Here is a 72,089-nt window from a genome sequence, read left to right as displayed (position 1 = left end):
ATCCTCTAGCTATTCATTTTAAATGGGTTGTTGATTTGGTTATTATGCCAGTTGGGTTATGGCAGATGAGATATTTGGTTTTAGCTCGTGAAGATTTATCAAATCAAGTAGAAGGAAGAGCATTGAGGACAAAATCTACAGAGGGGATTTGTAGGTTTTTGCTTGAAGATGTCATTTGCCGTTACGGGTGCGTAGGAAAAATCACTGCAGATCGTGGAGAATTAAATGCACAAGAAGCTCGTAAGTTCTTTGAAAAATATGGAGTTAAACTATCACTGACTACTGCTTATAATCCAGAAGGGAATGCGAAAAGTGAACGCGGTCACCCGCCGATTGTGAAAGCATTGGTTAAAGCTTGTAATGGGAAGGTTAAAGAGTGGCCACGGCTTTTGTCATTTGCATTATGGGCTGATCGAACAACACATAGTTCGGTGATAGGATATATGCCAGTAGAACTTATGACAGTTCAAAAACCAATTATGCCGATTGAAGAAAAGGTACTTACTTGGAGTATGCTACCATGGGAAGATGGATTGACAAGAGAAGAACTTCTGGCTATTAGGATTCGACAATTGGAGCAAAGAACGGAAGATGTCCAGATAGCATTGGAAAGGTTAAAAAGAGCAAGGTTACAAAACAAGGCGCGATTCGATAAGCAACATCGATTGAGACCAAAAGCAATCGAGGAAGGTGACTAGGTACTTGTTTATGACAATAGTCTGGATAATCAACATATTACTTTGCGGAAATTTTCAAAACGTTGGTTTGGACCATATGTTGTAACAACTGTTCATGATAATGCGACTTACTCATTACGGGAGTTAGATGGTACAAAATTGAAAATACCAATTGCAGGGAAGAGAGTAAAAATATTTAAACGAAGACACGCAGAGATGAATATGGAAGACCTTAATGAAGGTACAAAGATTCCGCAGCAAGAAGATGAAAGTGATATGGATAATGAAGGTGACGAAGACGAACTGGACAAAGACGTAGGGCATATATTCTGAATCAAACAGCAATTGGGTAAATTGGTGCATACCAGAGGATGCACAAGTTCAGAGGGGGTGGATGTCGTGTTGTAACACGAGTATACAGTGAAAATAAAAAGAAAGGGGAATTTTATTAATATTCAGTTACCTCGAATATTGGGAGCATCGACCAACTCCAGTACAAATACTGAGTGGTCAGGTTCAGTGACTCCGTTACAGTCAGCCGGGGCATATTGAAATGCCCCATTCGATTCCAATAACGGGAATCAGCAGGAAGAGAAGGACCAATTCACATGACGGGTTCGAGGAGCCAATTGGATCCAATTTCGATAATCCAATCCGGGTTCTCTTATCCAATATGAGACCTGTATTGGTGGGGCAACCCAATGCAGTCTAGTTACGGGAAATCCAGGTCTTACTACGGGTCTTAGCCAATCTGACGCGAGGACCAATTTGACCCAATTACGGGAACATCCAGGTTACTACAGGCATCTTTATCAATATAGGACCTGAATTGGTCGGGCGACTCAATGTGGTCTCGATTACGGGGTTCGATTCTGTTTCAGGCTGTCCTGTTCTCTGTGCCGTCTCAGGGAACGTTGTTTTCGGTAAATGGATTTCTTAAAGGTAAAAACGGAGGAGAAAGCTTGGTGGCGAGAGTCAATTTTGAATCCAAGTTGAGGTGAGAGCCAATTTCGGATCCAAGCTTGAGGTGGGAGCCAATTCCGGATCTAAGACGGAAGATTGAAGAAATTCAGAGGATAAGGTTAGGGGGGATATAGTTTTGAGTGTGGGATTTTTTTTTGAGGGGAATCGGGGGGAGCGAGTTTTCAAGCTTTTGCAAGGTTACTAGTTCGGTTTTCATTGGAGGTTTTTGGAAGATCAAGGGAATTAGAGAGAGGAGCTTCATGCTTCGGGTCGGGGAAGGGAAGACATAGAATTTGGATTTTTCTTCTTCGTAGAGTTTTGGGAAGGCTGAGACACTCGCTGCTGAAGTCAGTATTGTAATGGTGAATCGGGATTTTTAAATGAAGTGGGTTTGAATACTCTTGACTGTTTTGTGAAATCGAGTTACGTCTGTGATTGAAGGATTAAAAGGGTGTCTATAGGGTTGAGTATGCGGAGTGAATGAAATTTATTGGGTTAATCTAACAAGACAGTCAGTGGATACAAGATCGTAAGTACAAAGCAGTATTGAAGATTAACAGTTTGGGTTATACGGGGTTCTCTGTAACGTCTAGAGACCTACCAGCTGGGGCAAAAAGGACTTCGACAAGCAGTCAAAGAGCATCCGTATAGATTTACTGTACATTGTTGCAGTCGTTTATATTCCAGCAGTCAAAAACTGATAGACTGCTTGACTATCGGCGGATCTCCATACTACCTTCTACAGCCAGACGCCCGACACATTCTCGAGCAGGAAAGCACGTAATACGACACCGAGGGATAATGAAATGCTCCGTTCGATTCCAATAACGGGAGTCAGCAGGAAGGAAAAGGACCAATTCACACGACGGGTGAGCCTGGTTCGAAGAGCCAATTGGATCCAATTTCAAGAATCCAATCCGTGTCGTCTTACCCAATATGAGACCTGCATTGGTCGATCAACCCAATACAGTCTAATTATAGAAAAATCCAGATCTTACTACGGGCCTCAATTAGTGTGACGCAAAAGACCAATTTGATCCAATTACGGGAACATCCAGTTTACTACGGGCATCTTACCCAATATGAGACCTGAATTGGTCTGGCGACTCAATGTGGACCCGAGTACGGGGTTTCGGTCCTGTTTCACGCTGTCCTATTCTCTGTGCCGTTTCAGGGAATGTTATTTTCGGTAAATGGATCTCTTAAAGGTAAAAACGGAGGAGAAAGCTCTGACGGCGGGAGCCAATTTCAGATCTAAGCTCTGACGATGGGAGCCAATTCCGGATCCAAGACGGAAGATTGAAGAAATTCAGAGGATAAGGTTAGGGGGAGAATAAGTTTTTGGGGGGGTTTTTTTTTAGATAGGAGGGGGGGGGGGGTTTTTTGGATCGAAGAGCTAGCTTCAAGCTTTTTTTTTTCAAGGTTACTAGTTCGGTTTCATTGGAGGTTTTTGAAGATGAAGGAGATTGGAGAGGAGCTTTATGCTTCGGGTCGGGGAAGAAAAGACGGAGAATTGGATTTTTCTTCTTCATAGAGTTTTGGAAAGACTGAGGCAATCGTTGCTGAAGTCAGTGTTGTAATGGTGAATCGGGATTTTTTTTAATGAAGTGGGTTTGATTACTCTTGACTGTTTTGTGAAGTCGAGTTACGTCTGTGATTGAAGAATTAAAAGGGTGTCTATAGGATTGAGTATGCGGAGTGAATGAAATTTATTGGATTAATCTAACAAGATAGTCAGTGGATACAAGATCGTAAGTACAAAGCGGTATCAGAGATTAGCAGATTGGGTTGTTCGGGGTTCTCTGTAACGTCTAGAGACCTACCGACTGGGACAAAAAGGACTTCGATAAGCAGTCGAAGGACATCCGTATAGATTTACGGTGAATTCTTGCAGTCATTTATATTTCAGTAGTCAAAAACTGATAGACTGCTTGACTATTGACGAATCTCCATACTACCTTCTACAGCCAAACCCCGGCGCATTCTCGAGTAGGAAAGCACGTAATACGACAACGTCCTAGCCATGTTTTAGCGAGTGATGACTCAGGCCTTCTAAGACTATCTCTGGCTGTTTATGGAGATCTTTTTAGATGACTTCTATGCATTCAGTACAAAACAAGATCATCTTAATTATCTTGGCAAATGCTTGGCTGATTGCGCTAAGTTTGAGATATTGTTGAACTTGGATAAGTGTCAATTTGGTATTCTATCAAAAAAATTATTGAGACATATTGGTTTAGCTGTGGTATCGCTACAGATCCAGACAAAGTGACACATATAATGAACTTGTCCAGACTAGAGACGGTCTCCAGTGTTTGAGGGTTCATCGGCCATGTCAATTATTATCAATGATTTATTTGTTCGTTTGCAGTTATTTATCAACCTTTAACGAACTTAGTGAAAAAACCTCCGTTAGATCGGATTAGTCCCATTTGGACCATGGAGTGTTCCGTGGCCTTTGAAGCATTGAAGTCAAAATTGGTCTCTCCATTAATATTGGTGGCCCCTCGTTGGACCAATCCTTTTCATGTGTATGTTGATGCATCCAATGTGGCTATTGGATTGATACTAAGTCAGAAGGATGACCAGGGTTTGGATCATCCTATCTATTATGCTAGTCGGTAATTGGTGGCTGTCAAACGTAATTACACTACTATTGAACGAGAAGCGTTAGATATGATATATTCGATTCAAAAATTTTGGTACTATTTGCTTGGATATCGATTTGTCTTTTATGTAGATCATGATGCCCTCAAATACATGATTAATAAGCTTCAATTGAGTGGACGCATTGTTCGATTGGTGTTATTAGTTCAAAAATTTAATTTTACTATCAATGTACAACCAGGAAAGAAACATGCCAATGCGGATCACTTGTCCTGGTTGTCCAATATCTTGAGTAAAGAGCCTATTAATGATGTACTTTTTGACGCATAGTTATTTGTCGTCGAAGTAATTACAACCGGCTATAATGAATTGATTCAATATCTGATATTTCAGACATTCCGACCTACATATAGTTAGAAATTTAAGAAACGACTGATTTTAAAAAGTACACCATATACGATGATAGGAGGCGCCTTGTATAAGCAAGGCCGGGATGGAATTCTACACCGTTGCATCTTTCCCAGTGAAGTACAATTGATATTAGAGGGATGTCATTTGGATAATTGTGGTGGATATTTCATGGGAGACAGTACTGCTCCCAAGGCTTTAATGGCTAGATATTGGTGGCTCATAATGTTTTCTGATGCGCACCAATTTTTTCGTCGTTGTGATCCTTGTCAACAAATTAGTCGACCCACGGATACTTCAGTGATGCCGTCAATACCAATCTTAGCATAGGCACCATTTGAAAAATGAGGAATTGATTTTGTTGGATCCATTGTACCAGCATCGAGACAAGGACAAAAGTGGTATATTTTAGTCGCCACGGACTATATAACCAAATGGGCGGAGGATATTGCTACCTGCAATGATAATACCAATACGGTGGCCACTTTTCTATACGAGAATATTATTACTCGATTTGGGTGTCCGAAGGAATTGGTTAGCGATCGCAGCACCCATTTCATAAATGCTACCATAGCAGCCTTGACGAACACATACAAAATCAAGTACATGAAAACAACACCATATCATCCTCGGGCCAATGGACATACGGAAAAGACCAATGGTATTCTATGTAAGATTTTAACTAAAACAATTTTGGGCGTGGGAACGGATTGGGATACTAAATTGTTTGCGACATTGTGGGCATATCGTACTGCATATAAAGTGACTACCAATTCCACACCATTCCAATTGGTGTACGGGCAAGAAGCAATATTACCAATTGAATTGGAATTTCAGAGTTTGCGCATTACATTGGATGAACGTCTTAGAGATAAGGAATCACTCCAATATTGGTTGGTAAAGTTGGAAAAATTACATGAAATATGGGCTACAGCTCTCTTTAACATGGAAGCAACTTAAAAATGGCGGAAGAGTTACTATGATAGTAAACTGCGTCTGAAGAGTTTTATGTCCAATGATTTGGTATTGTTGTATGATAGCAAGTTTAATCATTTTCTAGGCAAATTTCAAGTTTGCTGGCATGGGCCATATCATGTGATTGAAGGATTTTATAATAGTTTGTTCAACTGGAAGATTTCATAGATCATCAATTCAGTACCCGCATTAACGGGAACCGATTACGGTTATATCATACATAAAACCTGGGACAAGTTTTCAATTTTTGGAGGAGGTCATGTCGAATGTACTTAAGATAGACCTAATTAAGTGCATTAGGGTGTAGAGGCCGCTGAAAGGATAGTTAGTAACTACTAATGTGTCAAATGGGACGGAGGTGAGAAACGGACAGTAGGGATAACATGTTGTCATTATCACCACTAGATAAAAGAATAAGAGTGGGGCACCCATTTACGGTCATTCTCAGGTGTCGCATTCTGTTATTGTTTCTTTTCGGTATTATGGAGTACTGGAGCGTAGTATTGACGGTTAAAGCTTGAAAGAATGTGCGTCATGTTGATTGAGAGTGCAAAGAGAGTTACGAACAAAGAGAAAAGTGGCCAAAATGTGAAAGCTAAACGTAATTTAGGACCACCATCGGTAGTAATCGTTACCAATATAGAGCCTATGAAGCTAGAGATTTGCTGGACACCAAAGAGAATACGAGATTTTTGAAATGCGCAAATGTTTCAGTTTTTGCGAAGGTCAGATAGTTTGCCTTCAATTAATGTAGCATTAGTGGAAGAATACATCGCGAACTATGACCCACAAGATGGATCAAGCATAGTACAAGAATGCGTTATTGGTATTCATGAGAAGATCCTCAAGAAAATACTATTTCTTCGAATTGGAGAGATTGCGATGGGTACTGAGGAGTCCAGTGACTTCCAACCGGTGTCGTGTAGTGGTTCGGCTACTATATGAAAATAATGTAATTATGTACTTAATATATAATTTATTAAGTAACATGGTAAGAGCCATGTTAGTAGATTTTAGTTGGTTGTAGGATATAATTTGATTATTACTTTGAGAAGAGGTTGTTTAAAAAGATTACTATAGAATTTTTATAACTTTAATTTCTTTTGATAGTGGCTTTTAAGATTGGTTTTGGTTGATAGTAACTTCTAAATATTTAGAGTCACCTTTGTTAGACATTGGTGACATTTAAAAAAACTATTTTGGTTCTTTTACTTGGTGTTTAGAGCATAAATTATGTAAATCTTATAAGAAAAAGGATTGAAGAAGGATTTTGGTAGCAAAGGGAGGAATTAGGGCACCAATGTAGATGAATGGAGATGAAAAATAAAAATCTCCATTCCTATTGGTCAAAAATCATGACCAATGGGCTTTGAGGAGGCTGCACGAGGCCATATTAGGGATTAGGGTTAGTTTCCGGAGGCCATTCGAGTTTTTGAGGCTAGGGTCAGAAGGTTTAGGTTTTTGGATATGGTTTTGGTGCAAAATTTGTGTCATTTGGGGTTTACATGAAGAAGTTATAGGCGCTCAAAGTTAAGGTGTAAGTTTTCGACATACTGTCACTCTTTTGAGCATACCGCACGCGTACGAACAGCAAACGAGGATCGGCGACCGGATTTGCAGAGAAAACTTTTTCAGCTACAGTTTGTGCATACTTTTTATCGAATTCCAAGCTTTTATGAAGGAGATATTGGCAGTTGAAGTCAGCGCTTGATATCTAAGGGTAGTAAGTAGCCCGAATTACTTGTGCTTGTGATTTGAGCTATATCTTAGACAATTTGATGAGGTTTTAGCTCAAAATTTTCAAGATTAAGTGTAATCTTGTTATAAAGCTTTCTATACAAGTTTTGTGTGATTTGGAGCTTGGGTTTAAGAGATATAAGGAAAATAGTTTTCGGGTGCTTGTAAGTTAGGGTTTTGTGCACCTGCTAGGGTTTCTTAGATGCCGAACGATCGGTGATAGATGTACGGTTCAATTTTTTTGTGGTAAAAGTTAAGTATAGCATCTAGCTTATGTAGAAATTTAAAATAAATTGAACGGTTGGATTAGCTTTTATGAATTTTCAAAGTCTGATGTAAAAAGGTCCTTGGCGGGAAGAAATATATTTTGAAGAATTTTAATATATTTTGAGTTTTTATACAAAACAAAGAGCTTTTGTTTTTGGAAGCTAAGGCATTATATAAAAAAAAAACCTAAACTCTCTACAGCTAGATACCCGGTGTATTCCCAGATAGAAAATCACGCCATACGACACCAGGAAGTTATTTCAAAGGTAGCATATCATCGTTTGAGAAGAACCAAGGTTGGCGGATGGCTTAGGCAATTACACCAAAGCTCATAGAATACTTGCGCTTCGTGTTGAGGCGTCTAGGATTGTATCGACACAACACATATTTGTCAAGACGGTTAATGTTTGCAGTGGTAGGAACATTTGAAGGGATAGTGTTCAATTGGGCAACTTATGTAGCAACCCGTATTTACGTAAAAATGAGAGCCAAGTGCAAAATAGGGAAGTTTATAGCGTTGCTATGTTCCAATTATGTATATACTATGATCGCGTACACATTGCGACAAACATCGCCAGTAGAGGGAAGTTTTGAATCAATGTCAATGCCTCCGCAACGAGAACGGGATTCGTTGGCACAGAATGTCAATACAACGGAGGTAATACATGAAATTGGAGAATCCAGTCATCCAATGGCACAAGAAATGGATCTAATTCGTTTGGTGGTGGAGGAAGAGAATGAAGTCTCGACGTTGTTAGATATCAATCAGTTAGCATTTCCACATGACTGACTATCGAAAGGCGTACATCTTAAAAATGCTCTATTGAAGTGCATTTCGTAAATACATTGCATGGTACAAGCATTAGATGTAGAGGGCAGTGGTAAATAGGTATTAGAGGCAAGCAAAAAGATAATATCGGAGCAGACCTGAAGAATTGAAGAGTAAGAATGGATCATCCATGTGAATGCAAAATCCAAGCTACTATTCGAGCAAAAAATTAAGGAACAACAGGAAGCTTGGAACAAAGAAAGAGAATGCATGGTGGAGACCTACATGCAAGAACTATTCCGAGCTCACAGTCATTCAATTTTCGAACTGGAAAAACTGAAGGGTCAGTTGGTAATGGAATGAGAGAAGGCCGAGTTATTGGCGCAAGAAAAATTGGTATTGAGTGACCAATATAGATGTGAAATGGAGCGGTTAAGGGCTGAAATTGAGGCCTTGAACGCTGAGGTGACAAGATTGGCAGAGGATTTAGTCAATATTGGTCAAGCACAAGTATGGATGTTACCAATTCCCGAAGTTCCAGAAGAGAGGAGTCACTTTCAGCTCAGTTGAGGCAAGAGCCGATGGAAGGATTGGAGGAGGACAAAGATTTGCAGTTGAAACCGGAATCGATGGAACCAATAATAGATACTGTGGTAATTGATTAATTAGATAGGCCAGAGGAACTAATAATTTTTGTGGAGATTTTTTAGATAATTTTTAGATAGGTATCAATTGAGTGTTTGTTAGGATGCTGCACAGATAGGAGTGGGACTATATAGAATAGATATTAATTCATTTTTGAAAGATATTAGTAAAATATATTAATAGTCTATATAATAGAAAATTCAGGAGGATGGATGAGTGATTTAGTTATTAAAAGTGATTAATTACAAAATTACTATTAGAATCTAGAGAATTAGGAGAAAGTATATAGGAGTTGTAGAAGTTAATTAAGGTACCATCGCTGTGATAGTTGTGAGCCGGGGTAAGCTTGATACTACCTCTTTTCTTTTGTTTGTTATTTTTTTTGAATAAGAGGATTGAGAGTTTCTAAATATTGTGAAGTAAATTATGGAATGGAAATGTGATTGGTATTATTTGAGAAGAAGAAAGATTGAATACTAAAATATGATTGTAGTTCAGTAGAGAGAATGAATCTGTGTTTGTTTGAAACACTGTAATAAGAATGGCAGTTCTGTGTGAAGAATTCTAGTGATTGGAATGAGGGTAATTGTGTGCTGAAAGCTGTGAGGGCACAGTATTACAGTTGGAGATTATGAAGGTGAATATATTGGTGGAAATAGCAGTTATTGGTATGACTGAAATATTGTAAAGAAGAGATCGATAAGATGAAAGAAGAGATTATAGTTTCCTTGTGTGTTTAGATATTGAAAATAGAGACGATACATTGAGGAGTTAATTGATTGTGTGACCCTAACATGAACGCTTAAGCAATTAGTCATTCTCCGTATTTGAATCCCCCTATATGGGTTTATTTCCATTAGATTAATTTGGAATAAGTAAAACGAGCAATCACAAAGGCCATGCCAATGGACTTTAAGGAGGCTGTCCGAGGCCTTATTAGAGATTAGGATTCTTCTTTTGAAGGCATTTAGAGATTAAAAGCTAAGGTTGTAACGTTTAGGATTTGGGATACAATTTGAATGTAAAAATTAGAGGATTTGGAGTTAGAATGAAGAAGTTATAGTTGTTTGAAGTTAAGGTATTAATTTAAGATATATTGTTACTCTTTTGAGGATACGAGGAGTTTTACAACAGCTTTTGAAGATCAGAAGAAGCAATTGGAATGGCAATTTTAAAGCCTACATCTTTCATGAAAGAATTATTGCTTTTGGAATTCATATAAAGGAGTTATAAGGAATTGAAGGTGGCACTTCCAAATCAAAGGTAGTAAGTAAGCAGTTTTATTTGTAGTAATGGTTGGATTCATAACTTGAGTATTCGGATGAATTTTTGGCTCAAACTTTAAGAAGAATGTAATATTTTGTATTAAAAAGCTATACATACAAATTTTGTGGCATTTTAGCTTCTATTTTGTGAGATATGAAGAAAATTGCATGCGGATATATAAAGATAAGGATTTGAAGCGACTATTAGTATTTTCAAGATATCTCAAGATTCGCAACGAATTTATAGTTAAAAATTGTTGTAGAGGTTGATAAGAATACATCAGTACCTTGTGTAAAATTTGAGTTTGTTTGGACAATTGGATTATGAGATATAAGGTGTTGAAATTCAAGAAAATCTCTACATAAGAATATATAAGGTTTTAGAGGATTTTATCATATTTTGGGTGTTGTTGGTTACTTGAGGCTTGTGTATTTGGTGTAATTGCTCAAAAAGGGAGAATTTATATATAAACTTAGGGCTTCCCTTATTTTCAAGCTTAATTGAATAATTAGTGACAGCCACAAGTCCAATGTTTTCTTGAGGTAAACTCTCTCTACCCCGACACAGTTGTAATTTGAACTTGATTATATCCGAAAAATCCATTGAGGAATGAATAACATTCATGACTGGCTACGACGTCCAATATACTATCTGTGAAAGATAATAGAAAGTAATCCTTCTTGGTGGTTACATTAAGTTTCCAAAAATCTTGACAAATGTGGATTTTTCCATTCTTTTTTGGCACCATGATGATTGGAGAAACCCACTCGCTATTTGTTAGCAGGTAAATAAAATCAATCACAAGAAGCTTGTCCAATTCCTCCTTCACCATGAGGGAATATTTAGAATTAAGGCGATGTTGCCTTTGTCGTATCGGTTTAGCGTTCTCTTCTAAAATGATACAATGCTCATAGACGTCAGTGTGAATACCTTGTAAATCAGCATAAGTCCAAGCAAAAGTGGACTTATGATGCAAAAAAAATTCTATCCAACAGGTCAACTCTTGGTCCTTAATACCTTCGTAGACCTTAATTGTCCGTGGCTCTACTGTGGTCGATAAGTTAATAGTTTGACATAAAGGTGCAGCAGCAATGTTCTATTTCAACCCCTGCGTTGATTAAAAATCAGTCAATAAGTCTAACATGTGCAAAGTACTAAATCCTATTTCTAGGGCACTCATATAGTGCACATCATTCTTGGTCATTCAATCAATACTAACTTTAACAGAGATTTTCGAATCCGTCGGGTATATCAAGTACTCCCTCGGACCGCCACATTGGTACACCACTCTAGGATATTGATCTGCTTCCCCGGACACCTCTATAATTGATGCTACTACATCATCATCAGCGTAAAGTTCCTCGTCTGATGCCAATTTAGATACTCGTAATTGAGATTCGCCGTGATAGTGTACTTGGTATATTTGTAACACCATTTTATCTCCACCCTTACCAATTGTCAAAGTATTCCAACTCCAATCATTCTTGGCCTTCGCTTGATAAAGCTAGGATAGTCCCAATAAAATTGAATACGGTAAAGTCAAACATTGTAGCCAAAAGATGATATAGTCAATTATATATGCAATACTAACAATTATAGTTTGAACACTTTGTGAAATACCCATTGGTTTAACTCGGCTATGATCTGCCATCCGTGATACTAATGTCGTAGATACTAAGTGCTCCAAATCTAAAGCATCCATTGTATCAGCGTTCATTAAATTGATACTAGAACCACCATCCACTTGAACACCCGAGATCATAACACCATCAATCGAAACATCGATGGTTGGTGCACTTGGGTCAAGGTTCAAATTGACTTCACAAACTTCCTTATTACGTTGCCTATGCTGTGTTAACAATGAATTCAATGTAAAATGGCACTCGGGTGCGACCACTAGAAGTTGCTTCAATGAAATAGAAGGCCAAATAGCATCCATGTCTTTCAATATGTCATAGGGTTTCATATTTAGGGTAATGCCTAATACCCTCTTTCTTTTCATTGATTGGAGTTTAAGTCCTTGAGGTAAGATATTCTTTCGCCCTAGACTCGGAATTGGAACAACAGATGGATTTTTCTTAGAATTCATGCCTTTGAGAGGATCTTTCAATGGAAAGGACGTTTTCTAAAATGGCATAGAGAATGAAATAGCTTGAAACGGATCCAAAACCTCAGTAATCAGTACCTCATTGGGTAGCCCAATCGAGTCAGGTCTCATACTGGGTAAGAGGCCCATATAAAGACTTGGATTAGATGTCCCTTTAATTGAGTCACATTAGTCCTTTGCTTCAAGATCACCCGAATGTTGAATTGGTCCTTTTTCTTTTTGCTGATTCTTGGTAAGCATGGCTTGGACACATTCCACCCGATTTACTAGAGAATCTTGAGAACCTTGATTTATCTCCTCCATTTTTCCTTGGTTTTGGATCAATCAATCTCGATTATTGAAATTGAATGGAGCATTACATTATTGATAAGTATGCTCCGACTACTTGTAATTCCCACAAACTGACTCATAATCGTCACTGGCTCTAAGATTGAGACATTCACTGACATAATGGCCAATTTGTCTGCAACGAAAACAACAAAGTGGTCTTCTTGCACATCCATCAGGCATATTAGGTGTCTTCACTAGTATATACCTATTATGCTTGTTCTATATAAGTTTAGAAAATATTCTTGGTTGTCCCATTGGAACGAAGGGAACTTGATTCAATGATACAAGTAGAGCATATTATTGATACCTCTGCTGCTTCTTCTCGTAGTTCTTGGGATTTGATACAGATCCGTGATTAAAATTGGAACTTTGAAAGTTATTGAATGCTCAATTTTATCGATTAGATCGATTTCCATTCCATCCAAACGTATTTTCTAATTGGACTTGATTGACGTCCCAGTGAGTTAGTGGGATCATGGTCTAATTACTGAATTGTTATTGCCTTTGCAAATTCCAACAACTAGCTGTTAAATACTTTCCTCCACAAAATGTACATTGACCCATCATTTGTGAGGGTGAAGGACATTTTGTTATCAAATGACCGTGGCCCTTACAATTATTGCACCAAACATTGGTCCTAGTATTGGTAGACTTTTGTCTCTTCTCTTTATCCTTGGCAATATTAACGGCCATATTGACGGCTATTTCTTCCATTTTCTTTGTCAAGTTCAATAACAAGGCTTCATTGGAATCTTTTGGGATTGATATTATTGATAACTCTGGTACAGTTAATGCTTGTTGTTGATACGAAAAATAGGGAGTATACGTTGTTGTCACGTTTGGTGGCATAGCTTGCAATGGGATGACATTAATTGGCCCTTGAATATTGGCACTGGAATTGGTCTTTGTATCTAACATCCATGGATAAGCACCCACTGATCCGTTCCAAGTCGGATTTTGATAACTGCCTTGAACTGGAATCAACGTACCTCCCGCAGTTAAAAACTGATCATAATGGCATTTCTCCCAAACCTTGGCTCTATTAAGGGATGCAGACACCATAACGAGTTGAACTTCCTTCACAAACATTTTTAACTCTGGTGGTTGCAAACCATTGATTAATATGGATAAGATAAATGCCTCCGACATTTGGTGATTCGGCCACTTATTGAGTATATCAACCACTCGGCCATAATATGATTCCATGGTCTCCTCTAGGATCATTTTGCTGTTCATTAACCTTTCTTGAAGATGATCTTTAAAACCTATTGGACAAAAATGGGTTAAAAATATATTCTTTAATGCTTCCTAATTCGGAAATTGATCCACTGGTTGGCGGTTGTATCATTCAAATGCTCTGTCCTTTAAGGTTGCTGGCAACCATTGTAATCAAATATCTTTGATTCTTCCATTATTGGCTACACATGGTGTCAGAAATTGAGACAAATGTTGATCAAGATCTGCACCCAAAAAGTCCCTTAAAGTAGGTAATGGAGCCATGCTCATTGTGCGATTGCTCACGTCACCCATTTGTACTGCTATTGGAACCACTGAACCACCCGTCGCCATTGAAGAGAACAATGTGCTGCTTAATCTCTTATTAAAATTACCACTGCTTTCTTCAATTGTCTTTTCCAGACTTTCCAACCTCTTCAATTTACTATTATTATCCCTAAATAAGTTTATTGATTGAATTGGAGGTGAAAATGATGGATTTTAAAATATGCTGAATTGGCCCTTATTGGCAAGCAATTTATGCCATTCTATGGTGTCAGGATAGAGAGAGTTTGCCTCAAGAAAACGCTAGGCTTTTGGCTATCACTGATTATTCAATCAAGCTTAAAAATAAGGAAAGCCCTAAGTTAATATATAATTTTTCTCTTTTTGAGTAATTACACCAAATACACAATCCTCAAGTAACCCACAACTTCCAAAATATGATAAAATCTTCTAAATCCTTATTTTTTCTTATGTGGAGATTTTTCCAAACTTCAACACCTCATATCTCTTAATCCCACCGTCCAAAAAAACTCAAATTTTACATGAGGTACTGATAAATTCTTATTATCTTTTATAACAATTTTCAACCACAAATTCATTGCAGATCTTGAGATATCTTGAAATCCCTAACAGTCGCTTCAAACCCTTGTCTTTATACATCCACGTGAAATTTTCTTCATATCTCACAAAATATAAGCTCAAATGCCACGAAATTTATATGTATAGCTTTTTAACACAAAATTTTACATTCTCCAAAAAGTTTGAGCCAAAAATTCGTCCGAAAACTCAAGTTATGGCTCCAACCATTATTACAAACAAACCCGCTTACTTACTGCTTTTGATTTGGAAGTGTCACCTTCAACTGCTTACAACTCCTTCATATGAACTCCAAAAGCAATAATTTTTTCATGAAAGATGTAGGCCTTGAAATCGCAGTTCCAGTCGCACCTTCCGATCTTCAAAAGCTGCTGTAAATCTCCTCGTACCTTCAAAAGAGTAACAATATGTCTTAAATAAACACCTTAACTTCAAACGGTTATAACTTTTCACCTTAACTCCAAATCCTCTAATTTTTGTACACAAATTGTTCTCCAAATCCTAAACTTCACAACTCTAGCTTCTTATCTCCGAATGCCCCCTTTGAAGTCGTCGAAACCCTTCTTAAGGTCACGGGCAGCCTCTTCAAAGCCCATTGGGCATGGTATTCGACCAATAGGGATGAAGTTTTCCATTCCTTGCCTTCATCCGACCATGCCTTTTTTTCATCCCTCTCAATTAGCTTCCTACTAGTTTAGATTTTCATCCTTAGGTTTCCACCTTTTTCCAAGGTTTCATACTAAACATTTAGGTCCTATCTATATATATATATATATATATATATATATATAATGTCAAAATCAAAAGAAATAAAGAATCAAAGTAAAGTTTCTTATTCTAATTCCTTTTAATTTAATCTACTAGCCACTCTAACATACATCTAGATTTATCAACATATAATATGTTTTAACTAATTTTTACATACTGTAAGCATTTACAATACGACAACGGAACCAGTTTTTAAAGAATCAACAGTTTCCGCTATTGAGAAGGTACTCAACAAAGTACCCAATTCTTTTGTATTTCTTCCACTTGTAGCTAACGAGCTCAAGAGGTATGCTGGACTGTTGACAAAATTTCCTGCAAGTGCTCTTGGCAATTTTCTTAATGGTATATATGTCTAAAATATTAGAGATCGGTCAGCTTCTAGGTATGCTCGGATATGCCGACAGGCATGCAACCATGGCTTAATCCAACTTTGTCAATGCTTACTTTTTAACTTGTATTCTTGCTCGTTTTGTAACGATTCTCTTGCTTGCACTCTCTCTTGTCTTTCTTTCGACTAGCATGTTTTCTTTACAGTAATGTTCTCATTCTTAATAACCATAATCTTTCATTATATACTACTGAATTTGCTTCTCATTTCTCAGCTACTCATCGAATAGTTAATTCCTAACACTTAATACTATTGTCATTCCCTGGCAGCAGCACCAAAATGTGATTGTCATTTTACTTATTCTACAAATCTTTCTAGAATAAATCTGTATAGGAGAATTCGAACACAGAGAAAGACTAAACACATGAGTTTCACTTATTAGGGTCACACAATTAACTGTATTCAGAACCACTAAAATACTAAGAAATACTACGATACTTCTTCCTAGTAACAATACTCCTTCATCAATTGATAACCACAATGTGCAACCCTGCACTCTCAAAAGACCGCTCAAAATTCAATAAATTTCATCCAACACTAGGAAGAACAAACTTCACTCTAACCAATTTGAATTCACAGAATTCCTATAGTCACAGACTTCCTTTGTCGAAACACAAACACACAACTCTCAATAAACAACAATCATAATCTTCCATCTATAATCAATCTTTCAATAACTTTTCATATAATTCAATTACTTAGTACTCCAATTATATAATCAATAACTCATAAATCAATCTTTGATTTATTCCACAGACTCACTTCTCAGTATTCAAAAACTATCCATTACTCTTCAACAACAAAGAAAACAAAAAAAACAAAGAAGAAGCACCAAGCTTAATTCCGACTCATGACTATCACAGTCTGGCCCTCCAAAAAACTTCTACAATTCCTATATATTTGCTATTGATTTCTATATTCTAACCGTAATCCTATAATTAACTACTTTTAATAACTAAGTCAACCATCCGTGCTCCTAAACTGACTATTCTATGGACTATTAGTTTATTTTACCAATATCTTATAAAAACGAACTAATATCTATTCTACTAGTATCAACCATTGAGTAAAAAATGACAAGGTTTAAGAAAGAAGAAAGTTGGAAAAAGACATAGAGTACAACAAGGTGAATGTTCTTCTACAAGTGAAAGGAGATATTCTTTGAAAGAAAGAAGGCAATATGGCGAATGGTAGAAGGATCACATCTTCTCTCAAGTAAGTAAAGAACATGAAAATGTTGTTCTTTTTGTTGATCCATTATCTTTGTGTGATGCTATGAAGTGTAAAGATGCAATCAAGTGGGAGAAGGCTATGAAAGAAGAATATGAATCTCTTATGAACGATGGTACATGGAAATTGGCACCTCTTCCAACAAATCGATCTAATGTTGGTTGTAAGTGGGTGTTTAGGAATAAAAGAAATGCATTGGGTGTGGTGGTGATGCATAATGCAAGATTAGTTGCTAAAAGTTACTCATAAGTTGTTGGAATTGATTTCAATGAGACTTATGCATCCATTGCCAAATTCACCACCATTAGGACTATTGTAGTAATTAGGGCAGCAATGGATTTAGAAATATACCAAATGGATGTGAAGACGGCTTTTTGAATGAAAAATTACAAGAAAATATTTACATGGATCAACCTCAAGGATTTGTACAACAAGGCAAAGAACATCTTTTGTGCAAATTGAAGAAATCTTTGTATAGATTGAAATAATCATCAAAGGCATGGTACCAACGAATTGACACTTTTTTTGTCAATGAAGGATTTGTGAAGAGTGAGGCTGATCATTCATTATATGTAATGCAATCTACAGAGTTCTTGCTGATTGTAATCCTTTATGTTGATGATTTGATCATCTTGACTAACAATATGGAAAAGATGGATTGGATGAAGACCAAATTAAAGAAGGAATATGAGATGAGTGATTTGGGAGAATTGCACTATTGCTTGGGAGTGGAATTTGTAAGAGATTGTGATAACAAGACCATTACAATGAGCCAAATCAAGCACATTGAAGAAGTATTGAAATGATTCAACATGGAACAGTGCTAGTCCATTAGAACACCCTTGGAGGCAAATTTGAAGTTGATGAAGCTCACGGATGAAGAGTTTGCACAAGTTAAAGGTGAGATACAAAGTATTCTATACAAGACTGTAGTAAATTCACTCATATATGCAATAGTAGCCACAAAAATAGATCTTACATGTGTGGTAAGTGGTATAAGGCAATACATGTCTAAGGCTGGACCAATGCATTGAAAAACGATAAAGAGGATATTGAGGTATTTAAAAGGTACCAAAAACTTCAAATTATGCCTTGGTGGTAAGAACATTGATTTGCAAGGTTATTGTGATGCGGATTGGAGTAGAGATGCAAATGATAGAAGATCTATAATAGGGTATGTCTTCTTCATTGGAGTGGGAGTCATTTCATGGAATTGCAAGAGACAACCTACCATTGTAAGATCAACGATGGAGGCAGAGTACATGGCAGCAAGTCATTGTGCAATGGAGGTGCATTGGATAAAGCAACTCTTAGAAGACATTGGTCTAATGCAATTAAAAGCAACTCTAATAATGTATGACAATCAAGGATGTCTTGCATTTGCCAAGAATCCAAAACACCACTTAAGGACTAAGCACATTGATGTTCAACATCATTTCATACGAGAAAAGATTGAAGATGGAATAATAGGTATGAAGTATTGTGCTACAAATGACATGCTTGTTGATGTGCTTATAAAGGTATTAGTGAAGGATAGACATCATGACTTAATTCAAAGATTAGGATTAAAAGTCTTTTGAAAATTAGCAAAGTGGGAGTGTTGAAGATTAGTAAGTTCTTACTTAGTTAACACCATATAAAGATTAAGCATAGTAAGTTGCTAATAGTCAAAAGATAACAAAGGATTAAATGAAGTTACTATGGCGGTGGCTAGGATTTTAAGGTGGCGGCTAGGTTAAGATAAATCTAGATCTAGATTTAGATTGAAAGGATGAATGTGACTATGGATGAGATCTATGTACTTCGGATGTAAATTCCACCTATAAGTAAAGAGTGTTGGAAGTAGGACACAACTTTTTCCATACTTCTCTTAGAATACAATCCTTGTTGATGTTAAGTACTTGTAGCTTTTAGACTTCTTTTCTTCAATACTTCTATGTACTTTGTAACGCTTCATCAATAGCCATAGGAAGAATATTATGTCAAGCAAGTGGAAAAATAGGCAAGAACTATCCCATAGCCTTTGCTAGTAAGCAATTGAATCTTGCAGAGAAGAATTATACTACGACGGAATGGAAATGCCTTGCCATGGTTTTTTCTATTAAGAAATTTAGACATTACCTTCTCTTAAATCCAATGGTGTTTTTTGTAGACCACATGGCAATCAAATACCTTGTTAATAAGGATGATTTAAGTGGTAGACTTACAAGATGGATGCTTCTACTAGAAAAATTTGATTATATAGTAGAATACAAGCCTAGAAAGATGTACAAAGAAGAAAACCATTTATCTAGGTTGTCAAAACAAATTAGTGAAGCCTCAATTGATGACACCTTAATATATGAAACCTTGTTTATTGTTTCAACTACTTCTACTTGGTATGAATTAATTACCAAGTTTTTGACAACCTAAGCTTTGCCTTCTCATCTTTTTAAAATAAAATGTAAGAAGGTGAGAATCAATAGTAGATACTTTGCCATAATTGGAGGTAAATTATATAGACGTAGAATCGAGAGGATGTTAAGGAGGTATATGATGGGCAACAAAATTCCTATCATTCTCTTGGCATGTCATGATAGTGCATGCGGAGGACATTTTTTAGGAACCTTAATGCGCTAAAAAATCCTTAGAATTGGCTATTATTAATCCACATTATTCCAAAATGTCCATAGATATATCAAGGCTTGTAATACATGTCAACGATATATTAGAAATGACTTAAGGATGAGTCTTTCTCTCCATGTGTCCTTACCTTAAGTTCTCTTTGAAAAATGGGACATTGATTATATTGGAGAGGTTCATCTTAAATCCACTAGTGATATGAAACTGTCAAGGACATGAATCTCAAAGCAAGAAAATCTTCAATATACTCTTCTATCACTGAAGAGAACTAAAAAGTCTTTCTAAAGGTGATGTAATATTAACTAGAATAGCTATTGCCAAAAATAAGAAAACTAAAAAGACTTAAAACAAGACTAAGACTAAAAAGGCATTGACAAGAGTGAAGAAGGCTTCATTCTTGCCTCCATATATACTATCTAACTAAGAGCTATGTGGCGATGTCCTATAGGACCTTCAACATGTGTTGACTTTACTAGCCACATGTCTTATCTTGCAAGGTAAGTTATCTATGTATGCACCACGTAGTTGGCTTGTTCCATAGGCTATTATACGGAGATAACTTATTCCTCAAGCTACCAATATATGGTTAGCTTTTTGGCTAAGTTTCTAACCAACAAACACATCTAAAGTCAAAATCATATCTATAAAGCTTCTAGAAAGCTTTTTTAGAAGACTTTATAAAATTATTCTATATTTACCTACTTTTACTTAGTCATATAAGTAACTATTGAGGTAAATATATATGTCTATGATATTATCCCTCCTTTTAGGAAAGAGTTCCATGAGAAGCGGTCTTCATATGTTGAAAAAGTCCAAGATGCAAGGAATTGTATTTACTACATACTCCAATCTTTGTTCTCTTTGAAGATGGTTGATAGGTCCTCTAAACCATCTATAATGTCCCATATCAGAGCAAAAAGATCACCTTTTTATTTGATCATTGTTGAGGCCTTCGTAACTTCCTTCAAATAAAATATTTGGAATACCATCAGGAGTTGTTCCTACCTCTAATAAAATCACTAAAGATTAGAAGTCTGTTCGAAGGTTGTGATACCAAACACATTGTATCTTGTCATCTATTCAAAGAACAACATATCATTCTTAAAGATATCCATCTCAATTCCATTGTCTTGAAGGTTGTGACAATCGTAATATCTTGTGTGGTATGTCCGCAAATAAAAGCTCTTGAATTGAATCTACTGGTTGTTGGTGCTCTATTTCATCACAAATACATAGAAGCTACAATAAAATATTGAAGGTAGAATGTTATTTTTCTTTGATCTTATTTCTTTTATAGCAAAGGTTTGTTATTCTTCATCTTGGTTTTGATGGATATCGTTGATGAAAGACTTCAACTTTCTTTGTTGTATTTGTAAGGTTCTTAGATAGCTCTCATGTATATTTACTAATATTATATCTATACAAATGAATAAGATATTTCAACCTATTTTGGTGCCACCTTGAGTCTAAGACTTCTTCCACCTCAAACTCTTGGTTATTATCCACTTCAATAGGAGGAGGTGGCATTTGTCTTTTTTTCAAGATATTCACTATCTTATATGGCTCCAGTAGAGACATGTCTTATATAAGGTGGATCTTTATAGACTCTGATAGATGTAATCAATAGGCAACATCATTGATTAGTTCACAAATAAAAAAAAATGTCCTAGCCTACGATAATCTAATTTATCATAAGGACAAGTTATCTTCATATTACCACAAAATAACCATACCTTATCACCTATATTATATTATGGTTGCTCCTTGCGATAGGCATACACGTTGGTCTTTTATCATTCTTGAGCTTCTTTTAATTGTATCTTCATTGTTGTATGTAGCTCTGACAAGTGATTTACTAACTCTTCTGCCATAGGATTATTAACTTTTGAAAAGTCAAAAGTATCAAGTTGTGGATGATAATCATAATTGGCAAAGAAAAGTGTTTGTTGAGTGCAAGAATGTACCAAATTATTATATGCAAACTCTACCAATGGTAAAAGAGTTGTCCATTCATCTTGATGATAGTTGATGGTACATCTCAAATACTGCTCCAAAACTTGAAAAACCTTTTTTATTTGTCCATCAGTTTGAGGATGAAAAGCTGAAGAAAGTTTTATGTCCACTTTTAGAATCTTGAATAGGATTTTCTAAAATCTTGATACAAATTGAGTCCCCTTATCTGATATAATATCCTTTGGTAATCCATGATAGTGATAGATATTGTCAATGAAAAGCTTAGCTGTTTCTTCATCTGAGATAGATTTTGTATATGATACAAAATGTATCATCTTGGTAAAATGATCTACTATCACGAATATAGAGTCATAAGAACCTGAGATTCAAAGATCCATGATGAAATCCATAGAAACAGAAGATCATAGTTGTTTTGGAATGGGTAACGGCTGAAGAAGTCCATAAGATCGATGATGAGGAGTTTTTGATCTTGAGCAAATATCATAAGATTGTACAAAATCTTTGATTGCTTTTCACATTTGTGGCCATTAAAAATCGTTGGATATTAGTTCCAAAGTTTTATTGTATCCAAAATATCATGCTGCTGGAAAGTCATGACGAGCTTGAAGAACACGTAATAGAGCTTCACCTTCTAAAAAATAAAAGTAACTTTTGAAATATAATATATTATTCTTGAATTCAAACTTAGAAGTATCATGAGGCTTAGAAGAAGTATCTTTGATATCTTGAATAATAAGATCAGAGGACATGCTTGATTGAAATTACTTTACAAATGATGAATCAATAATCAATGTTGATTTTATAACTAGATGATGAAAATAATTGGGCTTCAATTGATTAAAAGATACATCTTCTTCTTTTGGTACAAGATAAGAACATCTAGATAGAGCATTCGATAGACCTTGTTAATTTTTGGATTGATAAGTGATCTTGAAATTGAATCTAGATAAAGACATACTCCAATGGACTTGACGACGATTGAAGATATGTGCTGACATGAAGTACTCAAGGTTCTTATGATTTGTATACACAGTAACTAGACTTAAGGTGCCTTCTGGGTAATCATGCCATTCTTAAAATGAATCCACGATTGCAAAGAGCTCTTTGTCATAGATTTCATAATTAATCTCGACTACTGAAAATTTCCTTGAATGAAAAGCTATTGGGTGGAGTTTATCATTTGTTCCCATTTGTGAGAATACGGCACCTATAGCAAAATCTGATGCATTTTTTTCCATAAAAAATGCCTTAGAAAAGTCAATGCAATGTAAGATTGGTGCAAAAATAAATTTCTTCTTTACAGCATCAAATGATGCTTCTGCTTCTTTATTCCACTCAAGTTTATCTTTATAAATCAAACGTGTAAGTGAACTGTAATTTGAGAAAAATTCTTGATGAAGATTTGATAGTAATTAGCAAAGGCCATAAATTACTACACATCTCGTATTGTTCTTGGAATCTTCCAATCTATGATAGTTTGAACCTTCTTGGAATCCATCATAAGGCCTGTGTTGAAAATAATGTACCCTAAAAAGTCAACTTGAGTAGTGTGGAATACATACTTTTTCAACTTGGCATATAATCCTGCATCTTTAATTTTCTCTAATACGTGACAAATATAAAGCTCATGTTCTTCTATATTCTTAGAGTAGATTAGAATGTTGTCTAAATAGCAAACAATAAAATCATCTAAAAACTCATGAAAAACATCGTTCATAAGATGTTGAAAAGTGGCCAATGCATTTGTGAATCCAAAAGGCATGACATTATATTCAAAATGTCCATATTTAGTTTGAAAAGTAGTCTTCGATTCATCTCTTTTTTTGATACAAACTAAGTTGTATGTTCCTTGTAGATCTATTTTGGTATAGATCTTTACTTGATTGAGTTGGTCAAGAAGCCCTCAAATCAAAGGCAAAGGATATCTATTTTTGATAATGATCTTGTTAAGTCCTCGATAATCCACACACATTCACAAAGATCTGTCTTTCTTCTTCACAAATAAGATAAGAGCCTTGGCTAGAAATTTAGAATAGCGTATGAAGTTCTTTACCAAATTCTAATCAATGCACTCCTTTAATGCAGCCAATTCATTCTACGATAAGCTATAGATTGATCCCTATGGTGGTTGAGCTCTTTCTTACAGATCAATTGAACAATCATTAGGTCGATGTTTGAGGAAAATATCTGCATTCTTCTTTTAAAAAAAATCTTGAAATTCTTGATATTGCTTAGGAATACTACTTGACATTGTTTCACCATTAGAAATGGGTGTAGCATATATAGCAAAAGATGATCCTTCTTTTACACCATGCATGAAAGTTTTTGTACCTACTAGTAAAGATTTGGACATATTGAACTTATGTACTTCTACTTTGCTAATGCGATCTTGGATTATACTATCAAAAAATTTAAAGTTATGAAAAATCTAATCTATTTGAGGGTTATTTTTTTCTAGCCATGATAATCCTAAAATAATCAAATTAGAGAGAGATTTTATTACATTAAATATTACTACATTGTTATGATCTTTAATTGCTATATCTAAAGGAATAGTTTCATTGGTAACATTTTCAAAAGATAATAAACAACCATCTATGACTTCTATATGTACAGATTTAACTTTCTTCACTAAAAGTATTTTTTGATTTTTGGCTAAATCTTCATCTATAAAACATGTTGAGGCTCCTGAATCTAATAAGGCAAAGACTTTATAATTATTAGGTCCTAAATATACTTCTATTATAAAACAAGATGAGGGATCTGAGGAGAAGATAGGACCTTTACTAGGTGTTGTACATGATTCCAATCGCATGGTCCCTATTGTAGTTGGAGAACCTCGTTTTTCAATTTATTATCTTCTTTGGTAATTGTGCTCCTCATTTTGTAATTGTATTGCTTCTTTGGACAATATTGAGTAGTGTGCTTAGCTTCTCCATAATATAAATACAATCCCTCTTCATGACATCAAGTCTTTTCCTGCTTCGTGAAAGATTTAAAATGTATCATATCAATTTGCATTGGTTTTGGCTTTGACAAATACATTTCAGAAAACTTGGAAGCTATTGCTATTACTTGACTTGTTCTTCTTCAACCAAATTTTTTGTTCTTGATGTCTTTCAAATAAAAAATTATCACATGCAATGGCTTGAATAATAAATTGTTCCAAAGATTTTATTTTTGGCATTGTTAATAACAAATCTTTGACGATATCCTTCAATCCATATCAAAATTGGTTGATAAGTGCTTTGTCATTCCAGTCCACGTTGCAAATAAGATTTTGGAATTCGGCAGCATATGTAGTAGCTAATTGTGATCCTTGCCGTAAGGATAAAAGTTTGGTCTTTGCTACTTGTTCTCAATCACTTTCTTTGAATGTAGCCATAAATAATTCTAAGAATGAATTCAAATCATAAAGGAGTCGTGAATCTTTTTTCATTAAAAGTGCAAACCAAGAGAGAACACTTCTTGATAATAGTGCGCATATAAATCTGACTTGAGTAAATCCATCAGGATATTGGAAAAGGTACAATCTTAGATAGAACTTGATTTCTAAAAAGATCACTTTTTTAGCTCTGATTCTTGCCTCCATATATACTGTCTAACTAAGAGCTACGCGGCGATGTTTTATAGAACCTCCAACATGTGTTGACTTTTCTAGCCACATGTCTTATCTTGCAAGGTAAGTTATTCATGTATGTGCCATATAGTTGGCTTGTTCTATAAGCTATTACACGAAGATAACTTGTTCCACAAGCTACCAATACATGGTTAATTTTTTGGTCAAGTTTCTAACCTACAAACACATCTAAAGTCAAAATCATATCTATGAAGCTTCTAGAAAGCTTTTCTAGAAGACTTTATGAAATTATTCTATAATTACCTACTTTTACTTAATCATATAAGTAACTATTGAGGTAAATATATATGTCACTGATAGAAATACATAATAGTAGCAAGTGAATACTTGATGAAGTGAGCTGAGGAAAAAGTAGTTAAAGCCAACAATGCCAAGCAAGCCACAAAATTCTTCTATGAGCAGATCATCACTAAATTTGGATATTCAAAAATTCTAATTAGTGATAGGAGTAATCATTTTTTAAATAAAATGATAGAAGACGTCACTAATCAATTTAAAATTGACATTAGAAAAACTACCTCTTATCACCCTCAAATCAATGGACATACAGAAAGGGTCAACCAAATCTTGGTTAATATTCTCAAGAAAATAGTGATAACATCAAAACGAGATTGAAATATAAAGCTACTTGTAGCCTTATGGGCTTATAGAACAACCTTTAAAGTAACAACCCAAGCAAATCTTTTTTCTTTAGTTTATGGCATAGAAGCAATTTTACTAATCGAGTTTGAAATTCTTTCCTTTTGTATTGCCTTGACAGATAGATTGCCAACTAAACAATCTTTAATTGATAGATTGGAATGATTAGAAGGTCTAGATGAAGTCTGAGTTCAAATCCGGTTGGAAAAAATAGGCTATCACAATTAGCTAGTGTTAATGCAAGAAAAGACCAACATTGACACCCAACGAAAATATATGCCTTAGAAGGTTGATAGTAAAATCCTCTCATATTAAAGAAGAATCTAAAAAGATCACTTTTTTAGCTCCGATTCTTTTATATATCTATATCTATATATATATATATATATACAATCATTTATTCTTAAATTAGATTTAATTTTTTTTATTTTTAATTAATTCTATAGAACAAAACCTACTTTAGTTCCTTCAAATTAGTAATAAGTCACTCATTCTTATCTTGAATAGTTGTTAAGAACTTCCATAGAAAAATCCTCTTTATGTTTGATAGCATTTTAGAAGGTCAATTCTAGATTCTTCTCTTTTATAAGTCATCCCAAATAGTCACCATGTGCGAGTCATCAAATTGACTCATTTATTGTTTTAAAATAAAAATATACATTTAGAATGGTTTAAATCACAATATATAGTGAGTAGTATAGAAATCCTTTGAAAAATAGAAAATTAGAATGTTAGTGGTGGAGATGGAGACTTAATAAGTCTTGGAAGCAATTATCTTTGTTGATTTAGTATTTTTATTCATTATTAAGTATTAAGGATTATTTATTAAAACTAATATTTATATTGGTCTTCTATCTATATGTACTATTTATAAAAACTATAAATATTAATAGTTAGAAGAAGCATGAGAAAGAACCTCATATCATTTTAGTTATTGATATAAAAAATATAATTTATAGTGGATTTAAATTGATGTTTATTATTATCAAAAATAAAAAAGATAGGAAAATGTAGCCTTACATGGATATTATTATTATATAAACATTATAAAATTTATTTAGAATTTATTTATAATTTTTTTAGGAATTTTTAGAGCAATGTTTAAGATCTTGGTAAAAATGAGTTTTACTACTTTCGAAGCCATTATTAAGAAAGGGAGTAAGATTTGAAGGCCACATTGAGTTTCCAAGCTAATTGGATGTTTTTAAATACCATAGTGAAGTCAAAATTACAAAAAAAAGAGTTTTACTAGTAGAAAATAGGAAGACCAGCAGCTAGTATAGTCCTTACAGGAAGGAAGGTATACAAGTTCCATATGGGTTGTAGCACCTTGGGTATAGGTAGGAATATAAGACTAAGGCCTCAAGGCCTCTTTAGACACCTAATATACACTACATGTGAGTCTTGGTGAGGTTCGAACCCTTGACTTATAAGCAAGTTATTGTCACGTATATACTCATAATTACATATATAAATATGTAGAAGTAAGTAAAAGTAGGTAAAAGTAAGTTAATTCTATAGTATTTGATATGGAAGCTTTCTAGAAGCTTCATAGATGCTACTTTGATTTCGTAGGTGTCTTTAATTGACTTTTTGGATTAGAAATGTGGTCAACAAGTTGGCCATATGCCACTCATGTTAGCTTGAAGACCAAGCTAACTATGTGGCCTACACGTAGAAAAACTTGCCTTGTAAGTCAAGGCATGTGTCCTACAAATTCAACACATATTGGAGATCCTATAGAACGTCACCATGTAGCCCCTAGTTAGATAGTATATAAAGAGACAAGAATAAAGCCCTCTTCACTCTTGTCCACTCCTTTCTTGCTTCCAATCTAGTTTCAAGGATTTCTAGTTTCTTTGTCTTTTGGCAATAGCCATTCCAGTTTCTCTTTCAATATACATACTTATTTATTTATATTTTGTTACCTTTCTTTGAGTGAAGGCTCACTTGTCTGAATTGCTTTTTCATCGAGTTATTATCCTTAACAGTTACCCTTGAGATAAATATTTTTACTTAACTTTTATTTATTTACATATTATTTTTAAACCTACATAATTTATTTATAGTAAGTCGGATTTATATGTTTCATACATCATTAAAAAGCTTAAAAAATTAAATTCTTAAAAATATACTTTTTTTATTTTTACTTTTTATTTTTATTGAATAAAAACTCCGTGAACATACTATGACTAAGTTTTAGAAAGTGTATTTGCTTGTATACATTCTCTTTACTTATTTATGTTATTTCTTCTTTTGTTCTTATTCATTACATCTTTCACTTTACACTACCCATTACAAGCAACTCTTAATTAAAGCCATCTTATAATTTGGGTAGAGGGGTGAATTTTACACTCTCAATATGAGAAGAATATAATTCAAATTTCAATTCAAAAGTGCTAAAAAATACTCTTATTAGTAGCCTTAATTATATTTAAATTCTATTTACCTTGTTACTTTTATATTTAAGCAATTTAGATTTTTAGATTCAGCCCAATCCAACTTACAAATTGTGAGAAAACCTCCAAAAATTGCATTGATGTCACTTAGCCGCCAACTTGAAAAGTGAAGTAAAAAATCTTAATAGTGATTTCTCCTTTTGCAATTGTTAACTTTAACACAAAATTGGTATGCAACATGATCTTTAAGTCTTTCAATACCATGCCAAATTTCACCTTGATCCAAATAGTAAATCTCTAGATATCACAAAAATCCTACTCAACTCCAAACAACCAACTTTTGAAACCCTCTTGTGTTAAAAACTAGGTATCTCCAAACCACACTATTAAATTATTACAAAATTTTACATACACTTTGCACATCCAATAAACCAAAAAATACCAAATTTTGAATCATAGATGCTACACCAATTATACGAACTAGCCAAAATTTCTAGCCCTAATTATATTATATAAAATCCAAATCACCAATACACATCTTGACTTTGAACAATAATTGCCAAGTCTTCAAAAATCCTATAAAAATAGTCCTTATGCCTTTAGAAAGAACTTCAAGCTAGCTCTCAAATCCTAACCTCCAATCTTCAAATGAAATCTTTATTTTTCCTAGGTAATTGATTTGGAGATTAGAGGTCAGATTTCTATCCCGTCTTACAAACGGTCGACCCTTGGATATCAATCTAATCTATCCTAAGGATTTTTTAGCCTAATACTACCTTTAATTTGACCCTAGTATCAACCATATCAACCATTTACTTCTTTTACTTTGATTTTAATAATTTATGGCCTTTCTAAGGTAGTAAAAAAGTTTCTATATCCTAAAAGGTAAAAATACTAATTAACTTTTATCTACTTGCTATAACATAAGAAAATAGACTATGAGGTTTTTACATAAGTCTTATTAAAATATTTTAAATTCTTGTTGAACTAATATAATAGAATATTAATTAAAAAATCATTTTTAGTCATATTTTTACCATATAATTGTGTCACAACACGACACCACAGTGTTGTATTGTAACTACTTATAGTATGTAAAAATTAGTTTGAACATATAATATGTTCATAAGTCTTCGTGTGTGTTAGAATGATTAATAGATTAATTAAAAGAGAGTGGATTTAAGAAACTTTATTTTGAATTTTATCTTTTTTGATTATAGCATTTAAAAAAATTGTAAGACCTAAATGTTTAGTATAAAGCCTTGAGAGGAGATTAGAGTCTAAAGAAGAAAATCTTAACTAATAAGAGGCTTATTGAGAGGGATGAAAGCAAGGCATGGTTGGATGAAGACAAGGAATGAAAAACTTCCAAGCGTATAAACATACCGGATGGAATTTGTACCCACCAGGTCTTGCTCGGTGTCCCCTGTGCCTAAGCTGTTGGCTGCATTGCCCTTGCGATTCGAGTGTGGAGAGATTTTAGCAATGGCCTCCGCTGTGGCTTCAACCGTTGTGGCTCCTGTCTCTGTGACTGTGGCGTCATCATCTGTGGCCGCCTCTCGCGAGTCTTCCTCCGTCAAGGCTTTTTCCGGACTGAAGTCAGCGACCCTTTTCACTTCAAAATCCCAGCAATTGAGCTCCGTCCAGAACGGCAGCCGCGTGCAATGCATGCAAGTGAGTCTCTGTCGTCCCCTAATCGAACATATTCGGGGTCGTATTAGTCGATTTCCACGAGATGAGACATCCGGAAATTTTAAGAGTTGTACGATTTTGTGATTGCGCAGGTGTGGAACCCCATCGGGCAGCCCAAGTTCGAGACCTTCTCGTACCTGCCCCCGCTGAGCGATGACCAGATCGCGAGGCAGGTGGATTACATGATCCAGCAGAACTTGATTCCCTGCATCGAGTTCGACACGGTAAGTCGGTGCTCTTCCCGGCGTCCCACGAGTAGACAGTAGTATTGTCGAAGGCAGAGGCATTGGTATGTGGTCGTCCGGAGTGGGTTCCGCGGGCATCGAGGTCACGGTGCAAATGTGGTCTGATGACGCGCTGGGGTGACTTGTCCAGGTCGGAGCCGTGAGCCGCACCAACTTCTCGGGGTCGGGCTCGTCGGGCTACTACGACGGGCGGTACTGGACCATGTGGAAGTTGCCCATGTTCGGGTGCACCGACTCTTCGCAGGTGCTGCGGGAGATCCAGGAGTGCAAGACGTCGTACCCTAGCTGCTGGGTCCGCGTGCTGGGCTTCGACAGCAAGAAGCAGGTGCAGATCTGCGGGTTCTTGGTCGCCAGGCCCAACTAGGGAACGAATTTGTCGAGCTCTCTGGTTCTGGGTCGGGTAGCAGTAGCTTTGATGGTGAGGCACTGACAGTCAGTCGCTCACACGGCAAAGTAGCCTGGATGTGCTTCGCAACGAACTCTTGAATTTGAGTATGTGAGTTCACTTTGAACATCCCAGAAGCAAAAGAATGGGGTTTTTCATGTTTGAATTTTATTTTGTATAGTTGTGTTGAGCCGCGACTTCTATCTGTCACTTGGCTTGATATTCTGAGTTTCTCCGATACGAATAGCGAAGTCCACTTGAACATCTGTAACGGCAGCAATTGCGTCAGGTCAATCCTCTCAGATTCTTTCGGTGCTTTTGTCGTAAACTAGCTTGATTGTTGTCCATTAAGCTTGGTTGCTTTTCGTGAGAAAGCATGAAACTTCTATGACGAAACCCGGTTGATTGTAATGTAACTAGTTTGATTGTAGTTTGAATTTGGTAATTGCGTTGTATGATACATAATGAAAGTTTCATGATGAGGGCTCTTTGTTGGTAGTTATTTTCATTTTAATAGACGAGTATTTTTGTGAAAGTCACTAAGAGTCCTCGACTTTCTGTAAAACCGCAGTGGTTAATTGAGAGAAGTAACCAGTACCAGTTATTACGAGAAGAAGGTTGAGTCTTCGCACTGCAACACATTACTTTGTGTCTGTCAATGTCAATAGTTTTTACATGGCGATTGCCAATAAGTCTGTCGACACAGGTCATTGTACCACCTGAGCAAGGAAAAGGCACGACCTACTGGTACAGTTCCCTTATGGAACTTGTCAATGTGTTCAAACCCATAAGTTGCTGAAAGTGTACAGTCAGGTGATTTGCACACTTTTCAGAGGTAGACCGAACAAAATAAAACTTATGGAATGACATACTTGAAAAGCTTTTTCTGAAAATCTGTCAAATAACAAATGTTTGATATTCTTAATATTCGGAATGTCAAGTCACACATATTTGTTACTGATTCCTGCACAAGGATTAACAATCAGAGCATAAGCAAACATGTATTTTAAATCAAATGACTTTATAATATAAATCGAATCGATTAGATAAGCATGATTTTAAGAGTTGATACTCAACTAGAGAAATTTCTTACATCAGAAGACAAAAGAGATAATGTGCCCAGGAAGGCATGAGACATGAAGTAATAGAAACACATATTCCACTGTGAAATGTGAAAGGGAGTGGCTGAATGAAAGAAAATAGAAAAAAAGAAAAAGGAAAAAAAGATACCAGAATGAATAATACTTGTATGCTATCTTTTTCAAAATTACCAAAAATGTACTGGAAAGGTACTTTGAAAGTAAAAACCTATTTACAAAATAGAAGTCCAACATCTTTTAAATGTAATAAAATCACCCCTTGTAAAATAATAATACAATACAATAGATTTTCAAAGCTTTCTTATTTGTTTAGTAACAGATTTGAACTTTTCTTAGTGTAGTTACTTCTATGTTTTAATTTAGTAGAAATATTAGACTTCTTTGTTATTACTAGATTGGAAGTAGAAAAAAGTATGAATTAACAAGTATTATAAAATATTAATTTCTAATCTCCCTCAAAAAAATTAAAAATATTATAAAGCAATAAAAATTCAAACAACATCAATTTAAAACCAAAAAAACATTAAAAAGCCATCTTATAGAGTATTATAAGACTTACAATAAATTCACTAATGATAACATTAATCATTTAGCCTAACTATGTTAAAAGGTATTATGACAACATTCAATTAAGGAAGGTGTTTTTTTAATGGATTTACATATCACATAAAAATAACTTCGATAAAATATTTTGATTTGTAAATTATTAAACTTGGTTAGATTGCTAAAAAACATTCCAACTCTTTAAATCCATTAAGTAAAAAAAGAATATAATAGAAAATATATTACTTATATTTAAATAAAACACCAATACATCTAATAACCATTGTTAAGTTATTTAACAAATTATTATCAAATTCCTACCTCAAGGATACAAATTCCTTAAGAGATCTTTTAATATCATAAATAATATTATTTAATTTATAATTATAATTTATAGAAACAATGAGATTTATGCACCTTCAATACTACTAGATATCAATACAAAGTTAGTGGTGCAATCTTTGACTACTTTTGTACATGTTCACTAAGCACTATTTAACTTGAGCTTGAAATAGAAGGATATATTACTTTGATTCTTTTCTTTTAACTTATAAAGATGTTTCTTATAAATCTTGCAACTATAGAAGCGACTATTGACACGCTTAGGTACGCATCAATCATTGCAACTCCAACTCAAGCTCCAATAGCAAGAAATTGTCTTTGTGTATCATGCTTTTATTTTCTATCATAACCTATAAAAAACTATTTATTTTCTTAAATATTTTTATTGAAGAAAAATACAACTCAATAATATATAAAACAAAAAGAATAATAGCAAAATATCAAAGCAAAAATGTTGCAATGTATTAATATTTGATTACAACATATTCCAATAGCAAAGACATTATTGCATAGCAACAACATATTTTAGCAATACATTACAACAACAAAAGCATTTGAATGCAACATCATAATATTCCAACAATCCATCACAAAGATGATAACCTTGCATTGTAGCAACATCTCATCATAGCAATACATTGAAGCAATAAAGCATTATAGCACAATAGCAACATAGCACAATAACAAAAATATTGTAGTACAATAACACTTTATTGTAACAATATAAATATTTTAATATAATAATAACTTATTATAAGAACATCTTATTGCAATAGTATAAATATTGTAGTATAATAATTATTTATTACTAAAATACCTTATTGATAAAACTACTCTCAGATATCTTGTTTGCTAAATAAAAGAGCAGCTTGTCCTCTAAGTATTCAACAGTTGCCAACAAGAATAATCCAATTTTTTTGTTTCCAAGAGCTACCTCTCTTGTGTTGGCAATTGTCCAAATTTAGTCTCAAATTCCATGATTAGTTCATTTGGAGCCATTTGATTTCTTGGCCTTTACTCAATCTACTCCAAAAAGATTTGTTTTTTCATTCTCTCTAAATCTTCCTCAAAAACTTTATCTTTCAAGAGTTCTTCAAATTTCTTCCTTCACATTGCCTCAGTATGCAACTCCTGCATCTTCCCTCTAATTTTTGGTATCATTGCCAAATCAAAGATGGTAATCATCTTCAATTCTGAAACTTGATGCACATATGTTTTACATGTATAAATCCTAAGGAACTTAGTGATGTCACTCTCATCAAACCTTCCAATCTTATCCATCACTACTTGTAAAGCTTAGGTGTTGTTTCTATCCTTTCAATGCACTTGTTGCCTCTCTTTTATAAATTTAGCAGATACCTTGAATAAATCATGGGTACCTATTCCACTTGGTAAAGCAAACCTTGGGATTTGATTTCCCATCTTGACTTGTTGAAAAATTTGGTGCCTTAAGGCTCTCTCAAAAGAAGCACCAATAATGTTTGGATAGAGAGAATTTGTCTTAAAAAAGCATTGGACTTTTGGCTATCTCTAATTGTTCAATCAAGTCTCAAGATAGAAAAGTATCAAGTTATATATATATATATATATATATATATATATATATACGTATATAAATTTATTCCAATATAGGTAATTACATCAATACATAATTTCTTAGTACTAAAGAAAATCCAAAATATAATAAAAATATTCGAAATCCTTATATATTCCTAAGGTGAATTTTTTCCAAACTTCAATAGATCATATCTCACAATCGACCTATCCAAACAAACTTAAAATTTACATGAAGTATTGATGTACTTTAAAAAGCTATCACAAAAAAGTTTAATTACAAATTTCTTACAAATCTTGAGATATTGCTAAAATGCTAACAATAGCTTCATAGCCTTGCTTGAATATACCCCTATGAAATTTTCTTCATATCTCACAAACTAAATATTTAAATATCATAAAAAAAATTTATTTATAGTTTTTCAACCTAATAATACATATCTTTAGAAAATTTGAGCCAAAAATTTGTTCAAAAACTCAAGGTATACTTCCAACTATTATTATCAACAAAATGATCCATGTACTGCCTTTGAATTACATGTATTGTCTTCAATGCTTTATAACTCCTTCATACAAACTCCAAATATAACAATTCTTTTGTAAAGATGTAAATGTTGAAATCACCCTTATGATTGCATTCTTGATCTTCAAAATCTATTGTATAACTCCTTGTATTTTCAAAAGAGTAACAATATGTCTTAAAAAGACACATTAACTTCAAATGGCTATAACTTCATCACCTTAATTCCAAACCTTTTAAACTTTGTGCAATCATTGATTTTAATTCTCAAATGTTCTTTTTGAAGTTGCCAAAATCCTTGTTATCATTGCAGATAGCCTCTTCAGAGCCTATAAGACATGGCTTTTGACCAATAGGGATGAAGATCCTCATTCTTTACCTTCATCCATCCATACTTTACTTTCATCCTTCCAAATAAGCTTCTTAGAGGTTTGCATCTTCATCTTTGAGCTCCAATCTTTTCTTTAAATTTTGTACTAAATATTTAAATCTTATATAATTTAAATATTACAATCAAAATAAGTAAACTTCAAAATAAATTTTCTTACATCAATTCTCTTTAAATTAACCTATTAACCACTCTAATACACATCAATACTTATAAATATATCATATATTTTAGTCAATTTTTACATACTATAAACAATTAGAATATAATAACATTGAGGCCTACTTATGCAATTTTCAAATAAAAATTTAAAAAGTCGATTGTCATTCTTCAAAGCAAAATCAATTACTTGACTCAATGTTTGAGGATTAAGTAAATTGACCATCAATTTCTTTACCTCATATTATAATCCATAAAGAAATTGGCTAATGAGTGCAGCATCATCCCACTTGATATCAATCATAAGTTGTCAAAATTGTGAAGCATACAATATTATACATTGATTAACTCCCTTAAATATACTAGCATTTGTACCATTGCACTATTCATTTTGACAAGCTCTATTATAATAATACTTAGAAGAAAAGAGATGTCTAATATTGCTAAAGATAAATAAAAGAAAGAACTTGAGAACAAAAAAAACAATATCAAATTTAAATGAGGATAATCCACAACATCTAATATGCTTATGTCTTATCAAGATAAAAAGATAATCCATTCTTAATCAAGAAAAGTCAAAACTTTGATATTGTAAGTGTATTCTTGTCAATCTCTCAAAGATAAGAATTCAAAGAAAACAAATATACAAGTGAGACTTTTTCAAAGAAGTATGAAAAAATAGAAATAAAAAAATATGTATATTAAAAAGAAACTAGAATTGCTATTGCCAAAATACAAGAAAACTAGACACTTCTTCAAACTAAACTAGAAGCAAGAAAGAAATTGACGAGAATGAAGAAGACTTCATTCTTACTTCTATATATATTATCTATCTAGGAGCTACATGGCGAAATTCTATAAGACCTCCAAAACGTGTTGACTTTGTACAACACATATCTTGACTTATAAGGCAAGTTTTTTATATGGGCGCCATATAGTTAGCTTTTCCGCAAGCTACCAACATGTGTGGCACGTGCTTAACTTGCTGACCAAGTGTCTAACCTACCAATCAACAACAAACACATATAAAGTCAAAGCAACATCTATAAAGCTTCTAGGAAGCTTCTTTAGAAGATATTATAAAATTAATCTACTTTTATCTATTTCTACCTTTTTATATTACTTGAATAACAATTACAATAAATACATGTCCATGACAAGTTGACAATTACAAAGTCAACTAATAGAAAAAACTAAGGAGATAGAATTCTCTACCATCATACTTGTAAAGTTATATTTAGAAAAAAAAAAAAAAAAAAAAAAAAAAAAATTAAATTATATTAACACCAATATACAACCAACAAAAGTTCTTACTAAACCATTAAAAAGAGTGAAATTTGAAACATATAGATAAGCCTTGAGACTTAAAAGCTTAATTACATTGTACAATAGAATAAGAATGGTTGCTATTTCTTACTTCTTTGCTTAGTAACCATGTGGTGATAACAAAGACCATCTTAGATATATGGAGTTTGGCTAACTTCTAATTAAAAATAATTGGTCAAATGATTGCTACTTTTTTCATTTAACCAACTTGAACAACTTTATCTATACCTTTAATTTCCTCACCAAACTACTATTCAAAATGTAGTTAATTAGTTAGATATTTTCCAAACATATATAAAATCTTATAGATATAATAAACTTTGAAGTAAAAATTTTACTCTTTTAAATGGATGTTTAATAATTTGATATTCATAGTTACATGATTTAATAAAAGCACCTTTTAATCCATATCCAATACAAGTCCTTAAACATTTACATTAAAACTATACTTGCAAGATGACATTATTAAACTTTAAAATATGCATGTAAGATAACTCCAATTAGAATCTATAAATTTCTTATTATAATTTTTTAAAAACAAAATACCAATATATTATTATTTTAATATCCTCTAAGTTAAATCCATATATTAAGTAGAAACAATTATTCTAATAAATAATAATAAAAATCAGACATCTTGCAATAAATTTTTTAAAAAAAAATAGATACATATCATGAAAAATATCCCAAAAATAGCTAACACCATCAAAACATTTGACCAAATGTGCAATTTTAGATGTGTCAAGACAAAAAGAAATATTTGCAAGATTTTGGAGTATCTAAATTAATGTTTGTCCTCTTTGCACTATGAGTAGGATTTCTTTTATTTTGTTTAGTGAAAAGATACATTGCAATTTGTTTTCATAATAAAAACTATATTAATGAAATAGTGCTAAAAAATAACAAGATTAAAAAAACATAACCCTTCTTACAACCTTAAATCCTTCTCATTAGACTACCTCAAAGTTGTGCCATTTAGCACAAAAACCATTCTTTTAAATCTACTTAACCCTCCAATTTCCAATGAGCTTCATGTGCAGACACAAGCATGCTTTCTTTCTTTCTTGAAGAAAACTTATCTGAACAAACGTTAATACTCTACTTGTTGATGAAAGTGGAACTTTGACCACATACAGGCTTGGTGATGTACTTTGTATATCTCCTCACTGTTAGTCTGGTGCAATCCAACCATGCCCATAGAATATGAATGGGGACATGCTTCCAGCCACTCGGGCATGCAGAAAACTTGACAAGCGAGATTCAAGCGAGCCCACAACAACAACGACCACCACCACCACGCAATACAAGGCATTACTAGGCTCTGATAAACCAGAGAAAGAGATCGAGTATGTGCACACAAAAACACACAGATCCACAGGTATTGTCTACGGCGCCACCACCATCCGTCAAAGCTACCATCTCGTCGAGGAAGAATGGTATTTCAAAAACTAGCGATACAACCGCTGATGGAAACAACCGAAAGCTATGTCATTGGAGAGGGCGCACGAGTTCATGGAATACACAGTGAGAAGAGATAAAGAAATAAAGTAATATAAAATACAAGTGTGCATCAGCAAGACATGGCCGAAATCTAACAACTGTCTGCACATGCTGTGGTGGGTTGTATCCACGCGCTGGAGGAAGTAACTTTCCTACATGCACAGAAAAACATTTTCAGATTAGAAAGCTCTTCTGTTCTAGCTAATCTCTAGTACCAAGCTCAGACGTGTAGCCGACGAAGCCAATAGCAGCTGGGTATGCTAGTCACTGATTCTGAAGCGGCCGGTGTGTCGATTGCGATGTATCTCAGTTCGGCGAAGGCCTGCGTCTGGAACATGGAAAGAGGGTCTTCTTGCACTCGTCAATCTCTCACAGCAACTGGGCAGGGTTGTATCCGAACGTGGAAAACGCAGCAACCGTTGTTGAACCAAAGGATGGTATTTTTCTCCGAGAAAAACGCCGTGGCTTATCTGGTGTAGACGATCCCTAATCCGGACAAGACCGCCGCTGTGCAGGTGTTGGAGAACCACAATGCGCAAGAGATGCGAGAGATGGAGGAGTGCAAGAAGTACGACTGCGAAGCTACATGCTTCATCGAGCAATGAAGTCTGGGTTTTCTCCAACTTCCGCATACACACACTTTTCTCGACGACATCCGTTTCAAGGTACGCATCGGGAAACTGACGATTCTCTGCACTGGTGTTCAGACTCTCCGGACAACCGGCGTCATGTTTTGAGCTCTTATTCGATAAGGTGCTGTTGAAATCCAGAAATAGTGGAGTCTGGATTATCCTCTGGACGGCTCCGCTTCTGGTCGAAAAAATTTCATCCCAAAAAAAGGACCTATCTGTTGACTGAAAATGTTTAATTGTGGTGAGGATTGCATGCAGCGACGTCGTAAAGATAGGGTGACAAGGAGCGTTCCAGAGCTCAGCTCGGGGCATGCCCCGGCACTTCCTAGCGTATAAACATACCGGGTGGAATTTGTACCCACCAGGTCTTGCTCGGTGTCCCCTGTGCCTAAGCTGTTGGCTGCATTGCCCTTGCGATTCGAGTGTGGAGAGATTTTAGCAATGGCCTCCGCTGTGGCTTCAACCGTTGTGGCTCCTGTCTCTGTGACTGTGGCGTCATCATCTGTGGCCGCCTCTCGCGAGTCTTCCTCCGTCAAGGCTTTTTCCGGACTGAAGTCAGCGACCCTTTTCACTTCAAAATCCCAGCAATTGAGCTCCGTCCAGAACGGCAGCCGCGTGCAATGCATGCAAGTGAGTCTCTGTCGTCCCCTAATCGAACATATTCGGGGTCGTATTAGTCGATTTCCACGAGATGAGACATCCGGAAATTTTAAGAGTTGTACGATTTTGTGATTGCGCAGGTGTGGAACCCCATCGGGCAGCCCAAGTTCGAGACCTTCTCGTACCTGCCCCCGCTGAGCGATGACCAGATCGCGAGGCAGGTGGATTACATGATCCAGCAGAACTTGATTCCCTGCATCGAGTTCGACACGGTAAGTCGGTGCTCTTCCCGGCGTCCCACGAGTAGACAGTAGTATTGTCGAAGGCAGAGGCATTGGTATGTGGTCGTCCGGAGTGGGTTCCGCGGGCATCGAGGTCACGGTGCAAATGTGGTCTGATGACGCGCTGGGGTGACTTGTCCAGGTCGGAGCCGTGAGCCGCACCAACTTCTCGGGGTCGGGCTCGTCGGGCTACTACGACGGGCGGTACTGGACCATGTGGAAGTTGCCCATGTTCGGGTGCACCGACTCTTCGCAGGTGCTGCGGGAGATCCAGGAGTGCAAGACGTCGTACCCTAGCTGCTGGGTCCGCGTGCTGGGCTTCGACAGCAAGAAGCAGGTGCAGATCTGCGGGTTCTTGGTCGCCAGGCCCAACTAGGGAACGAATTTGTCGAGCTCTCTGGTTCTGGGTCGGGTAGCAGTAGCTTTGATGGTGAGGCACTGACAGTCAGTCGCTCACACGGCAAAGTAGCCTGGATGTGCTTCGCAACGAACTCTTGAATTTGAGTATGTGAGTTCACTTTGAACATCCCAGAAGCAAAAGAATGGGTTTTTTCATGTTTGAATTTTATTTTGTATAGTTGTGTTGAGCCGCGATTTCTATCTGTCACTTGGCTTGATATTCTGAGTTTCTCCGATACGAATAGCGAAGTCCACTTGAACATCTGTAACGGCAGCAATTGCGTCAGGTCAATCCTCTCAGATTCTTTCGGTGCTTTTGTCGTAAACTAGCTTGATTGTTGTCCATTAAGCTTGGTTGCTTTTCGTGAGAAAGCATGAAACTTCTATGACGAAACCCGGTTGATTGTAATGTAACTAGTTTGATTGTAGTTTGAATTTGGTAATTGCGTTGTATGATACATAATGAAAGTTTCATGATGAGGGCTCTTTGTTGGTAGTTATTTTCATTTTAATAGACGAGTATTTTTGTGAAAGTCACTAAGAGTCCTCGACTTTCTGTAAAACCGCAGTGGTTAATTGAGAGAAGTAACCAGTACCAGTTATTACGAGAAGAAGGTTGAGTCTTCGCACTGCAACACATTACTTTGTGTCTGTCAATGTCAATAGTTTTTACATGGCGATTGCCAATAAGTCTGTCGACACAGGTCATTGTACCACCTGAGCAAGGAAAAGGCACGACCTACTGGTACAGTTCCCTTATGGAACTTGTCAATGTGTTCAAACCCATAAGTTGCTGAAAGTGTACAGTCAGGTGATTTGCACACTTTTCAGAGGTAGACCGAACAAAATAAAACTTATGGAATGACATACTTGAAAAGCTTTTTCTGAAAATCTGTCAAATAACAAATGTTTGATATTCTTAATATTCGGAATGTCAAGTCACACATATTTGTTACTGATTCCTGCACAAGGATTAACAATCAGAGCATAAGCAAACATGTATTTTAAATCAAATGACTTTATAATATAAATCGAATCGATTAGATAAGCATGATTTTAAGAGTTGATACTCAACTAGAGAAATTTCTTACATCAGAAGACAAAAGAGATAATGTGCCCAGGAAGGCATGAGACATGAAGTAATAGAAACACATATTCCACTGTGAAATGTGAAAGGGAGTGGCTGAATGAAAGAAAATAGAAAAAAAGAAAAAGGAAAAAAAGATACCAGAATGAATAATACTTGTATGCTATCTTTTTCAAAATTACCAAAAATGTACTGGAAAGGTACTTTGAAAGTAAAAACCTATTTACAAAATAGAAGTCCAACATCTTTTAAATGTAATAAAATCACCCCTTGTAAAATAATAATACAATACAATAGATTTTCAAAGCTTTCTTATTTGTTTAGTAACAGATTTGAACTTTTCTTAGTGTAGTTACTTCTATGTTTTAATTTAGTAGAAATATTAGACTTCTTTGTTATTACTAGATTGGAAGTAGAAAAAAGTATGAATTAACAAGTATTATAAAATATTAATTTCTAATCTCCCTCAAAAAAATTAAAAATATTATAAAGCAATAAAAATTCAAACAACATCAATTTAAAACCAAAAAAACATTAAAAAGCCATCTTATAGAGTATTATAAGACTTACAATAAATTCACTAATGATAACATTAATCATTTAGCCTAACTATGTTAAAAGGTATTATGACAACATTCAATTAAGGAAGGTGTTTTTTTAATGGATTTACATATCACATAAAAATAACTTCGATAAAATATTTTGATTTGTAAATTATTAAACTTGGTTAGATTGCTAAAAAACATTCCAACTCTTTAAATCCATTAAGTAAAAAAAGAATATAATAGAAAATATATTACTTATATTTAAATAAAACACCAATACATCTAATAACCATTGTTAAGTTATTTAACAAATTATTATCAAATTCCTACCTCAAGGATACAAATTCCTTAAGAGATCTTTTAATATCATAAATAATATTATTTAATTTATAATTATAATTTATAGAAACAATGAGATTTATGCACCTTCAATACTACTAGATATCAATACAAAGTTAGTGGTGCAATCTTTGACTACTTTTGTACATGTTCACTAAGCACTATTTAACTTGAGCTTGAAATAGAAGGATATATTACTTTGATTCTTTTCTTTTAACTTATAAAGATGTTTCTTATAAATCTTGCAACTATAGAAGCGACTATTGACACGCTTAGGTACGCATCAATCATTGCAACTCCAACTCAAGCTCCAATAGCAAGAAATTGTCTTTGTGTATCATGCTTTTATTTTCTATCATAACCTATAAAAAACTATTTATTTTCTCAAATATTTTTATTGAAGAAAAATACAACTCAATAATATATAAAACAAAAAGAATAATAGCAAAATATCAAAGCAAAAATGTTGCAATGTATTAATATTTGATTACAACATATTCCAATAGCAAAGACCTTATTGCATAGCAACAACATATTTTAGCAATACATTACAACAACAAAAGCATTTGAATGCAACATCATAATATTCCAACAATCCATCACAAAGATGATAACCTTGCATTGTAGCAACATCTCATCATAGCAATACATTGAAGCAATAAAGCATTATAGCACAATAGCAACATAGCACAATAACAAAAATATTGTAGTACAATAACACTTTATTGTAACAATATAAATATTTTAATATAATAATAACTTATTATAAGAACATCTTATTGCAATAGTATAAATATTGTAGTATAATAATTATTTATTACTAAAATACCTTATTGATAAAACTACTCTCAGATATCTTGTTTGCTAAATAAAAGAGCAGCTTGTCCTCTAAGTATTCAACAGTTGCCAACAAGAATAATCCAATTTTTTTGTTTCCAAGAGCTACCTCTCTTGTGTTGGCAATTGTCCAAATTTAGTCTCAAATTCCATGATTAGTTCATTTGGAGCCATTTGATTTCTTGGCCTTTACTCAATCTACTCCAAAAAGATTTGTTTTTTCATTCTCTCTAAATCTTCCTCAAAAACTTTATCTTTCAAGAGTTCTTCAAATTTCTTCCTTCACATTGCCTCAGTATGCAACTCCTGCATCTTCCCTCTAATTTTTGGTATCATTGCCAAATCAAAGATGGTAATCATCTTCAATTCTGAAACTTGATGCACATATGTTTTACATGTATAAATCCTAAGGAACTTAGTGATGTCACTCTCATCAAACCTTCCAATCTTATCCATCACTACTTGTAAAGCTTAGGTGCTGTTTCTATCCTTCCAATGCACTTGTTGCCTCTCTTTTATAAATTTAGCAGATACCTTGAATAAATCATGGGTACCTATTCCACTTGGTAAAGCAAACCTTGGGATTTGATTTCCCATCTTGACTTGTTGAAAAATTTGGTGCCTTAAGGCTCTCTCAAAAGAAGCACCAATAATGTTTGGATAGAGAGAATTTGTCTTAAAAAAGCATTGGACTTTTGGCTATCTCTAATTGTTCAATCAAGTCTCAAGATAGAAAAGTATCAAGTTATATATATATATATATATATATATATATACGTATATAAATTTATTCCAATATAGGTAATTACATCAATACATAATTTCTTAGTACTAAAGAAAATCCAAAATATAATAAAAATATTCGAAATCCTTATATATTCCTAAGGTGAATTTTTTCCAAACTTCAATAGATCATATCTCACAATCGACCTATCCAAACAAACTTAAAATTTACATGAAGTATTGATGTACTTTAAAAAGCTATCACAAAAAAGTTTAATTACAAATTTCTTACAAATCTTGAGATATTGCTAAAATGCTAACAATAGCTTCATAGCCTTGCTTGAATATACCCCTATGAAATTTTCTTCATATCTCACAAACTAAATATTTAAATATCATAAAAAAATTTATTTATAGTTTTTCAACCTAATAATACATATCTTTAGAAAATTTGAGCCAAAAATTTGTTCAAAAACTCAAGGTATACTTCCAACTATTATTATCAACAAAATGATCCATGTACTGCCTTTGAATTACATGTATTGTCTTCAATGCTTTATAACTCCTTCATACAAACTCCAAATATAACAATTCTTTTGTAAAGATGTAAATGTTGAAATCACCCTTATGATTGCATTCTTGATCTTCAAAATCTATTGTATAACTCCTTGTATTTTCAAAAGAGTAACAATATGTCTTAAAAAGACACATTAACTTCAAATGGCTATAACTTCATCACCTTAATTCCAAACCTTTTAAACTTTGTGCAATCATTGATTTTAATTCTCAAATGTTCTTTTTGAAGTTGCCAAAATCCTTGTTATCATTGCAGATAGCCTCTTCAGAGCCTATAAGACATGGCTTTTGACCAATAGGGATGAAGATCCTCATTCTTTACCTTCATCCATCCATACTTTACTTTCATCCTTCCAAATAAGCTTCTTAGAGGTTTGCATCTTCATCTTTGAGCTCCAATCTTTTCTTTAAATTTTGTACTAAATATTTAAATCTTATATAATTTAAATATTACAATCAAAATAAGTAAACTTCAAAATAAATTTTCTTACATCAATTCTCTTTAAATTAACCTATTAACCACTCTAATACACATCAATACTTATAAATATATCATATATTTTAGTCAATTTTTACATACTATAAACAATTAGAATATAATAACATTGAGGCCTACTTATGCAATTTTCAAATAAAAATTTAAAAAGTCGATTGTCATTCTTCAAAGCAAAATCAATTACTTGACTCAATGTTTGAGGATTAAGTAAATTGACCATCAATTTCTTTACCTCATATTATAATCCATAAAGAAATTGGCTAATGAGTGCAGCATCATCCCACTTGATATCAATCATAAGTTGTCAAAATTGTGAAGCATACAATATTATACATTGATTAACTCCCTTAAATATACTAGCATTTGTACCATTGCACTATTCATTTTGACAAGCTCTATTATAATAATACTTAGAAGAAAAGAGATGTCTAATATTGCTAAAGATAAATAAAAGAAAGAACTTGAGAACAAAAAAAACAATATCAAATTTAAATGAGGAATAATCCACAACATCTAATATGCTTATGTCTTATCAAGATAAAAAGATAATCCATTCTTAATCAAGAAAAGTCAAAACTTTGATATTGTAAGTGTATTCTTGTCAATCTCTCAAAGATAAGAATTCAAAGAAAACAAATATACAAGTGAGACTTTTTCAAAGAAGTATGAAAAAATAGAAATAAAAAAATATGTATATTAAAAAGAAACTAGAATTGCTATTGCCAAAATACAAGAAAACTAGACACTTCTTCAAACTAAACTAGAAGCAAGAAAGAAATTGACGAGAATGAAGAAGACTTCATTCTTACTTCTATATATATTATCTATCTAGGAGCTACATGGCGAAATTCTATAAGACCTCCAAAACGTGTTGACTTTGTACAACACATATCTTGACTTATAAGGCAAGTTTTTTATATGGGCGCCATATAGTTAGCTTTTCCGCAAGCTACCAACATGTGTGGCACGTGCTTAACTTGCTGACCAAGTGTCTAACCTACCAATCAACAACAAACACATATAAAGTCAAAGCAACATCTATAAAGCTTCTAGGAAGCTTCTTTAGAAGATATTATAAAATTAATCTACTTTTATCTATTTCTACCTTTTTATATTACTTGAATAACAATTACAATAAATACATGTCCATGACAAGTTGACAATTACAAAGTCAACTAATAGAAAAAACTAAGGAGATAGAATTCTCTACCATCATACTTGTAAAGTTATATTTAGAAAAAAAAAAAAAAAAAAAAAAAAAAAAATTAAATTATATTAACACCAATATACAACCAACAAAAGTTCTTACTAAACCATTAAAAAGAGTGAAATTTGAAACATATAGATAAGCCTTGAGACTTAAAAGCTTAATTACATTGTACAATAGAATAAGAATGGTTGCTATTTCTTACTTCTTTGCTTAGTAACCATGTGGTGATAACAAAGACCATCTTAGATATATGGAGTTTGGCTAACTTCTAATTAAAAATAATTGGTCAAATGATTGCTACTTTTTTCATTTAACCAACTTGAACAACTTTATCTATACCTTTAATTTCCTCACCAAACTACTATTCAAAATGTAGTTAATTAGTTAGATATTTTCCAAACATATATAAAATCTTATAGATATAATAAACTTTGAAGTAAAAATTTTACTCTTTTAAATGGATGTTTAATAATTTGATATTCATAGTTACATGATTTAATAAAAGCACCTTTTAATCCATATCCAATACAAGTCCTTAAACATTTACATTAAAACTATACTTGCAAGATGACATTATTAAACTTTAAAATATGCATGTAAGATAACTCCAATTAGAATCTATAAATTTTCTTATTATAATTTTTTAAAAACAAAATACCAATATATTATTATTTTAATATCCTCTAAGTTAAATCCATATATTAAGTAGAAACAATTATTCTAATAAATAATAATAAAAATCAGACATCTTGCAATAAATTTTTTAAAAAAAAATAGATACATATCATGAAAAATATCCCAAAAATAGCTAACACCATCAAAACATTTGACCAAATGTGCAATTTTAGATGTGTCAAGACAAAAAGAAATATTTGCAAGATTTTGGAGTATCTAAATTAATGTTTGTCCTCTTTGCACTATGAGTAGGATTTCTTTTATTTTGTTTAGTGAAAAGATACATTGCAATTTGTTTTCATAATAAAAACTATATTAATGAAATAGTGCTAAAAAATAACAAGATTAAAAAAACATAACCCTTCTTACAACCTTAAATCCTTCTCATTAGACTACCTCAAAGTTGTGCCATTTAGCACAAAAACCATTCTTTTAAATCTACTTAACCCTCCAATTTCCAATGAGCTTCATGTGCAGACACAAGCATGCTTTCTTTCTTTCTTGAAGAAAACTTATCTGAACAAACGTTAATACTCTACTTGTTGATGAAAGTGGAACTTTGACCACATACAGGCTTGGTGATGTACTTTGTATATCTCCTCACTGTTAGTCTGGTGCAATCCAACCATGCCCATAGAATATGAATGGGGACATGCTTCCAGCCACTCGGGCATGCAGAAAACTTGACAAGCGAGATTCAAGCGAGCCCACAACAACAACGACCACCACCACCACGCAATACAAGGCATTACTAGGCTCTGATAAACCAGAGAAAGAGATCGAGTATGTGCACACAAAAACACACAGATCCACAGGTATTGTCTACGGCGCCACCACCATCCGTCAAAGCTACCATCTCGTCGAGGAAGAATGGTATTTCAAAAACTAGCGATACAACCGCTGATGGAAACAACCGAAAGCTATGTCATTGGAGAGGGCGCACGAGTTCATGGAATACACAGTGAGAAGAGATAAAGAAATAAAGTAATATAAAATACAAGTGTGCATCAGCAAGACATGGCCGAAATCTAACAACTGTCTGCACATGCTGTGGTGGGTTGTATCCACGCGCTGGAGGAAGTAACTTTCCTACATGCACAGAAAAACATTTTCAGATTAGAAAGCTCTTCTGTTCTAGCTAATCTCTAGTACCAAGCTCAGACGTGTAGCCGACGAAGCCAATAGCAGCTGGGTATGCTAGTCACTGATTCTGAAGCGGCCGGTGTGTCGATTGCGATGTATCTCAGTTCGGCGAAGGCCTGCGTCTGGAACATGGAAAGAGGGTCTTCTTGCACTCGTCAATCTCTCACAGCAACTGGGCAGGGTTGTATCCGAACGTGGAAAACGCAGCAACCGTTGTTGAACCAAAGGATGGTATTTTTCTCCGAGAAAAACGCCGTGGCTTATCTGGTGTAGACGATCCCTAATCCGGACAAGACCGCCGCTGTGCAGGTGTTGGAGAACCACAATGCGCAAGAGATGCGAGAGATGGAGGAGTGCAAGAAGTACGACTGCGAAGCTACATGCTTCATCGAGCAATGAAGTCTGGGTTTTCTCCAACTTCCGCATACACACACTTTTCTCGACGACATCCGTTTCAAGGTACGCATCGGGAAACTGACGATTCTCTGCACTGGTGTTCAGACTCTCCGGACAACCGGCGTCATGTTTTGAGCTCTTATTCGATAAGGTGCTGTTGAAATCCAGAAATAGTGGAGTCTGGATTATCCTCTGGACGGCTCCGCTTCTGGTCGAAAAATTTCATCCCAAAAAAAGGACCTATCTGTTGACTGAAAATGTTTAATTGTGGTGAGGATTGCATGCAGCGACGTCGTAAAGATAGGGTGACAAGGAGCGTTCCAGAGCTCAGCTCGGGGCATGCCCCGGCACTTCCTAGCGTATAAACATACCGGGTGGAATTTGTACCCACCAGGTCTTGCTCGGTGTCCCCTGTGCCTAAGCTGTTGGCTGCATTGCCCTTGCGATTCGAGTGTGGAGAGATTTTAGCAATGGCCTCCGCTGTGGCTTCAACCGTTGTGGCTCCTGTCTCTGTGACTGTGGCGTCATCATCTGTGGCCGCCTCTCGCGAGTCTTCCTCCGTCAAGGCTTTTTCCGGACTGAAGTCAGCGACCCTTTTCACTTCAAAATCCCAGCAATTGAGCTCCGTCCAGAACGGCAGCCGCGTGCAATGCATGCAAGTGAGTCTCTGTCGTCCCCTAATCGAACATATTCGGGGTCGTATTAGTCGATTTCCACGAGATGAGACATCCGGAAATTTTAAGAGTTGTACGATTTTGTGATTGCGCAGGTGTGGAACCCCATCGGGCAGCCCAAGTTCGAGACCTTCTCGTACCTGCCCCCGCTGAGCGATGACCAGATCGCGAGGCAGGTGGATTACATGATCCAGCAGAACTTGATTCCCTGCATCGAGTTCGACACGGTAAGTCGGTGCTCTTCCCGGCGTCCCACGAGTAGACAGTAGTATTGTCGAAGGCAGAGGCATTGGTATGTGGTCGTCCGGAGTGGGTTCCGCGGGCATCGAGGTCACGGTGCAAATGTGGTCTGATGACGCGCTGGGGTGACTTGTCCAGGTCGGAGCCGTGAGCCGCACCAACTTCTCGGGGTCGGGCTCGTCGGGCTACTACGACGGGCGGTACTGGACCATGTGGAAGTTGCCCATGTTCGGGTGCACCGACTCTTCGCAGGTGCTGCGGGAGATCCAGGAGTGCAAGACGTCGTACCCTAGCTGCTGGGTCCGCGTGCTGGGCTTCGACAGCAAGAAGCAGGTGCAGATCTGCGGGTTCTTGGTCGCCAGGCCCAACTAGGGAACGAATTTGTCGAGCTCTCTGGTTCTGGGTCGGGTAGCAGTAGCTTTGATGGTGAGGCACTGACAGTCAGTCGCTCACACGGCAAAGTAGCCTGGATGTGCTTCGCAACGAACTCTTGAATTTGAGTATGTGAGTTCACTTTGAACATCCCAGAAGCAAAAGAATGGGTTTTTTCATGTTTGAATTTTATTTTGTATAGTTGTGTTGAGCCGCGATTTCTATCTGTCACTTGGCTTGATATTCTGAGTTTCTCCGATACGAATAGCGAAGTCCACTTGAACATCTGTAACGGCAGCAATTGCGTCAGGTCAATCCTCTCAGATTCTTTCGGTGCTTTTGTCGTAAACTAGCTTGATTGTTGTCCATTAAGCTTGGTTGCTTTTCGTGAGAAAGCATGAAACTTCTATGACGAAACCCGGTTGATTGTAATGTAACTAGTTTGATTGTAGTTTGAATTTGGTAATTGCGTTGTATGATACATAATGAAAGTTTCATGATGAGGGCTCTTTGTTGGTAGTTATTTTCATTTTAATAGACGAGTATTTTTGTGAAAGTCACTAAGAGTCCTCGACTTTCTGTAAAACCGCAGTGGTTAATTGAGAGAAGTAACCAGTACCAGTTATTACGAGAAGAAGGTTGAGTCTTCGCACTGCAACACATTACTTTGTGTCTGTCAATGTCAATAGTTTTTACATGGCGATTGCCAATAAGTCTGTCGACACAGGTCATTGTACCACCTGAGCAAGGAAAAGGCACGACCTACTGGTACAGTTCCCTTATGGAACTTGTCAATGTGTTCAAACCCATAAGTTGCTGAAAGTGTACAGTCAGGTGATTTGCACACTTTTCAGAGGTAGACCGAACAAAATAAAACTTATGGAATGACATACTTGAAAAGCTTTTTCTGAAAATCTGTCAAATAACAAATGTTTGATATTCTTAATATTCGGAATGTCAAGTCACACATATTTGTTACTGATTCCTGCACAAGGATTAACAATCAGAGCATAAGCAAACATGTATTTTAAATCAAATGACTTTATAATATAAATCGAATCGATTAGATAAGCATGATTTTAAGAGTTGATACTCAACTAGAGAAATTTCTTACATCAGAAGACAAAAGAGATAATGTGCCCAGGAAGGCATGAGACATGAAGTAATAGAAACACATATTCCACTGTGAAATGTGAAAGGGAGTGGCTGAATGAAAGAAAATAGAAAAAGAAAAAGGAAAAAAAGATACCAGAATGAATAATACTTGTATGCTATCTTTTTCAAAATTACCAAAAATGTACTGGAAAGGTACTTTGAAAGTAAAAACCTATTTACAAAATAGAAGTCCAACATCTTTTAAATGTAATAAAATCACCCCTTGTAAAATAATAATACAATACAATAGATTTTCAAAGCTTTCTTATTTGTTTAGTAACAGATTTGAACTTTTCTTAGTGTAGTTACTTCTATGTTTTAATTTAGTAGAAATATTAGACTTCTTTGTTATTACTAGATTGGAAGTAGAAAAAAGTATGAATTAACAAGTATTATAAAATATTAATTTCTAATCTCCCTCAAAAAAATTAAAAATATTATAAAGCAATAAAAATTCAAACAACATCAATTTAAAACCAAAAAAACATTAAAAAGCCATCTTATAGAGTATTATAAGACTTACAATAAATTCACTAATGATAACATTAATCATTTAGCCTAACTATGTTAAAAGGTATTATGACAACATTCAATTAAGGAAGGTGTTTTTTTAATGGATTTACATATCACATAAAAATAACTTCGATAAAATATTTTGATTTGTAAATTATTAAACTTGGTTAGATTGCTAAAAAACATTCCAACTCTTTAAATCCATTAAGTAAAAAAAGAATATAATAGAAAATATATTACTTATATTTAAATAAAACACCAATACATCTAATAACCATTGTTAAGTTATTTAACAAATTATTATCAAATTCCTACCTCAAGGATACAAATTCCTTAAGAGATCTTTTAATATCATAAATAATATTATTTAATTTATAATTATAATTTATAGAAACAATGAGATTTATGCACCTTCAATACTACTAGATATCAATACAAAGTTAGTGGTGCAATCTTTGACTACTTTTGTACATGTTCACTAAGCACTATTTAACTTGAGCTTGAAATAGAAGGATATATTACTTTGATTCTTTTCTTTTAACTTATAAAGATGTTTCTTATAAATCTTGCAACTATAGAAGCGACTATTGACACGCTTAGGTACGCATCAATCATTGCAACTCCAACTCAAGCTCCAATAGCAAGAAATTGTCTTTGTGTATCATGCTTTTATTTTCTATCATAACCTATAAAAACTATTTATTTTCTCAAATATTTTTATTGAAGAAAAATACAACTCAATAATATATAAAACAAAAAGAATAATAGCAAAATATCAAAGCAAAAATGTTGCAATGTATTAATATTTGATTACAACATATTCCAATAGCAAAGACCTTATTGCATAGCAACAACATATTTTAGCAATACATTACAACAACAAAAGCATTTGAATGCAACATCATAATATTCCAACAATCCATCACAAAGATGATAACCTTGCATTGTAGCAACATCTCATCATAGCAATACATTGAAGCAATAAAGCATTATAGCACAATAGCAACATAGCACAATAACAAAAATATTGTAGTACAATAACACCTTTATTGTAACAATATAAATATTTTAATATAATAATAACTTATTATAAGAACATCTTATTGCAATAGTATAAATATTGTAGTATAATAATTATTTATTACTAAAATACCTTATTGATAAAACTACTCTCAGATATCTTGTTTGCTAAATAAAAGAGCAGCTTGTCCTCTAAGTATTCAACAGTTGCCAACAAGAATAATCCAATTTTTTTGTTTCCAAGAGCTACCTCTCTTGTGTTGGCAATTGTCCAAATTTAGTCTCAAATTCCATGATTAGTTCATTTGGAGCCATTTGATTTCTTGGCCTTTACTCAATCTACTCCAAAAAGATTTGTTTTTTCATTCTCTCTAAATCTTCCTCAAAAACTTTATCTTTCAAGAGTTCTTCAAATTTCTTCCTTCACATTGCCTCAGTATGCAACTCCTGCATCTTCCCTCTAATTTTTGGTATCATTGCCAAATCAAAGATGGTAATCATCTTCAATTCTGAAACTTGATGCACATATGTTTTACATGTATAAATCCTAAGGAACTTAGTGATGTCACTCTCATCAAACCTTCCAATCTTATCCATCACTACTTGTAAAGCTTAGGTGCTGTTTCTATCCTTCCAATGCACTTGTTGCCTCTCTTTTATAAATTTAGCAGATACCTTGAATAAATCATGGGTACCTATTCCACTTGGTAAAGCAAACCTTGGGATTTGATTTCCCATCTTGACTTGTTGAAAAATTTGGTGCCTTAAGGCTCTCTCAAAAGAAGCACCAATAATGTTTGGATAGAGAGAATTTGTCTTAAAAAAGCATTGGACTTTTGGCTATCTCTAATTGTTCAATCAAGTCTCAAGATAGAAAAGTATCAAGTTATATATATATATATATATATATATATATATATATATATATATATACGTATATAAATTTATTCCAATATAGGTAATTACATCAATACATAATTTCTTAGTACTAAAGAAAATCCAAAATATAATAAAAATATTCGAAATCCTTATATATTCCTAAGGTGAATTTTTTCCAAACTTCAATAGATCATATCTCACAATCGACCTATCCAAACAAACTTAAAATTTACATGAAGTATTGATGTACTTTAAAAAGCTATCACAAAAAAGTTTAATTACAAATTTCTTACAAATCTTGAGATATTGCTAAAATGCTAACAATAGCTTCATAGCCTTGCTTGAATATACCCCTATGAAATTTTCTTCATATCTCACAAACTAAATATTTAAATATCATAAAAAAAATTTATTTATAGTTTTTCAACCTAATAATACATATCTTTAGAAAATTTGAGCCAAAAATTTGTTCAAAAACTCAAGGTATACTTCCAACTATTATTATCAACAAAATGATCCATGTACTGCCTTTGAATTACATGTATTGTCTTCAATGCTTTATAACTCCTTCATACAAACTCCAAATATAACAATTCTTTTGTAAAGATGTAAATGTTGAAATCACCCTTATGATTGCATTCTTGATCTTCAAAATCTATTGTATAACTCCTTGTATTTTCAAAAGAGTAACAATATGTCTTAAAAAGACACATTAACTTCAAATGGCTATAACTTCATCACCTTAATTCCAAACCTTTTAAACTTTGTGCAATCATTGATTTTAATTCTCAAATGTTCTTTTTGAAGTTGCCAAAATCCTTGTTATCATTGCAGATAGCCTCTTCAGAGCCTATAAGACATGGCTTTTGACCAATAGGGATGAAGATCCTCATTCTTTACCTTCATCCATCCATACTTTACTTTCATCCTTCCAAATAAGCTTCTTAGAGGTTTGCATCTTCATCTTTGAGCTCCAATCTTTTCTTTAAATTTTGTACTAAATATTTAAATCTTATATAATTTAAATATTACAATCAAAATAAGTAAACTTCAAAATAAATTTTCTTACATCAATTCTCTTTAAATTAACCTATTAACCACTCTAATACACATCAATACTTATAAATATATCATATATTTTAGTCAATTTTTACATACTATAAACAATTAGAATATAATAACATTGAGGCCTACTTATGCAATTTTCAAATAAAAATTTAAAAAGTCGATTGTCATTCTTCAAAGCAAAATCAATTACTTGACTCAATGTTTGAGGATTAAGTAAATTGACCATCAATTTCTTTACCTCATATTATAATCCATAAAGAAATTGGCTAATGAGTGCAGCATCATCCCACTTGATATCAATCATAAGTTGTCAAAATTGTGAAGCATACAATATTATACATTGATTAACTCCCTTAAATATACTAGCATTTGTACCATTGCACTATTCATTTTGACAAGCTCTATTATAATAATACTTAGAAGAAAAGAGATGTCTAATATTGCTAAAGATAAATAAAAGAAAGAACTTGAGAACAAAAAAAACAATATCAAATTTAAATGAGGATAATCCACAACATCTAATATGCTTATGTCTTATCAAGATAAAAAGATAATCCATTCTTAATCAAGAAAAGTCAAAACTTTGATATTGTAAGTGTATTCTTGTCAATCTCTCAAAGATAAGAATTCAAAGAAAACAAATATACAAGTGAGACTTTTTCAAAGAAGTATGAAAAAATAGAAATAAAAAAATATGTATATTAAAAAGAAACTAGAATTGCTATTGCCAAAATACAAGAAAACTAGACACTTCTTCAAACTAAACTAGAAGCAAGAAAGAAATTGACGAGAATGAAGAAGACTTCATTCTTACTTCTATATATATTATCTATCTAGGAGCTACATGGCGAAATTCTATAAGACCTCCAAAACGTGTTGACTTTGTACAACACATATCTTGACTTATAAGGCAAGTTTTTTATATGGGCGCCATATAGTTAGCTTTTCCGCAAGCTACCAACATGTGTGGCACGTGCTTAACTTGCTGACCAAGTGTCTAACCTACCAATCAACAACAAACACATATAAAGTCAAAGCAACATCTATAAAGCTTCTAGGAAGCTTCTTTAGAAGATATTATAAAATTAATCTACTTTTATCTATTTCTACCTTTTTATATTACTTGAATAACAATTACAATAAATACATGTCCATGACAAGTTGACAATTACAAAGTCAACTAATAGAAAAAACTAAGGAGATAGAATTCTCTACCATCATACTTGTAAAGTTATATTTAGAAAAAAAAAAAAAAAAAAAAAAAAAAAAAATTAAATTATATTAACACCAATATACAACCAACAAAAGTTCTTACTAAACCATTAAAAAGAGTGAAATTTGAAACATATAGATAAGCCTTGAGACTTAAAAGCTTAATTACATTGTACAATAGAATAAGAATGGTTGCTATTTCTTACTTCTTTGCTTAGTAACCATGTGGTGATAACAAAGACCATCTTAGATATATGGAGTTTGGCTAACTTCTAATTAAAAATAATTGGTCAAATGATTGCTACTTTTTTCATTTAACCAACTTGAACAACTTTATCTATACCTTTAATTTCCTCACCAAACTACTATTCAAAATGTAGTTAATTAGTTAGATATTTTCCAAACATATATAAAATCTTATAGATATAATAAACTTTGAAGTAAAAATTTTACTCTTTTAAATGGATGTTTAATAATTTGATATTCATAGTTACATGATTTAATAAAAGCACCTTTTAATCCATATCCAATACAAGTCCTTAAACATTTACATTAAAACTATACTTGCAAGATGACATTATTAAACTTTAAAATATGCATGTAAGATAACTCCAATTAGAATCTATAAATTTCTTATTATAATTTTTTAAAAACAAAATACCAATATATTATTATTTTAATATCCTCTAAGTTAAATCCATATATTAAGTAGAAACAATTATTCTAATAAATAATAATAAAAATCAGACATCTTGCAATAATTTTTTTAAAAAAAAATAGATACATATCATGAAAAATATCCCAAAAATAGCTAACACCATCAAAACATTTGACCAAATGTGCAATTTTAGATGTGTCAAGACAAAAAGAAATATTTGCAAGATTTTGGAGTATCTAAATTAATGTTTGTCCTCTTTGCACTATGAGTAGGATTTCTTTTATTTTGTTTAGTGAAAAGATACATTGCAATTTGTTTTCATAATAAAAACTATATTAATGAAATAGTGCTAAAAAATAACAAGATTAAAAAAACATAACCCTTCTTACAACCTTAAATCCTTCTCATTAGACTACCTCAAAGTTGTGCCATTTAGCACAAAAACCATTCTTTTAAATCTACTTAACCCTCCAATTTCCAATGAGCTTCATGTGCAGACACAAGCATGCTTTCTTTCTTTCTTGAAGAAAACTTATCTGAACAAACGTTAATACTCTACTTGTTGATGAAAGTGGAACTTTGACCACATACAGGCTTGGTGATGTACTTTGTATATCTCCTCACTGTTAGTCTGGTGCAATCCAACCATGCCCATAGAATATGAATGGGGACATGCTTCCAGCCACTCGGGCATGCAGAAAACTTGACAAGCGAGATTCAAGCGAGCCCACAACAACAACGACCACCACCACCACGCAATACAAGGCATTACTAGGCTCTGATAAACCAGAGAAAGAGATCGAGTATGTGCACACAAAAACACACAGATCCACAGGTATTGTCTACGGCGCCACCACCATCCGTCAAAGCTACCATCTCGTCGAGGAAGAATGGTATTTCAAAAACTAGCGATACAACCGCTGATGGAAACAACCGAAAGCTATGTCATTGGAGAGGGCGCACGAGTTCATGGAATACACAGTGAGAAGAGATAAAGAAATAAAGTAATATAAAATACAAGTGTGCATCAGCAAGACATGGCCGAAATCTAACAACTGTCTGCACATGCTGTGGTGGGTTGTATCCACGCGCTGGAGGAAGTAACTTTCCTACATGCACAGAAAAACATTTTCAGATTAGAAAGCTCTTCTGTTCTAGCTAATCTCTAGTACCAAGCTCAGACGTGTAGCCGACGAAGCCAATAGCAGCTGGGTATGCTAGTCACTGATTCTGAAGCGGCCGGTGTGTCGATTGCGATGTATCTCAGTTCGGCGAAGGCCTGCGTCTGGAACATGGAAAGAGGGTCTTCTTGCACTCGTCAATCTCTCACAGCAACTGGGCAGGGTTGTATCCGAACGTGGAAAACGCAGCAACCGTTGTTGAACCAAAGGATGGTATTTTTCTCCGAGAAAAACGCCGTGGCTTATCTGGTGTAGACGATCCCTAATCCGGACAAGACCGCCGCTGTGCAGGTGTTGGAGAACCACAATGCGCAAGAGATGCGAGAGATGGAGGAGTGCAAGAAGTACGACTGCGAAGCTACATGCTTCATCGAGCAATGAAGTCTGGGTTTTCTCCAACTTCCGCATACACACACTTTTCTCGACGACATCCGTTTCAAGGTACGCATCGGGAAACTGACGATTCTCTGCACTGGTGTTCAGACTCTCCGGACAACCGGCGTCATGTTTTGAGCTCTTATTCGATAAGGTGCTGTTGAAATCCAGAAATAGTGGAGTCTGGATTATCCTCTGGACGGCTCCGCTTCTGGTCGAAAAAATTTCATCCCAAAAAAAGGACCTATCTGTTGACTGAAAATGTTTAATTGTGGTGAGGATTGCATGCAGCGACGTCGTAAAGATAGGGTGACAAGGAGCGTTCCAGAGCTCAGCTCGGGGCATGCCCCGGCACTTCCTAGCGTATAAACATACCGGGTGGAATTTGTACCCACCAGGTCTTGCTCGGTGTCCCCTGTGCCTAAGCTGTTGGCTGCATTGCCCTTGCGATTCGAGTGTGGAGAGATTTTAGCAATGGCCTCCGCTGTGGCTTCAACCGTTGTGGCTCCTGTCTCTGTGACTGTGGCGTCATCATCTGTGGCCGCCTCTCGCGAGTCTTCCTCCGTCAAGGCTTTTTCCGGACTGAAGTCAGCGACCCTTTTCACTTCAAAATCCCAGCAATTGAGCTCCGTCCAGAACGGCAGCCGCGTGCAATGCATGCAAGTGAGTCTCTGTCGTCCCCTAATCGAACATATTCGGGGTCGTATTAGTCGATTTCCACGAGATGAGACATCCGGAAATTTTAAGAGTTGTACGATTTTGTGATTGCGCAGGTGTGGAACCCCATCGGGCAGCCCAAGTTCGAGACCTTCTCGTACCTGCCCCCGCTGAGCGATGACCAGATCGCGAGGCAGGTGGATTACATGATCCAGCAGAACTTGATTCCCTGCATCGAGTTCGACACGGTAAGTCGGTGCTCTTCCCGGCGTCCCACGAGTAGACAGTAGTATTGTCGAAGGCAGAGGCATTGGTATGTGGTCGTCCGGAGTGGGTTCCGCGGGCATCGAGGTCACGGTGCAAATGTGGTCTGATGACGCGCTGGGGTGACTTGTCCAGGTCGGAGCCGTGAGCCGCACCAACTTCTCGGGGTCGGGCTCGTCGGGCTACTACGACGGGCGGTACTGGACCATGTGGAAGTTGCCCATGTTCGGGTGCACCGACTCTTCGCAGGTGCTGCGGGAGATCCAGGAGTGCAAGACGTCGTACCCTAGCTGCTGGGTCCGCGTGCTGGGCTTCGACAGCAAGAAGCAGGTGCAGATCTGCGGGTTCTTGGTCGCCAGGCCCAACTAGGGAACGAATTTGTCGAGCTCTCTGGTTCTGGGTCGGGTAGCAGTAGCTTTGATGGTGAGGCACTGACAGTCAGTCGCTCACACGGCAAAGTAGCCTGGATGTGCTTCGCAACGAACTCTTGAATTTGAGTATGTGAGTTCACTTTGAACATCCCAGAAGCAAAAGAATGGGTTTTTTCATGTTTGAATTTTATTTTGTATAGTTGTGTTGAGCCGCGATTTCTATCTGTCACTTGGCTTGATATTCTGAGTTTCTCCGATACGAATAGCGAAGTCCACTTGAACATCTGTAACGGCAGCAATTGCGTCAGGTCAATCCTCTCAGATTCTTTCGGTGCTTTTGTCGTAAACTAGCTTGATTGTTGTCCATTAAGCTTGGTTGCTTTTCGTGAGAAAGCATGAAACTTCTATGACGAAACCCGGTTGATTGTAATGTAACTAGTTTGATTGTAGTTTGAATTTGGTAATTGCGTTGTATGATACATAATGAAAGTTTCATGATGAGGGCTCTTTGTTGGTAGTTATTTTCATTTTAATAGACGAGTATTTTTGTGAAAGTCACTAAGAGTCCTCGACTTTCTGTAAAACCGCAGTGGTTAATTGAGAGAAGTAACCAGTACCAGTTATTACGAGAAGAAGGTTGAGTCTTCGCACTGCAACACATTACTTTGTGTCTGTCAATGTCAATAGTTTTTACATGGCGATTGCCAATAAGTCTGTCGACACAGGTCATTGTACCACCTGAGCAAGGAAAAGGCACGACCTACTGGTACAGTTCCCTTATGGAACTTGTCAATGTGTTCAAACCCATAAGTTGCTGAAAGTGTACAGTCAGGTGATTTGCACACTTTTCAGAGGTAGACCGAACAAAATAAAACTTATGGAATGACATACTTGAAAAGCTTTTTCTGAAAATCTGTCAAATAACAAATGTTTGATATTCTTAATATTCGGAATGTCAAGTCACACATATTTGTTACTGATTCCTGCACAAGGATTAACAATCAGAGCATAAGCAAACATGTATTTTAAATCAAATGACTTTATAATATAAATCGAATCGATTAGATAAGCATGATTTTAAGAGTTGATACTCAACTAGAGAAATTTCTTACATCAGAAGACAAAAGAGATAATGTGCCCAGGAAGGCATGAGACATGAAGTAATAGAAACACATATTCCACTGTGAAATGTGAAAGGGAGTGGCTGAATGAAAGAAAATAGAAAAAAAGAAAAAGGAAAAAAAGATACCAGAATGAATAATACTTGTATGCTATCTTTTTCAAAATTACCAAAAATGTACTGGAAAGGTACTTTGAAAGTAAAAACCTATTTACAAAATAGAAGTCCAACATCTTTTAAATGTAATAAAATCACCCCTTGTAAAATAATAATACAATACAATAGATTTTCAAAGCTTTCTTATTTGTTTAGTAACAGATTTGAACTTTTCTTAGTGTAGTTACTTCTATGTTTTAATTTAGTAGAAATATTAGACTTCTTTGTTATTACTAGATTGGAAGTAGAAAAAAGTATGAATTAACAAGTATTATAAAATATTAATTTCTAATCTCCCTCAAAAAAATTAAAAATATTATAAAGCAATAAAAATTCAAACAACATCAATTTAAAACCAAAAAAACATTAAAAAGCCATCTTATAGAGTATTATAAGACTTACAATAAATTCACTAATGATAACATTAATCATTTAGCCTAACTATGTTAAAAGGTATTATGACAACATTCAATTAAAGAAGGTGTTTTTTTAATGGATTTACATATCACATAAAAATAACTTCGATAAAATATTTTGATTTGTAAATTATTAAACTTGGTTAGATTGCTAAAAAACATTCCAACTCTTTAAATCCATTAAGTAAAAAAAGAATATAATAGAAAATATATTACTTATATTTAAATAAAACACCAATACATCTAATAACCATTGTTAAGTTATTTAACAAATTATTATCAAATTCCTACCTCAAGGATACAAATTCCTTAAGAGATCTTTTAATATCATAAATAATATTATTTAATTTATAATTATAATTTATAGAAACAATGAGATTTATGCACCTTCAATACTACTAGATATCAATACAAAGTTAGTGGTGCAATCTTTGACTACTTTTGTACATGTTCACTAAGCACTATTTAACTTGAGCTTGAAATAGAAGGATATATTACTTTGATTCTTTTCTTTTAACTTATAAAGATGTTTCTTATAAATCTTGCAACTATAGAAGCGACTATTGACACGCTTAGGTACGCATCAATCATTGCAACTCCAACTCAAGCTCCAATAGCAAGAAATTGTCTTTGTGTATCATGCTTTTATTTTCTATCATAACCTATAAAAAACTATTTATTTTCTCAAATATTTTTATTGAAGAAAAATACAACTCAATAATATATAAAACAAAAAGAATAATAGCAAAATATCAAAGCAAAAATGTTGCAATGTATTAATATTTGATTACAACATATTCCAATAGCAAAGACCTTATTGCATAGCAACAACATATTTTAGCAATACATTACAACAACAAAAGCATTTGAATGCAACATCATAATATTCCAACAATCCATCACAAAGATGATAACCTTGCATTGTAGCAACATCTCATCATAGCAATACATTGAAGCAATAAAGCATTATAGCACAATAGCAACATAGCACAATAACAAAAATATTGTAGTACAATAACACTTTATTGTAACAATATAAATATTTTAATATAATAATAACTTATTATAAGAACATCTTATTGCAATAGTATAAATATTGTAGTATAATAATTATTTATTACTAAAATACCTTATTGATAAAACTACTCTCAGATATCTTGTTTGCTAAATAAAAGAGCAGCTTGTCCTCTAAGTATTCAACAGTTGCCAACAAGAATAATCCAATTTTTTTGTTTCCAAGAGCTACCTCTCTTGTGTTGGCAATTGTCCAAATTTAGTCTCAAATTCCATGATTAGTTCATTTGGAGCCATTTGATTTCTTGGCCTTTACTCAATCTACTCCAAAAAGATTTGTTTTTTCATTCTCTCTAAATCTTCCTCAAAAACTTTATCTTTCAAGAGTTCTTCAAATTTCTTCCTTCACATTGCCTCAGTATGCAACTCCTGCATCTTCCCTCTAATTTTTGGTATCATTGCCAAATCAAAGATGGTAATCATCTTCAATTCTGAAACTTGATGCACATATGTTTTACATGTATAAATCCTAAGGAACTTAGTGATGTCACTCTCATCAAACCTTCCAATCTTATCCATCACTACTTGTAAAGCTTAGGTGTTGTTTCTATCCTTCCAATGCACTTGTTGCCTCTCTTTTATAAATTTAGCAGATACCTTGAATAAATCATGGGTACCTATTCCACTTGGTAAAGCAAACCTTGGGATTTGATTTCCCATCTTGACTTGTTGAAAAATTTGGTGCCTTAAGGCTCTCTCAAAAGAAGCACCAATAATGTTTGGATAGAGAGAATTTGTCTTAAAAAAGCATTGGACTTTTGGCTATCTCTAATTGTTCAATCAAGTCTCAAGATAGAAAAGTATCAAGTTATATATATATATATATATATATATATACGTATATAAATTTATTCCAATATAGGTAATTACATCAATACATAATTTCTTAGTACTAAAGAAAATCCAAAATATAATAAAAATATTCGAAATCCTTATATATTCCTAAGGTGAATTTTTTCCAAACTTCAATAGATCATATCTCACAATCGACCTATCCAAACAAACTTAAAATTTACATGAAGTATTGATGTACTTTAAAAAGCTATCACAAAAAAGTTTAATTACAAATTTCTTACAAATCTTGAGATATTGCTAAAATGCTAACAATAGCTTCATAGCCTTGCTTGAATATGCCCCTATGAAATTTTCTTCATATCTCACAAACTAAATATTTAAATATCATAAAAAAAATTTATTTATAGTTTTTCAACCTAATAATACATATCTTTAGAAAATTTGAGCCAAAAATTTGTTCAAAAACTCAAGGTATACTTCCAACTATTATTATCAACAAAATGATCCATGTACTGCCTTTGAATTACATGTATTGTCTTCAATGCTTTATAACTCCTTCATACAAACTCCAAATATAACAATTCTTTTGTAAAGATGTAAATGTTGAAATCACCCTTATGATTGCATTCTTGATCTTCAAAATCTATTGTATAACTCCTTGTATTTTCAAAAGAGTAACAATATGTCTTAAAAAGACACATTAACTTCAAATGGCTATAACTTCATCACCTTAATTCCAAACCTTTTAAACTTTGTGCAATCATTGATTTTAATTCTCAAATGTTCTTTTTGAAGTTGCCAAAATCCTTGTTATCATTGCAGATAGCCTCTTCAGAGCCTATAAGACATGGCTTTTGACCAATAGGGATGAAGATCCTCATTCTTTACCTTCATCCATCCATACTTTACTTTCATCCTTCCAAATAAGCTTCTTAGAGGTTTGCATCTTCATCTTTGAGCTCCAATCTTTTCTTTAAATTTTGTACTAAATATTTAAATCTTATATAATTTAAATATTACAATCAAAATAAGTAAACTTCAAAATAAATTTTCTTACATCAATTCTCTTTAAATTAACCTATTAACCACTCTAATACACATCAATACTTATAAATATATCATATATTTTAGTCAATTTTTACATACTATAAACAATTAGAATATAATAACATTGAGGCCTACTTATGCAATTTTCAAATAAAAATTTAAAAAGTCGATTGTCATTCTTCAAAGCAAAATCAATTACTTGACTCAATGTTTGAGGATTAAGTAAATTGACCATCAATTTCTTTACCTCATATTATAATCCATAAAGAAATTGGCTAATGAGTGCAGCATCATCCCACTTGATATCAATCATAAGTTGTCAAAATTGTGAAGCATACAATATTATACATTGATTAACTCCCTTAAATATACTAGCATTTGTACCATTGCACTATTCATTTTGACAAGCTCTATTATAATAATACTTAGAAGAAAAGAGATGTCTAATATTGCTAAAGATAAATAAAAGAAAGAACTTGAGAACAAAAAAAACAATATCAAATTTAAATGAGGATAATCCACAACATCTAATATGCTTATGTCTTATCAAGATAAAAAGATAATCCATTCTTAATCAAGAAAAGTCAAAACTTTGATATTGTAAGTGTATTCTTGTCAATCTCTCAAAGATAAGAATTCAAAGAAAACAAATATACAAGTGAGACTTTTTCAAAGAAGTATGAAAAAATAGAAATAAAAAAATATGTATATTAAAAAGAAACTAGAATTGCTATTGCCAAAATACAAGAAAACTAGACACTTCTTCAAACTAAACTAGAAGCAAGAAAGAAATTGACGAGAATGAAGAAGACTTCATTCTTACTTCTATATATATTATCTATCTAGGAGCTACATGGCGAAATTCTATAAGACCTCCAAAACGTGTTGACTTTGTACAACACATATCTTGACTTATAAGGCAAGTTTTTTATATGGGCGCCATATAGTTAGCTTTTCCGCAAGCTACCAACATGTGTGGCACGTGCTTAACTTGCTGACCAAGTGTCTAACCTACCAATCAACAACAAACACATATAAAGTCAAAGCAACATCTATAAAGCTTCTAGGAAGCTTCTTTAGAAGATATTATAAAATTAATCTACTTTTATCTATTTCTACCTTTTTATATTACTTGAATAACAATTACAATAAATACATGTCCATGACAAGTTGACAATTACAAAGTCAACTAATAGAAAAAACTAAGGAGATAGAATTCTCTACCATCATACTTGTAAAGTTATATTTAGAAAAAAAAAAAAAAAAAAAAAAAAAAAAATTAAATTATATTAACACCAATATACAACCAACAAAAGTTCTTACTAAACCATTAAAAAGAGTGAAATTTGAAACATATAGATAAGCCTTGAGACTTAAAAGCTTAATTACATTGTACAATAGAATAAGAATGGTTGCTATTTCTTACTTCTTTGCTTAGTAACCATGTGGTGATAACAAAGACCATCTTAGATATATGGAGTTTGGCTAACTTCTAATTAAAAATAATTGGTCAAATGATTGCTACTTTTTTCATTTAACCAACTTGAACAACTTTATCTATACCTTTAATTTCCTCACCAAACTACTATTCAAAATGTAGTTAATTAGTTAGATATTTTCCAAACATATATAAAATCTTATAGATATAATAAACTTTGAAGTAAAAATTTTACTCTTTTAAATGGATGTTTAATAATTTGATATTCATAGTTACATGATTTAATAAAAGCACCTTTTAATCCATATCCAATACAAGTCCTTAAACATTTACATTAAAACTATACTTGCAAGATGACATTATTAAACTTTAAAATATGCATGTAAGATAACTCCAATTAGAATCTATAAATTTCTTATTATAATTTTTTAAAAACAAAATACCAATATATTATTATTTTAATATCCTCTAAGTTAAATCCATATATTAAGTAGAAACAATTATTCTAATAAATAATAATAAAAATCAGACATCTTGCAATAAATTTTTTAAAAAAAAATAGATACATATCATGAAAAATATCCCAAAAATAGCTAACACCATCAAAACATTTGACCAAATGTGCAATTTTAGATGTGTCAAGACAAAAAGAAATATTTGCAAGATTTTGGAGTATCTAAATTAATGTTTGTCCTCTTTGCACTATGAGTAGGATTTCTTTTATTTTGTTTAGTGAAAAGATACATTGCAATTTGTTTTCATAATAAAAACTATATTAATGAAATAGTGCTAAAAAATAACAAGATTAAAAAAACATAACCCTTCTTACAACCTTAAATCCTTCTCATTAGACTACCTCAAAGTTGTGCCATTTAGCACAAAAACCATTCTTTTAAATCTACTTAACCCTCCAATTTCCAATGAGCTTCATGTGCAGACACAAGCATGCTTTCTTTCTTTCTTGAAGAAAACTTATCTGAACAAACGTTAATACTCTACTTGTTGATGAAAGTGGAACTTTGACCACATACAGGCTTGGTGATGTACTTTGTATATCTCCTCACTGTTAGTCTGGTGCAATCCAACCATGCCCATAGAATATGAATGGGGACATGCTTCCAGCCACTCGGGCATGCAGAAAACTTGACAAGCGAGATTCAAGCGAGCCCACAACAACAACGACCACCACCACCACGCAATACAAGGCATTACTAGGCTCTGATAAACCAGAGAAAGAGATCGAGTATGTGCACACAAAAACACACAGATCCACAGGTATTGTCTACGGCGCCACCACCATCCGTCAAAGCTACCATCTCGTCGAGGAAGAATGGTATTTCAAAAACTAGCGATACAACCGCTGATGGAAACAACCGAAAGCTATGTCATTGGAGAGGGCGCACGAGTTCATGGAATACACAGTGAGAAGAGATAAAGAAATAAAGTAATATAAAATACAAGTGTGCATCAGCAAGACATGGCCGAAATCTAACAACTGTCTGCACATGCTGTGGTGGGTTGTATCCACGCGCTGGAGGAAGTAACTTTCCTACATGCACAGAAAAACATTTTCAGATTAGAAAGCTCTTCTGTTCTAGCTAATCTCTAGTACCAAGCTCAGACGTGTAGCCGACGAAGCCAATAGCAGCTGGGTATGCTAGTCACTGATTCTGAAGCGGCCGGTGTGTCGATTGCGATGTATCTCAGTTCGGCGAAGGCCTGCGTCTGGAACATGGAAAGAGGGTCTTCTTGCACTCGTCAATCTCTCACAGCAACTGGGCAGGGTTGTATCCGAACGTGGAAAACGCAGCAACCGTTGTTGAACCAAAGGATGGTATTTTTCTCCGAGAAAAACGCCGTGGCTTATCTGGTGTAGACGATCCCTAATCCGGACAAGACCGCCGCTGTGCAGGTGTTGGAGAACCACAATGCGCAAGAGATGCGAGAGATGGAGGAGTGCAAGAAGTACGACTGCGAAGCTACATGCTTCATCGAGCAATGAAGTCTGGGTTTTCTCCAACTTCCGCATACACACACTTTTCTCGACGACATCCGTTTCAAGGTACGCATCGGGAAACTGACGATTCTCTGCACTGGTGTTCAGACTCTCCGGACAACCGGCGTCATGTTTTGAGCTCTTATTCGATAAGGTGCTGTTGAAATCCAGAAATAGTGGAGTCTGGATTATCCTCTGGACGGCTCCGCTTCTGGTCGAAAAAATTTCATCCCAAAAAAAGGACCTATCTGTTGACTGAAAATGTTTAATTGTGGTGAGGATTGCATGCAGCGACGTCGTAAAGATAGGGTGACAAGGAGCGTTCCAGAGCTCAGCTCGGGGCATGCCCCGGCACTTCCTAGCGTATAAACATACCGGGTGGAATTTGTACCCACCAGGTCTTGCTCGGTGTCCCCTGTGCCTAAGCTGTTGGCTGCATTGCCCTTGCGATTCGAGTGTGGAGAGATTTTAGCAATGGCCTCCGCTGTGGCTTCAACCGTTGTGGCTCCTGTCTCTGTGACTGTGGCGTCATCATCTGTGGCCGCCTCTCGCGAGTCTTCCTCCGTCAAGGCTTTTTCCGGACTGAAGTCAGCGACCCTTTTCACTTCAAAATCCCAGCAATTGAGCTCCGTCCAGAACGGCAGCCGCGTGCAATGCATGCAAGTGAGTCTCTGTCGTCCCCTAATCGAACATATTCGGGGTCGTATTAGTCGATTTCCACGAGATGAGACATCCGGAAATTTTAAGAGTTGTACGATTTTGTGATTGCGCAGGTGTGGAACCCCATCGGGCAGCCCAAGTTCGAGACCTTCTCGTACCTGCCCCCGCTGAGCGATGACCAGATCGCGAGGCAGGTGGATTACATGATCCAGCAGAACTTGATTCCCTGCATCGAGTTCGACACGGTAAGTCGGTGCTCTTCCCGGCGTCCCACGAGTAGACAGTAGTATTGTCGAAGGCAGAGGCATTGGTATGTGGTCGTCCGGAGTGGGTTCCGCGGGCATCGAGGTCACGGTGCAAATGTGGTCTGATGACGCGCTGGGGTGACTTGTCCAGGTCGGAGCCGTGAGCCGCACCAACTTCTCGGGGTCGGGCTCGTCGGGCTACTACGACGGGCGGTACTGGACCATGTGGAAGTTGCCCATGTTCGGGTGCACCGACTCTTCGCAGGTGCTGCGGGAGATCCAGGAGTGCAAGACGTCGTACCCTAGCTGCTGGGTCCGCGTGCTGGGCTTCGACAGCAAGAAGCAGGTGCAGATCTGCGGGTTCTTGGTCGCCAGGCCCAACTAGGGAACGAATTTGTCGAGCTCTCTGGTTCTGGGTCGGGTAGCAGTAGCTTTGATGGTGAGGCACTGACAGTCAGTCGCTCACACGGCAAAGTAGCCTGGATGTGCTTCGCAACGAACTCTTGAATTTGAGTATGTGAGTTCACTTTGAACATCCCAGAAGCAAAAGAATGGGTTTTTTCATGTTTGAATTTTATTTTGTATAGTTGTGTTGAGCCGCGATTTCTATCTGTCACTTGGCTTGATATTCTGAGTTTCTCCGATACGAATAGCGAAGTCCACTTGAACATCTGTAACGGCAGCAATTGCGTCAGGTCAATCCTCTCAGATTCTTTCGGTGCTTTTGTCGTAAACTAGCTTGATTGTTGTCCATTAAGCTTGGTTGCTTTTCGTGAGAAAGCATGAAACTTCTATGACGAAACCCGGTTGATTGTAATGTAACTAGTTTGATTGTAGTTTGAATTTGGTAATTGCGTTGTATGATACATAATGAAAGTTTCATGATGAGGGCTCTTTGTTGGTAGTTATTTTCATTTTAATAGACGAGTATTTTTGTGAAAGTCACTAAGAGTCCTCGACTTTCTGTAAAACCGCAGTGGTTAATTGAGAGAAGTAACCAGTACCAGTTATTACGAGAAGAAGGTTGAGTCTTCGCACTGCAACACATTACTTTGTGTCTGTCAATGTCAATAGTTTTTACATGGCGATTGCCAATAAGTCTGTCGACACAGGTCATTGTACCACCTGAGCAAGGAAAAGGCACGACCTACTGGTACAGTTCCCTTATGGAACTTGTCAATGTGTTCAAACCCATAAGTTGCTGAAAGTGTACAGTCAGGTGATTTGCACACTTTTCAGAGGTAGACCGAACAAAATAAAACTTATGGAATGACATACTTGAAAAGCTTTTTCTGAAAATCTGTCAAATAACAAATGTTTGATATTCTTAATATTCGGAATGTCAAGTCACACATATTTGTTACTGATTCCTGCACAAGGATTAACAATCAGAGCATAAGCAAACATGTATTTTAAATCAAATGACTTTATAATATAAATCGAATCGATTAGATAAGCATGATTTTAAGAGTTGATACTCAACTAGAGAAATTTCTTACATCAGAAGACAAAAGAGATAATGTGCCCAGGAAGGCATGAGACATGAAGTAATAGAAACACATATTCCACTGTGAAATGTGAAAGGGAGTGGCTGAATGAAAGAAAATAGAAAAAAAGAAAAAGGAAAAAAAGATACCAGAATGAATAATACTTGTATGCTATCTTTTTCAAAATTACCAAAAATGTACTGGAAAGGTACTTTGAAAGTAAAAACCTATTTACAAAATAGAAGTCCAACATCTTTTAAATGTAATAAAATCACCCCTTGTAAAATAATAATACAATACAATAGATTTTCAAAGCTTTCTTATTTGTTTAGTAACAGATTTGAACTTTTCTTAGTGTAGTTACTTCTATGTTTTAATTTAGTAGAAATATTAGACTTCTTTGTTATTACTAGATTGGAAGTAGAAAAAAGTATGAATTAACAAGTATTATAAAATATTAATTTCTAATCTCCCTCAAAAAAATTAAAAATATTATAAAGCAATAAAAATTCAAACAACATCAATTTAAAACCAAAAAAACATTAAAAAGCCATCTTATAGAGTATTATAAGACTTACAATAAATTCACTAATGATAACATTAATCATTTAGCCTAACTATGTTAAAAGGTATTATGACAACATTCAATTAAGGAAGGTGTTTTTTTAATGGATTTACATATCACATAAAAATAACTTCGATAAAATATTTTGATTTGTAAATTATTAAACTTGGTTAGATTGCTAAAAAACATTCCAACTCTTTAAATCCATTAAGTAAAAAAAGAATATAATAGAAAATATATTACTTATATTTAAATAAAACACCAATACATCTAATAACCATTGTTAAGTTATTTAACAAATTATTATCAAATTCCTACCTCAAGGATACAAATTCCTTAAGAGATCTTTTAATATCATAAATAATATTATTTAATTTATAATTATAATTTATAGAAACAATGAGATTTATGCACCTTCAATACTACTAGATATCAATACAAAGTTAGTGGTGCAATCTTTGACTACTTTTGTACATGTTCACTAAGCACTATTTAACTTGAGCTTGAAATAGAAGGATATATTACTTTGATTCTTTTCTTTTAACTTATAAAGATGTTTCTTATAAATCTTGCAACTATAGAAGCAACTATTGACACGCTTAGGTACGCATCAATCATTGCAACTCCAACTCAAGCTCCAATAGCAAGAAATTGTCTTTGTGTATCATGCTTTTATTTTCTATCATAACCTATAAAAAACTATTTATTTTCTCAAATATTTTTATTGAAGAAAAATACAACTCAATAATATATAAAACAAAAAGAATAATAGCAAAATATCAAAGCAAAAATGTTGCAATGTATTAATATTTGATTACAACATATTCCAATAGCAAAGACATTATTGCATAGCAACAACATATTTTAGCAATACATTACAACAACAAAAGCATTTGAATGCAACATCATAATATTCCAACAATCCATCACAAAGATGATAACCTTGCATTGTAGCAACATCTCATCATAGCAATACATTGAAGCAATAAAGCATTATAGCACAATAGCAACATAGCACAATAACAAAAATATTGTAGTACAATAACACTTTATTGTAACAATATAAATATTTTAATATAATAATAACTTATTATAAGAACATCTTATTGCAATAGTATAAATATTGTAGTATAATAATTATTTATTACTAAAATACCTTATTGATAAAACTACTCTCAGATATCTTGTTTGCTAAATAAAAGAGCAGCTTGTCCTCTAAGTATTCAACAGTTGCCAACAAGAATAATCCAATTTTTTTGTTTCCAAGAGCTACCTCTCTTGTGTTGGCAATTGTCCAAATTTAGTCTCAAATTCCATGATTAGTTCATTTGGAGCCATTTGATTTCTTGGCCTTTACTCAATCTACTCCAAAAAGATTTGTTTTTTCATTCTCTCTAAATCTTCCTCAAAAACTTTATCTTTCAAGAGTTCTTCAAATTTCTTCCTTCACATTGCCTCAGTATGCAACTCCTGCATCTTCCCTCTAATTTTTGGTATCATTGCCAAATCAAAGATGGTAATCATCTTCAATTCTGAAACTTGATGCACATATGTTTTACATGTATAAATCCTAAGGAACTTAGTGATGTCACTCTCATCAAACCTTCCAATCTTATCCATCACTACTTGTAAAGCTTAGGTGCTGTTTCTATCCTTCCAATGCACTTGTTGCCTCTCTTTTATAAATTTAGCAGATACCTTGAATAAATCATGGGTACCTATTCCACTTGGTAAAGCAAACCTTGGGATTTGATTTCCCATCTTGACTTGTTGAAAAATTTGGTGCCTTAAGGCTCTCTCAAAAGAAGCACCAATAATGTTTGGATAGAGAGAATTTGTCTTAAAAAAGCATTGGACTTTTGGCTATCTCTAATTGTTCAATCAAGTCTCAAGATAGAAAAGTATCAAGTTATATATATATATATATATATATATATATATATATATATATATACGTATATAAATTTATTCCAATATAGGTAATTACATCAATACATAATTTCTTAGTACTAAAGAAAATCCAAAATATAATAAAAATATTCGAAATCCTTATATATTCCTAAGGTGAATTTTTTCCAAACTTCAATAGATCATATCTCACAATCGACCTATCCAAACAAACTTAAAATTTACATGAAGTATTGATGTACTTTAAAAAGCTATCACAAAAAAGTTTAATTACAAATTTCTTACAAATCTTGAGATATTGCTAAAATGCTAACAATAGCTTCATAGCCTTGCTTGAATATG

The 72,089-nt window shown here is 34.3% G+C and overlaps 5 protein-coding genes across 5 annotated transcripts; all 5 read left to right on the top strand.

Moving 5' to 3' along the window:
* Nucleotides 1–29,924: 29,924 nt before the first annotated feature.
* On the top strand, nucleotides 29,925–31,096 carry LOC149987958 (ribulose bisphosphate carboxylase small subunit, chloroplastic-like). The gene is made up of 3 exons (XM_090255373.1): nucleotides 29,925–30,182; nucleotides 30,293–30,424; nucleotides 30,576–31,096. The coding sequence occupies exons 1-3, from the start codon at nucleotides 29,994–29,996 to the stop codon at nucleotides 30,807–30,809; spliced, it is 555 nt and encodes a 184-aa protein (XP_090111499.1). The 5' UTR covers nucleotides 29,925–29,993; the 3' UTR covers nucleotides 30,810–31,096.
* Nucleotides 31,097–39,266: 8,170 nt separating this feature from the next.
* LOC149987957 (ribulose bisphosphate carboxylase small subunit, chloroplastic-like) lies at nucleotides 39,267–40,338 on the top strand. The gene is made up of 3 exons (XM_090255376.1): nucleotides 39,267–39,524; nucleotides 39,635–39,766; nucleotides 39,918–40,338. Exons 1-3 carry the CDS (start codon nucleotides 39,336–39,338, stop codon nucleotides 40,149–40,151), a joined length of 555 nt encoding a protein of 184 aa, XP_090111502.1. The 5' UTR covers nucleotides 39,267–39,335; the 3' UTR covers nucleotides 40,152–40,338.
* Nucleotides 40,339–48,602: 8,264 nt separating this feature from the next.
* LOC149987956 (ribulose bisphosphate carboxylase small subunit, chloroplastic-like) lies at nucleotides 48,603–49,674 on the top strand. The gene is made up of 3 exons (XM_090255375.1): nucleotides 48,603–48,860; nucleotides 48,971–49,102; nucleotides 49,254–49,674. The coding sequence occupies exons 1-3, from the start codon at nucleotides 48,672–48,674 to the stop codon at nucleotides 49,485–49,487; spliced, it is 555 nt and encodes a 184-aa protein (XP_090111501.1). The 5' UTR covers nucleotides 48,603–48,671; the 3' UTR covers nucleotides 49,488–49,674.
* An 8,279-nt stretch (nucleotides 49,675–57,953) lies between these two features.
* LOC149987955 (ribulose bisphosphate carboxylase small subunit, chloroplastic-like) lies at nucleotides 57,954–59,025 on the top strand. Its single transcript, XM_090255372.1, has 3 exons — nucleotides 57,954–58,211; nucleotides 58,322–58,453; nucleotides 58,605–59,025. Exons 1-3 carry the CDS (start codon nucleotides 58,023–58,025, stop codon nucleotides 58,836–58,838), a joined length of 555 nt encoding a protein of 184 aa, XP_090111498.1. The 5' UTR covers nucleotides 57,954–58,022; the 3' UTR covers nucleotides 58,839–59,025.
* An 8,262-nt stretch (nucleotides 59,026–67,287) lies between these two features.
* On the top strand, nucleotides 67,288–68,359 carry LOC149987954 (ribulose bisphosphate carboxylase small subunit, chloroplastic-like). The gene is made up of 3 exons (XM_090255371.1): nucleotides 67,288–67,545; nucleotides 67,656–67,787; nucleotides 67,939–68,359. Exons 1-3 carry the CDS (start codon nucleotides 67,357–67,359, stop codon nucleotides 68,170–68,172), a joined length of 555 nt encoding a protein of 184 aa, XP_090111497.1. The 5' UTR covers nucleotides 67,288–67,356; the 3' UTR covers nucleotides 68,173–68,359.
* The last annotated feature ends 3,730 nt before the right edge of the window (nucleotides 68,360–72,089 follow it).

The sequence above is a fragment of the Physcomitrium patens genome, chromosome 13 (assembly GCF_059467195.1).
Source record: "Physcomitrium patens ecotype Gransden chromosome 13, ASM5946719v1, whole genome shotgun sequence".
NCBI classification, from domain to species: domain Eukaryota; kingdom Viridiplantae; phylum Streptophyta; class Bryopsida; order Funariales; family Funariaceae; genus Physcomitrium; species Physcomitrium patens.
This window is presented reverse-complemented; position numbering and strand designations above follow the sequence as displayed.

Coding starts and splice junctions, on each gene's coding strand:
- LOC149987958 (XM_090255373.1), top strand. CDS start 29,994: ATGGCCTCCGCTGTGGCTTCAACCGTTGTGGCTCCTGTCTCTGTGACT. Junction 30,183..30,292: donor GCCGCGTGCAATGCATGCAA/GTGAGTCTCTGT, acceptor GTGATTGCGCAG/GTGTGGAACCCCATCGGGCA. Junction 30,425..30,575: donor CCTGCATCGAGTTCGACACG/GTAAGTCGGTGC, acceptor TGACTTGTCCAG/GTCGGAGCCGTGAGCCGCAC.
- LOC149987957 (XM_090255376.1), top strand. CDS start 39,336: ATGGCCTCCGCTGTGGCTTCAACCGTTGTGGCTCCTGTCTCTGTGACT. Junction 39,525..39,634: donor GCCGCGTGCAATGCATGCAA/GTGAGTCTCTGT, acceptor GTGATTGCGCAG/GTGTGGAACCCCATCGGGCA. Junction 39,767..39,917: donor CCTGCATCGAGTTCGACACG/GTAAGTCGGTGC, acceptor TGACTTGTCCAG/GTCGGAGCCGTGAGCCGCAC.
- LOC149987956 (XM_090255375.1), top strand. CDS start 48,672: ATGGCCTCCGCTGTGGCTTCAACCGTTGTGGCTCCTGTCTCTGTGACT. Junction 48,861..48,970: donor GCCGCGTGCAATGCATGCAA/GTGAGTCTCTGT, acceptor GTGATTGCGCAG/GTGTGGAACCCCATCGGGCA. Junction 49,103..49,253: donor CCTGCATCGAGTTCGACACG/GTAAGTCGGTGC, acceptor TGACTTGTCCAG/GTCGGAGCCGTGAGCCGCAC.
- LOC149987955 (XM_090255372.1), top strand. CDS start 58,023: ATGGCCTCCGCTGTGGCTTCAACCGTTGTGGCTCCTGTCTCTGTGACT. Junction 58,212..58,321: donor GCCGCGTGCAATGCATGCAA/GTGAGTCTCTGT, acceptor GTGATTGCGCAG/GTGTGGAACCCCATCGGGCA. Junction 58,454..58,604: donor CCTGCATCGAGTTCGACACG/GTAAGTCGGTGC, acceptor TGACTTGTCCAG/GTCGGAGCCGTGAGCCGCAC.
- LOC149987954 (XM_090255371.1), top strand. CDS start 67,357: ATGGCCTCCGCTGTGGCTTCAACCGTTGTGGCTCCTGTCTCTGTGACT. Junction 67,546..67,655: donor GCCGCGTGCAATGCATGCAA/GTGAGTCTCTGT, acceptor GTGATTGCGCAG/GTGTGGAACCCCATCGGGCA. Junction 67,788..67,938: donor CCTGCATCGAGTTCGACACG/GTAAGTCGGTGC, acceptor TGACTTGTCCAG/GTCGGAGCCGTGAGCCGCAC.